Here is a 72089-nt window from a genome sequence, read left to right on the forward strand (position 1 = left end):
GGGGTTTTCTAGGGGGTGGGGGCTATCTGTGAGGGGTGATGGGGAGAGGAGCCCCCAGAGGCGTGCTGAGCTTTCAGACTGCAGTACAGGCTGACCTCTGTGGAAGGAGACAGGGAAGGAAAGGACATTGACTAGAGAGACACCCCCACGCGGTTCTGGGAGAGGCTCCTCGGGACTGTCCGCAGACCCAGAGCAACCTGTCTGCCTGGGGCGAGACGTGTTAACTCTGGCTTCCCCGCTCTGCTCAGTCGCCCTGGGAGCAGTTTGGGGGCAGGTCCCAAAGATGCAGAGGCTGGAGGCTGACCGCCGCAATCCTCCTCGTGGCAGAGTCCCTCTTACAGGGAGGGCTGACCGGCGCACACCAGCGCCGCCCTACAGCGACTGTGCAGAGGTGCTAGGAGACCCAGTGCCCCTCGCTTGCAGATGAGAAAAGTGTGATTTAGAGGATTTAGAGATGAGAGCAACACCCACAGGCCCCAAACTGGTGAGTCTAGCAGATGCAGAATTCCAGCCTCCATGATCCTCTTGGGTCCCGTCTTCGTTTCCTTCCCATCCGCAGGTCTTCCGCGGTGTACTGAATCCTCACGTGCTTCACATCAGGCCCTATATCACTGTGGACATGTACCCATGAGCAAACAGGTCTGCCCCTTAAAACATTCCTCTGGGGATGCCTGGGTGGTTCAGTCGGTTGAGTGTCTGCCTTCGGCTCAGGTCATGATCCCAGGGTCCTGGGATTGAGTCCCACATCGGGCTCCTTGCTGAGCAGGGAGCCTGCTTCGCCCTCTGCCTGCCTCTGTCTCTCTCTCTCTCTGATAAATAAATAAAATCTTTTAAAAAAATCAAAGAAATAAGTAACTTTCATATTTAAAAAAATAAAAATAAAAAAATAAAACATTCCTCTGCGTGCTGGGGAGCTACTGGAAAAAACTTGAAACCATGTGTTAATGAAGGCTAAGTCCTCTTGGGTTGCTTTGCAGACAATCCTCCTCAGAAATTGGTGATAATTCGTATTCTGGCTATTTTTTTCTGAGGCTGAATTCCTCAGAGGTGAAGCAGTGCAACTTTGTAATACCTGAAGCAGAAATAATTTATGTTATAAGCACAGGGATTCATCCAACAGCCACCAAAGGGCACCTACTTAGAAGCCAGAGATCAACCTCATAAGACAACAAAGCAAATCATGCTCATGCCCCCTGCGAAGGGAAGCAAAAGGCCAGAAGACTGGAGAGTGCAGGACAGCCTGTGGGTCAGGCCAACTGCCAGCCAGGTGTGCAGGGGGGAAGGAGGGTCTCTCCTGTTAGAGACACGGGGGAGGGGGGCCCTCACCTCTGATGGAGGGCCCAGGGAGCAGGCCAGGAGACAGCCGGTGCCCTGAGTCTGTGCTCCCACTTCACTTTCCCCTCAGATGGAAAAGACACTCGGAGAGGGTCTTGTTCCTCCTGGATCTGTTTCCTTTTGTTATTGTAACAACTCCAAATTTAGTGCCTTAAAACAAAACAAAATTATTCTCCTGCAGTTCTGGGGGGTCGGAAATCCTATTATGCACCTTGTGGGGGCTGGAATCATGGCGTGGGCAGACCGTCTTCCTTCTGGAGGCTCAAGGGAGAGTCAGCTCCCTTGCCTTCCCCAGTTGTTAAAGGCGCCTGCCTTCTCTGGCTCTTGGCCCTGATACCCTAATCTGCACTTCTGACAGCAAAGCTCCTCCTCTTGGACTCTGATCCACCTGTTCTCCTCCCTCAGGAGGCTTTAGGGTCAAATCCATGTCCTTGTCTCTTTCAGATTTTGGAGGGCATCTGCATTTCTTGGCTTGTGGCTCCTTCCTCGATCTTCAAGCCAACGGCATAGCATCTCCAAATCTCTCCGCCCCCCTCTGTTCCCCTTCCCTTTTCTCCTCTCCCCCGACTTGCAGTCCTGTTATTGCTCCTCCTCTGCCATGGCCACCTGAGGAGGTGCTCTTGGGCATGGCGCAGTCATCAGCATCGAGAGCGAGAGATGTGCGTGAGTGTGTGTGTGAGAGCATGAGTAAGTGGTGGGTAAGAGCATGTGCGCACGAGCGTGGTGTGTAAGTGTGGCACGTGACGGTTGAGTGTGTAAGGGGTGTGTGAGTGTATAGTACGGTATGTGGACGAGCGTGAAAGCATGAGTGTGAGAGCATGAGTGCATAGTCTGGTGAGAGTGTGTGTAAGTGTGGCATGTGAGTAAGTGGTATGTGAGAGTGTGAGTGAGGGTGTGTGAACATGCGTGTGCAAACATGGCAGTGGGCTGAGCATCCCGGTGCCTACAGTGGAGCGAGCAGACTTCAGCAAGTGTGGCCTCCATAGAGAAAGAACCCACCTAATCAGACTCCTCTCTCCATCAGGCAAAGATGTCTTCACCTGCCTTCCAGCACAACAGCACATTTCCCTGACTTTGCTCCGGCCTCCTTCTCAGCAATTCCTCCATCTCCTTTAATCTATTATTACTGTCGTGGTTCTTAATAACAAAGTCCCCAGGGGCAGTCTTTGGACCTCTCTATCCACACTCCCCCCTGGACTCCATGCATGGGTGACCTTGACCAACAACATGGCGTTAATGGCTGCTTGCCCATGAAAGCGCTCAAATTCTCATCTCAACCTAGTGACCGCACCTGACCCCCCAACACACCTGCTCGCATGGGCTAAAGGCATTTGAAACTTACCATGTAAAAAAAAAAAAAAAGAAAAGAAAAGAAAAGAAAACAAAGTCTGGATCCTGCCCCCAGAAATCTTTTCCTGGTCTTACCCACCTTGGGTAAGTGATAAGTGGCAAAACCCCGAGAGCCCCCTTGGCTTCCTTCTCTCGTACTCTCTCCAGCTCACCCGCAGGTCCAGTTGACTGTACCTGCAAACTTACCCAGTACCCGACCCCTCCCCTGACAGCACCCCCTTCAGACCACTGGCTTGTGCAATAAGATGCTAACATTTCACTGCTTCACACTCGTTTCAAGAGGCTATCCTCGAAGTAGCAGCCAGAGTGACCCTTTATCTCAGGCATGGACCCTAGAAGCAGAGCCTGCAAAGGGGATTTGGATGCTCACAACATACTGAAGAAGTTCTCTTGGGGAAAAAAAAAATTCTGTAGGGGACACAGAATATGCAAGGAGAGAGAGCAGAGCAGTGCCAGGATGGGGTCTCAGTAAAGACTGGCCTTAGCTTGATCCACAGTGGGGAGGGCTCTGAAGAATAAGCCCTACAACAGAGCTGTCAGCCCTTGACATAAGAGCATTCTCAGTCACTTGCTCTGGACCAGCGGTGGTTCTGGTCAACTGTGGGGTAATACTCCCCAGAAGGCGGCCCCTGAGAGCCATCAGCCATCAGCACTCACAGGGCAGGGGGCCCTTACCCTATCATCCAGGCCAAGGGCACCTGGGTGGGTCATCAACAGCTTCTAGAACTGTGGTTCTCAGACTTGAGCGTGCATGAGAATCAGCTGAGGGACAGTTGCCAGGTTTAGCAAATAAAAATATAGGCTACGCAGATAAATCTGAATTTCAGATAAATAAGTACTTCTTAGTATAAGTATGCAATATTGCATGGGACATAGTCACATAAACAACTATTCATTGTTTATCAAACATATTCAAATTTACCTGGGAGTGCTGTATTTTATCTCCTCCCTAGAGGCCTTGGTGAAAAAAACAGGCTGCTGTTGTTCCTGACTCAGGAGGGCAGGGGTGGGGTCTGCGAATGTGCCCTTCTAAGAAACTCCCAGGTTCAGCTGAGTCTGCTGATCCAGGAACGACGCACATGTTACAAACGTCTTTTGTGGTATATACTTTTAAGAATGTAAATCAGATTGTGTTGCTCAAACCCTTCCAGGCTTTTCCATTCCCCTAAAGGAAAAGCCAAAGTCCTGACAAAGGCTTTTAAGGACATAGGTACCCTGGCAATAACCCACTCTTGCCACGTTCCCTAGTTCCTTCCCCTCAGCACTGTAGAGAAACTGGTTATACGGCTGTTTCTGGAACAAACCAGAGTCCAAGCTGAGGACCTTTGCACAAATAGTCCCCCCGATTAAATGATTCTCCCCTAAATGGATGCAGGGCCTAGGCCTTTCACCTTCACTTAATTCTACCTCTGACCTGATTTTTAAATTGCACTGTGCACCCCCCACCCCCACTGACCTGCTCCGTACTGTTCATCTCTGCAGCACAGTCTCCATCCCACGAGCGAGAAAGGAAATCATTGCTTATTATCTACCTCCTCCCACTAAACTGGAAGTTCCATGAACACAGAGGTTGGTAGTGATTATCCTCACTTCTATTCACCATGGGGATATCCTTTCCCAGCACTTAGGAAGTGCTGGACACATGGGTGGGATAGGAGTTTCAAGACGGGGAGATGCCCTAGCCAGACACCGCTGGGCTCACTACTTATTCATTCTGTGAACGCGGGAATTAAATCACCCCTAGTCCAAGGCACAAAGAACCATCTGCAGAAAGTAGCTCTTTTGCAAATGAGTAGAGCAAGTCATCCAGGTGTGTGGCAAAGAGGAATACGACTTTAAAAATGCTTTTGCAAAATGCCTTCAAGCAATCTGACCAGTCCACAACTGCCACGATTATTATTTGTTGCTGTTTCTAAAGGAATAATCAGGCCATGGTGGCAGGTGCGAGGTATGTCCCCTCCCCCACAACCCACCACCAGATAGTGTCACAAGGATGAGGCTTAGAGCCCATTCTGACAAAGAGGCAAGCGTGCATTAGCAATCAGTACTAAACAGCTCTATGCTCTACTTTTGTAAGTTTGGAGAGTTCCCTATACTTTGTCCCCGAGAGTTCCAAAGACAGCGTGAAAATTTCACTGTGAGCAAATGCAATATCTTAAGGCAGGATGGGCCAAGCTTTTCATCTCTTCAGGGGATTTGAGACCTCCATGAAAGCAGAGAGGCCGAGGAGGAAGAACTCAGCCCCACAAATTGCTCTCCCCACAGGGTACAGGGAAGATGCTGGGCTGATGGGCTGCTCCGTCCTGAGGTCCCTAGACCCCGTTCATCCAAGGGTGGTGGCATCCACACACTATTTCAAGCCAGCCACATGGCTTGGCCATTGCTCATTGTGCTGAAGAGAAGTTACTTCTAATGTCCCTTAGAAACAGATGAGGTATTTGGAGTGCTTGGTAGTCCTCTCTAGAGATGAGAATCTCGTGAAGTGACTTGAAAGTGAACTAAAGGCCCCTACGGTGGAGACTAAAGGTTTACAAACACCTTATGCTATTTATACGGAAATATTTTTATTTAAACTACACATAGACAATTTAACAAATGTCTATGTATTAACTTTAAAATGTGTTAGCTAAAATCATCAACACGTGTATCAAAGTAAGCACTATTAAATGAAATAGTTTCAAGATGCTTTAACACCAAAGCGGGTCACTGAACCCAAAACTGTAATTCATTGAACTCACTGGATTGACCAGTCCTGAGGACAAATAAAATGAAATAAACCTACAACCACTGTAGAGTGCTTAGATTAGATTCCAGATTCTTAACTCTAACCGTGTACATTCTGTTTGTGCGGTCTTCACCTTTGGAACGACTTACCATCTTTTATGGGTCCTAACAGTTAAAACCTGACATTTAACTCCTCAAATAGGGGATAACCAAACTTGTAAAAAAAAAAAAGTCTCCACACACCTGGTGAGCTTGTTCATAACTAAGACACAGAGGTACACATTTAACAAATCTCGCAAAAGTCTCAGCTTTTCTACCCCCAAATTAAAACAATTTGAATTGAGAGTATAGGAAATGCTTCGGGTCTTTAAATAGGCAGAGTTGGAATATGTTTAGGGTGATTTGTAAATCTAAGTGGCTTAGAAACACTTAAGGGCATTTAAATAAAGCAAAGTGTTCCCTTACAGCTCCCAGCCCCAGCCCCACCAGCTGCGGGAGGCCAGAGACCCGGCAAAGTCACTGTATCTTCCTCTACGAGGGTGGCCAACCTCCAGTTTGCCCCGGACTAGGACCAGGGGGTCTCCTAGCACTCTTTAGCACTCCAGTGCTAAAACTGGGACAGTCAGAGGCAGACAGGGATGTGCTGGTTGCCCCACCTGAACCCTCAGCTCTCCAAGAAAAATGGCCCCCTCTCCCGACGACTGTCCCAAGGCCAGGGAGGACCTCCCATGAGTGGTTTTCTCGCTCACTGTAAGCGGAGACCCAGAGAACGGTTGCAAGCCTCTCCCCTCTGCCCTGCTCAGCAGTGTTCACGGCTCTGACCCTGAAGACCCTGAAGACCCTGAAGACCCTGAAGACCCCGAAGACCCCAGCTGCCCCTTGACAGCTCCCAAAATCCAGCAGGAGGCTGGCGGGGGCAGGGCAGGTGAGCGGCTGCTGACGCAGGTGGCTATCTTCCCGGCTAACGGGGGGGTGGGGAGGAAGCAGGCTTATAAAGAGGCAGGTTGGCTAGTAGGAGCTGTCGGCCCTGCCCTGGGCGGTCAGCCTCCGGTGGTCCCACACACGCTGCCCAAATAAGCCCTCTGACGGGGGGGGGGGGTGGTTTGCTGTGCATTTGCTTTCAAGCTGGCAAGGTTAGCTCTTTCTTCTGGGTTCCTTCCTCCTGAGGAAGCTGCTGTCTTCTCTTTTTCTCAGCCTGCTAAAACCTAAGGAGGCTCCAGCCCACAAAAGCCTGTTTTAGCGCACCTCCACATCTGAGGTCTTTCCTTCCCTCCCTCCGGAGAGGGCCCCAGGAGCATGTCCCTGGCTGAGAATGCTAGAGTAAAGCTTGGGTTCTTTCATCTACCAGAGCAGGGCAAGGACCCTGTTTTTGGGCCACCCCTTGTGGGCCCAACCTCGGGGGGAATCCTAGAGCAGGCTTTCAAAGGCCACCCCCGTTTTATGGAAATCAGTCTTGGTGGGAGAACCCTAGGCAGGGCCCCGCAAAGCCTCTGAATCAGACGTTGGGAAGCCTGGGGTCTGTGGCCCAGCAGTCTCTGGCCCTTCGTGCCGGTGTTTCATGAGCTGGGTTATTAACGGGCTCCGAGAGGAGAGCTAGCCGTGGTGCGGCACCACGTAGATGAACTTGAGCCGATGCGCTGTCAGCTGCCGAATTCTTACATTCTAGCTGCTTCCTTTGAGCAACAGGACTGGCCGCTCACTTAAGGCACCAGACAGTTCTCTTAGGCGTCCCCCTCCCCGGGGTCCTGGAGGTCTACGTGGCTTCTGGGATCTGAGTTCATGAGGGTCAAGACTCCTGGTCCCTGCTTGTGCTGGATCCACCCAGCACCCGAGTAAGGTGCTCAGCAGCAAGGAGATGTGCAAGGATTTTGCCACAGTTTTGCCTGAGATTCAGGAAGCTGGTTCCTTTTCTGGGCGGTGACTAAAATAGGCTCTTTTCCTCAGACCTCTCTAATACTTCGTCAGACAGCCTAGTCCTGGAATGAGCAGTAGTGGGGGGTAATTCTTGGCTGTAACTGTCCCCCCAGAAAACCTTAAGACCATCTCTCCCTAACTTATGAAGTGTGGGGACCTCTACTTCTGTCCCTAAAGTGCTCTCCAGGCACCAGTTCACTAGCAAAGAGCTACAGAATGTAACCTTCCTTGTAAAGCTTAAAAGTCATTCCTGCGTTAAGACTGGGTGTGGCATGACCTAAAATGCACCAAACCTCCCCCCACCCCCACCAAACTGGCAGGGGCTCAACATTCTTTGCCAGTTCTTCTCTAGTCAGCATTCATGCCCCCAAGGGGAGGTGACCCTGATGCTAGTTCCCACCTTTCCTGATGACCTGGTTGCACACTTTACCCAGCAGAACCTCTAATCCCCTACCTTGGAGAGGAGGGGAAAAATCTTGTCAGCTGGGGCTTTCTCAAAGCACCGCCAAGTCCCTGTTGGAAAAGGAATTTGGACCCAGTTCCATTCAATTCATTGGCGCTTATTTCATAAGCAGCCACGTGAGTCTAGTTGTAGCCTGACTCCTTCCTACCACCATGAACCTAGGCTTTCTTAATTGCTTTGGAGCCTTCACTTGCAAAACCGGGAGTAGGGAATAGCTCCTGAGGCTTTCGCGGACCCCACTTCAACGTGGAGTAGACCCGAAGTCGGGGGACGCCAGCTGCACCACTTCTGTGGGCGGTGGAGTAGGCCTCCAGCTGGAAGTGGGATGCTAGCTGGATTGCGCGAGGCAGCCCCCAGCACTGCCACGAGCGGCCAGCAGATGCAGCTTGTTCTAAATGCAGGTGATGTTGGCGTTCCTTGTGGGAAATGGGGAAACGCAGAGGATTCGGAAGCGTCTGTAAGCCTACAGCTCTGAGCGAAATGACATGGAGCGTTGCCTAGCTTTATGCTGTCCTGCTATAAATATTGCTACGTCTTTAAGTCCCCCTTATGGTGCAGAAAACACTGCGGTCCCTCCCCTATGAGCTTAGGGGAAGCCACTACAGATCCTCCTGCCTCGCTCTCAGCCTGGCTTTCTGCTCTAGTGTGTCCAAGCTGTCGTTCCCTCGATCCATCACTGCTGAGAAAAATTGTCCTTAGCATCTTGCCCGTCAAAAGTCCTCCCTTCCACATAGGAGGTGGGTGGGTGGGTGGGGGACCACGTGGGAGTCTACTTAAAGGAACAATGAAGACAGCAAAGCTGAGCCCCTAAGAGCCTTTGTTGTTGGTATGGCATTAACATTGCCTTAGGAAACGAGGAGTAGAAGTTAGCTGGTCTAGTCTCTGTATCAGTCTGTAACTTTTATATTCTCGCCATGCCACACCCTCCACTCCTGCTACAATCAAATGTACGTACAGTGCACGTGTTGAGGCTGTTCACTGAAACAGGTCCTGTGCACCTAGCAACTTACATTGTCCTATGAGGTGTGAGCTGAGGCCATTTAGATTTCATCCTACGAAGGGCGGGTGAGCCCAGGTGGTCCCTGTGATGGACCTTGGGAGGCTCCAGGTGCTTGGTGTACAGACTCCTTAGCCTCCAGGGGAGGTAAAGCTTGTTTTCCTAGATGAGAGGTCTGTTCGTACAGGCATGCTTCAGATACTGCGGGTTCTTCCAGACCACCACAATAAAGTGGTCAGATGAACTTCTTGGTTTCTCAATGCACATAAGTTGTGTTTATGCTATACTGTAGTCTATTAAGTGCAACAGCATGGCCTTAAGATACATACCTGAACTGAATAATCCCTAAAGATGCTAAACTTCATCTGAGCTTTCAGTGAGTCCATACCTCACTGCTGGTGGACGGTCCGCCCCAGTGCTGACAGCTGCTGACTGATCCGGGTGGTGGCAAGTTAAGACAACAATTGAAGTTTTCCCCCTTGACTCTTCCCCCAACGACTTCTCTATAGCTATGTAATGCTGTTCGATAGCATTTTATCCACAGAACTTTCAAAACTGGGGTCCTCTCAAACCCTGTTGCTGCCTTATCAACTTAGGCTTACAGAATATTCTAAACTGGTCTCCCGGCAGTCTTCACGGCATCCTCTCCAGGCGCAGCTTCCATCTCAGGAAAGCACATTCTTTGTTCCGCCCCGAGCGGCACCTCCGCATCTGTTAGTTCTAGCCCGAGATCGCGGCAGTGCGGTCCCGGTTTCGGCTCCCCTTCAGATTCTGGTTCTCCTGCTCTCTGCACCACATCTGCGGGGATGTCCTCCACTGACGTCCTGAGCCCCTCCATCCACTGCATCCCCTTCTTCCGAACCGTTAATGTTGACATTTCAACCTCTTCCCATGAATCATGAATGCTCTTAATGGCCTCTAGAGCAGTGAATCCTTTCCCAGAAGGCTTTCAACTTGCTCTGCCCAGATACATCCAAGGACTCCCTGTCTATGGAAGCTATATCCTTACAAAATGTATTTCCTAAATAAGACTTGAAAGCCCAAATTACTCCCTGATCTGTAGGCTGCAGAAAAGCTGTTAGAAGGCAGGAACACCTTAATCTCGCTGTAGGTCTTCATCAGTTCTTGGGTGATCCTGTGCATTCAGTGAGTTAATTAGATCTTTGAGCAGCAGCTCTCAACAGTAACCTTGAACTACTCCGTAAACCATGTTAAGTTATCCAGGCTTTGTTGCTCCACTGATGGAGCACAGGCAGAGTAGATCTAGCCTAATTCCTAAGGGCCCTAGGATTTTTGGAATGGTCAATGAGCATTGGCTTCAACTTGGTCACCCGCTGCATTTGCCCCTAACGAGAGGCAGCTCTCCTCAAAATTCCTGGCTTCAAACTTCAATCTAATAGAAGTCCTAGATGGCATCATCTTGCAATACAAGGCTGTTCTTGTTATAAAGTCTTCACTATCTTATCTAGATCTTAGTAATTTGCTGTATCAACTTATACTTCCGTTATGGAGGCAGTTTTTGAACCTCAGGAACTGACTTCTGCCAGCTTCAAACTTCAGCTTCCCCATGTCCCTCTGCCCTCACAGAATTAGTTAGGGCCTTGCTCTAGATTAAGCTTTGGCTTGATGGAATGTTGTGCCTGGCTTGACCCTCCAAATGGACCGCTCACTTTCTCCATATCCATAAGGCTGCTTGGCTGTGTTCACCAGAGCAGCACTTCTAATTTCCTTTAAGAACTTTCCCTTTGCATTCACAACTTGGTTAACTGTCACGAGGCCTAGCTTTTGGCCTATCGGCTTTCAATATCCCTCCTTCACTAAGCTTAGTTGTGTTCAAGTGGAAGGAAGGGGCCCATCTCACTTCGAGACCATTGTAGATTAACTGGTTTAATTTCAATAGTGTGTCAGACCTGAAGAGCAGGCCAGATGGGAGTAGTCCAAACCCACCTATCCGTTAAATCTGTGGTCTTATGGTTGTGGTTCGTGGTGCCCTGAAACCATTGCAGTTATAACCTCAAAGATCCCTGATCACAGATCACCATAACAAATAGAATAATGAAGTCTGAGATGTTGTGAACTACCGAAGTGTAATAGAGACAGTAAACGGGGAGGGAGGAATGTACAGATGGACTTGCTCCGTGCAAGGTTGCCACAAACCTTCAGTTTGTGTTTTTAAAAGTGCAATAGCACAAAGGATGCCTGTACAGGCTCAGATGTAGAGTTTTCTGTGGCTGTCTTCCCCAGCAAGAGAAAACCTTTTACAAGGTATTTGGGCATTAGGTCTTCTGTCCGGTCCATAAGAATACTCGGAGCATTCCAACTGAGGGCTTTCCAGAGCTCATAGGTACACGGGTTTTGCTGAGGACCTCTAAGGCACTGGGAGCTGCCCTGAACTATGCCAAGTTCTGGGGATGGTGGCTGCTTTCAAGAGGAATCCATCCTATCCAGCTCCAGGGGAACGAACCCTAGCTAGACTATGCTCCTGGTAAGGTTCTGAAGGCCCCAAATTGGAATCCAAACAGGAGCCGAGTAGCCTGGACTGAGCAAGTTTGCACTCGGGGCAGCCCCCTTAGACGTGGCTCAGACCCCCCTGCACTCAGGGCAGCCCCCTTAGACGTGGGTTTGCCTGAAGTTTCAGGCTCCATTGTTTCAGGTTTCTTTCCCTTACCTATGGTTTATGTCTGGTCGTGTGTGTGTGGTGGCGGGGGGAGGGGGGTTCAGACTGCTATTCTAAGAGCTCAAGGACTCCTAGGAGTTATGTTCCTCTGGCTCAACAGTTCTGAACTTGAGTATAGCCCTAGTAGCTGATAATTCCTTTTGGAGAGGGAAAGTCTCTACTGAAATCAAGCGGTAAAAATTAGCAAAAGTTAATACCAAGTGTTGGACCCTGGGCTGGGATTATGGTGCAGCAAGAAATACAAAGCGAATAGTTGCAGAAAAGTTAGCAACTGCTGGTCTGGTCTAGTTCTGCAAGAAAGCTCCATCAGAGGGCTAGGGCCTATGGAATAAGCCTCCAGATAAGAGCATCCTTGTTCTGTGTGACAGGTGTGGTTAGAGGTTGGCAACGGAGTTTGAAGCCAAGTGGAGAACCCTGAACTTGGAGCTCTACAGGGTTTGTCCTTGCCACTCCTAAGCTATTGGTGAGCTGTGAGTACGATGCCTGTCAGTTACATGCTACCAGATCCTGCTGTCGGTATTGGTCCTTGTCTAATGAGGTTGGCCATAGTTAGGGACACAGGCTGCTAATGAGCCGGGCTCTGTCTTGGCATTAACCCCTTGGGAGAAGGAGGGAGGTGGGGAGCTCTCCTAGATTCCTGATTTGAGAATTAGTATTCCCATAATGTGCACAACAAATACAACAGTGGTATGAAGCTACAGGTGTTGACTAAACTGAACTTGGAGTAACTTGCACCTTGGTGACCAACATGTATGATGGGTAGGTAACTGCCTGCTTGAAGTACACAAAAATAACAAGAGCTCTGAATCCTGGGTGCTCTCCATTTGAGAGCAACCACATCCACATCCTTCTCTCCAAAACCAGGATCCCGAGATCAGGCTTAGAGCCCGTCTTCCTGCCATGGCATGAAGGCTTGATGTGTGATAGTCTGACAAATCTGGCCACATACAATATTAGTACCAACCATGCTTCAGAAGATAGTGAATCAAGATCTACTTAAATGAGTAGAATGTCCCTATGGGCCTTCAGTTTGGGTCCCAGATGATGTGGCCTCCTTTGAAGTGTATCCCTGTGGCTGGATTTTTGGAGGATGTGACTATACCTTCCCTTGAGTCTCACTTTCAAGTCAGCAAAAATGAACGTGAGCCCAGTAGACCTCCAGTGCCATCCCAGGACAGCTCTGAAAACGACTCTCTTCGTGAGCGTAGGGCCCTCCTGTGTAGAACTGGAGCACACCTTTTGCAATGGGTGTTGGATCAGGGCAATGCTTCAAAAGGAATGAAAGGATCTTTGTTGAACCTTCTAACAGCTGACTTCTGGAGCTGGCTCTTTCTAAATGAGCTGTTAGTTGAGAGTAAAGTACCCCAGTTTGTCTTTGTCTCTTGATCTAATTGGCTTTAAGTCATTCATGAATCAGCAGCAATCCATACAAGTAGAACAATACTGAGTTGTACAGAATGGGACCTTCTTGCAGGCAGGTGGGGCAAGGAAACCAGAAGAAAGGATTGTTCCAGGTCAGGCCATATTTCAGGGGGATGTGAACTGCAAGGTTTGGTTTGGTTTGTTTTTCCAGACTACTTCACAAGTGCCGATCAGGAACTTTCAGATGGACTGCTATCCCAATCTTGGGAGGGGGTTAAAGTACCCCGTTCTTAAGACTGTATGGAAACCAAACTCCCTATAGCCAAGTGGTCAGGGGGAATAAACCATTTCCCAGGATATGCATGCTTTTACTGAGAATTGAGTCCAAGGAGAGTAGACCCCAACATAAGAGTCCTCCGAGGGAGGTGGTCACACTAATGGGGCCAAAAGTACTGCCAAAATCGTGCAGCATTGACCGTGATGAAAAGTTCTAAAAATGGGGGAAAATAAGATCAGGAAAGCACTTAGCAGACCCACCAGTTCTGAGGGATTCCTCCATCCCCAGCATGGCTGGCAAGGTATCACTCTTGACTTCTATTAAGAATCACGGGTGGCCTTAACTTTTTAAGAGCAAGGGGACTAACAATATTGCTATGAAGTGAGATTGCTCAACCTGAATGAGCCAAAAGCAGAATCTATACATCAGTCACTCAAGAGCTCTGAAAATTCTATGGTGGGGAGTGGTGGGGGGGAGAGCAAGAAGGTTTAAACTTTCTGATATAACCTTGTAGTTGTCAAAGTTCGAGCCCATGCCCCCCCTAATACAAATGGAATGTATATTTCTCTTTCAGAATCGAGAACCAGGTCCTCATCTGAAATCACCAGAAAGATTAGAAGCATGGAATGATTATCTTCACCATAGGCAACCTGCCTAAAGTAAGAGCGTGGGGTAGAACTGGCAGAACGGGGCTGGTTCCTCCTACCCTAAACTTTGTGTCATTGCCTGTGAATGGAGGGCTGGACACTTCTATATACCTGGGCTTCACTGTCCTCCAGAGGTAAAATCTGGATAAGTCTATGTACTTATGGTCCTCAAGGCTCTGAGGTCTCAGGGCTCCTGGGGGAGCCAGGGCTTCTACCCCAGGCACCCAGACAAATCTTGGCTCTTCTTTCCTTATTAGTATCTTCCTGAATTCTCTTAGCCGCCAGAGATTCATCGGGGCCTTTGTACCAGTGTGCCTAGGGAAAGCTGTCCAATGTTGTTGACAGGACTTCGAGTTACACAGGTCATGGTGAGCTTGGAAACCTTTCCTGTACCTGGCCCTCCAAAGCGTGGCTTTCTGGGTTGGATGAACACTTATCCCTTGGTTGCCTACCTGGGAGTTCCAGGACCCTTGCTAGGACACACCATCTGTTTGCCGACACCTCTGTGGTTCTCCTGGCTCCTCGAGGCTGACTTCTCAGTTGCGGAAGGCATATTGGGGATCTGTCACTCACTGCGGTTCTCTGTCCTGGAGGAATGTATCTTCTATCCATTCTCCAGGATTTTTCTCCACCCCCGCCATCTTCTGGAAGTCTTTCAACTCCTCCTAGACTTGCATCTTCTCACCAAACCAGGATCTCTATCCTGAAAACCACTAATACTAGTGACTTAGCTTGATTTGTAAGATGTTCCCAAATTTCTGGGTTCTGAATGTTCCAATCAGATTCCAATCTCCTCTTCTAGATCTGCCATGAAGACTTGGTCTAAAGGGGCTCTAGCCCAGGTGCAGCCTGGTCCAGAGGTTGACCAGTTTCTAGGTATTCATGTCTCCTTTGCGAGCTGTTCTTTGGTCCCTATTGCTCCTGCTCTGGATTTGGTCTTGAGACTTTGACTTCAACTAACCTCTATGTGCTTATTTCCCCCTCTGCTCTCCTCTAGTGGAGCTCTTCTGAGCTGCCTCCCCACACCTTCAAATACTACCTATCCCTACTAGAGTCTTCTAAGTGCCCCAAATGTGGGTTGTTCTGTGTGGAAGTCGCCATTTCCCCTAAAGCAGGTACATCTCCACAATTCCCCATCCCACTCTGATGTTTGGAAGGAGTGTAAAATGACACTTCCTCGGTTTCCAACGTCCTTGCACTGATGGTTTTGTTGGGATCTCGGATTTATGCAGCTATCCTGAAGTTACAGTGAGAAGGGGCTAAGAGAGCTGTTGTTTCCTTCGGTTGGGTTCTAAATCGGGCGGTGGTGCTGCTACCATGACTACTAAGTGCAATGGCAGCTCCTAATGGGCTCACCATCCCTTTCTGCAAACCCTCTGAAATCCATGTCTGACTGAGGGCCCTGGGAATGAGATCAGGGGGTTGAGGAAAGCTAAGCCCATGTATGAACTTAAGCCTGTGGTGACTTGTACTAGATGAACAAGCTTGGCAAGTGGTACTCTCGCTCATGAATACTGACTTGTAAGGATGGCAGTCTTTGATCTGCTAGCTTCTTGGCTATAACACTTTCTTTTTTTAAAGCTGGGTGTACCCAAACGAAGTACTTAAAACTGAAACCTGAGATTGGAGTAGAAGCCAGGATTTTTGGTGCCAGGAAAGCACTACCTTGGCATCTTGTCTATAGTTGTAAAGCTCCACCTGTCAAGAATGGCGGCTGGCAGTGCCCCTTCAGTGGTACCCGGATGTTCTGCAGTGGATCTTCCTGAATACCACCTTTGCTACTGAAACTTTTCCAACGTCCTTCCTGCAAAAAACTTAACTTTAACAAGGGACTATCTGACCAAGGACCTTAATGCTATTTTGGCCAAACAGGTGGACTCTCTAGAACTACTGCCACATTGTTTTAGAAAAAGCTAACTCTTGTCACCGGAAGAGATCCCATCTTCGATGTCTGGATGCCTTAGTCTGTCAGGCTTTGCTTACGTACCCAGTATATGGGTCAGGCTAGGGGATGGCTTGGTGGCTACCTGTCAAAGGACTGATAACTCATCAAGGAGGAAGTTGGCACAGAGCACATAAGGGCGGGGGCCTTCAGTTCTGGGCCTCACCTGGTTGAATGGCTGGATAGTAGAGCGCGGGTCTGGCACTACCTTTGATCAAAACTGAAGATGGTGGTATCCTGTATGACTTGACATTAAGGCAATTCTGGCTCAGGACACTTGTCTAACATTCTGTCCCAAGAACCGTCTACTGAAGTGACCAATATAGGTTGAATAAGACTAGTCTACAAAATGCTGTGAAGCCTGTCCTGTGAAAGTTTGATAGGTCCTTCCAGATGCCCGGTTCTGGGAGTATAGTTTGGGGCCAGTCTGGGTGTTGCTTTTTATCTTTAACCTTAAGAGCCATTCTAGTTCACAGAAATCTGAAGGGAAACTTGAGAGATTTCTCATATATGCCCTTGCCTCACACACAGCCTCCCTCGTTATGAACCTCTCCCACCAGATGGTACCCTTGTCCAATGAACCTTCATGGACCCATCCTCCTCCAAGGCCCATAGTTAATATTAGGGCTAATCCTTGGTGTATATTATGGGCTTAGACAAACACATGACCTATCTACCATCATAGTATCATACTGAATTGTATACTGCCCTAAGAATATGGAGTCTTTTTTTTTTTTTTTTCCCCAAAGCAAACTTAATATGTTGAGGGGGGCCTTGGTTGAACTTCCTCTGAGCTCATTAGTGTGTGACAAGACTCTGGCCCATACAGACCTGCCATGGGACTCCTTCACTGTTACCATGATCCATGGGATGAGCAGAGACTTAAAGCCTTAGATAAAGTACATGACACAAGGGGCTGAGAAAGGGGGTAAGGAAGTGTGTGCCAGAGATAAAACTGGGATCTTGGAGTCTGCTTTATAGGATGGGTGTAAAGGTAGCAGAGTTGAACAGAATGGTGGACAGGACCTAGGTCTTGCATGGACTGGGAGCAGGGGTGAGAGCAACCTGCTGACTATAACTGGGATGGGGGGCCATGGGTAGAGTTCTCTATCCTCCAAGCTCCAGCAGACCTTAAAGAGGGAACAACTTGAAGTTCCCTCCTGCAGGGCCTTCAGGACCTGAGGAAGTATGCTCACCAGGCCTGATGAGATAAGTAGAGCGTAAGTCGTCATTGTTGCTCCTTGGTTCAGTGTGGGTGTCCAAAGCAGAGTCCAGGAAACAATGTCCCATCACATCAATAGGACTGGCTGGCTATGTGGCCACACAGGATGTCTTTACTGTTTTTATTTCAGCTAGCAACAATTTCTTGAGCTCCCAATATTGCCGAAGACTACTAGATTTCAGCAAATCAGTAGCCAGAGAACAAGACCACTGTTCCCAGACAACTGGTCAAGTCTTCCTTCAAGCTGATAAAAACAAGTGTGTGGTGCTAAGGAATCCACTGCAAAATACAGTTGCTCTGGCAGCCTTAAGATGCTGGATAATTGAACATTAAAACAAAAAAAACCCCAGTGCTAGTAAAAAAAAAAAAAAAAAAAATCCCACACTTGAGGCCAGCCCAGCCGAGGGTGCTTTCCATAGTGAACCTGCTGGTCATAGGGAAGTCTGGGTCTCCAGCCATATTCTCTAGGACCCCATCATAAAGACCCCAATTACAGGGAATTGGGCAAAAACATTGCGAGACAAACTTACAAAATTTGGACTCTCTGAATTCACCAGTCTGAATTTTGTCCTTTTCAATGTTCTCCTAATCTTACTTTACTGCATTAGCAAAATGTTAGTGAACATCTGCGGGGAATCATGACCCAGGAAGATGAAGTACATTACCAAAAAACCAGATGCTTTCCTTGTGCTGCCTCTGATCCTTATCAAAGGCAAAATTAATCAACAGTGATAGAAGTGGAAAAAAAAAAAATGGTTGGTCTTGAACCTTTACATACTATGACTCTATTTCCATATACTCCTGTTTTCCACACTCATCTGAGATTCTTAAGCTATGTCTAACAGTAGTCCCCTTCCACTGCTGTACAGTATTTCATTATAAATATATTCTCACTTATCCACTCTAGTGTTACACACTAAGGTGGTAGCACTAACTGGAAGCATCCCCAAGCTGTCATGATGTTGGATATGGGAACTAGTATACATAAGTGCACCCTCCTATTTATGCACTCTGAAATAAAAATCTCTGCATCCTAGGCTTTATGTGCTTGGTTTTGGGGTGGGGAGGGGAACACACTAGAATAGTCTTCCAAAAGGTACTTCACTCCGCATAGTTGGTATAGGAATGTTTCAGCTGCTTTAGGTACTTGCCAGGGCTTAGTAAGATCTATAATTCTGCCTTGCTGGTGACTCAGTAGTGGTATTTTGTAGTACTTTGAATTACTGAAGTTGTGTCCTAGTTATATCCTGGGTATCTAGAACATGTAAGGTGTTGTCACATGACACAATACTTTGAGGTTGGACAGAACTTCAAGACTTGTGGGTCCTTCACTAGCTTGTCAGTTTCTATTCTCTGAAAGCTCAAGTGTCAAACTTGGGCCCATGGACTCCTGGGGGTAGTTCAGAGTATTGGGGACATTGGTGTTCAACTGAATTAGCTACAGTGAATCAACTAGGGACTGGGGAGGGGTCTTTGGTTCTTAAGATATATACATTATTGGAGGTGGGTGATTCTTACATTTCATGCTTAGAAAAAGGTATGTGTGTGGGGGGTCCTAGGATACTCAAAGGAAAATGAGGCCACCCCTCCTTCCCAGCTCAACATGTCCCCACCTCCTGTGAGGATCAAGGGCATAAGTCTATTCTAACCATTTCACTCTTCATGAATGTCACTGCCTCCTATAGAACAAGACAATGGCAAGTGTTCTCTCTCCTGCAGCCCGATGAGAAAAGGGTGCACAGAGACTGAAAGACAAGGATACACAGATGTCCTAACACAGACCATGGAGAATGAGATTGTTGCATAGCTTCTGTTACTGCCGAAGGAACCTGAGCCTAAGCAATTCTGCTTTCTCCCATCTCCTAAGCAGGACTCCACTCCCCACAATGTGCCACATGGGCAAGGAAAACACATTAGTAGCTCTCTGGATACTTGGAGCTATGCTGTTCAGGTAAAACCCTGGTAGAGCACTCTAAAAGCCCACTTCTTCCACAGTCTCCTATAGAGCTTAAGGCCTGGGATGGCCCTAGGATATGGGCTGAAGCTGTGGTAGGGAAAGCTACAGCCAATACTCTTCACACTCAGCCCGTTTTCCTCTAGACCTCACTCCCCGGGATAAGACTTTGGCTCCTAAGCCTATGGCTGGTTCAGAGAATCCCTTAAGACTGGTACCTACTCAGGAATTGCCCAATAGACCATTCCTAGAAGATCCATTCTTAAGGCTGGAAAACCACCTCCTGTGTTGAGTAGCAAGTCAACACCTATTTGACGGGGTTGGAGCTCTAGGAAGCCTGGCAAGATGGGGCCTCCTACCAACTCAACTAGGAATGGGGCTTCTCCTACCCATACGTGTGGGTTGCTGTGTGTGATTCTTGGGACTCAACCCAGCTCAGTGCCCTAACAACTACAGTTGGGCAGGTAACTTGTTAGACTTTTTTCTATACCAGTAAAACATGTTCACTAAACCAGCAAAGCTAAAGCCACCAGTGTTTCTCATTGGTTTACTTTCTGGTCCACTTGAGCAGTAAGTACATTATCAGTGGAAACATAACCCACTAATATCGTATAGAACATACCATTAAGTGAAAAACAATATGACCTATAGCCTATGGATGCTAGTTTATTTGAATAACGTATAGTGGTTCTAAGGGAACAAATGTCTCTGCCAGCAAAAAGCCCATGCCCTAGTCAGTGGGGTAAACAATGTAGCCAAATGAGTATAGAGTAAGGTTTTAGGGCAGAGATCATGTAAAGACTTTAAGGACTTTGTCTTCTACGTAAAGCTCACCACTACATTCCCATTTCCAAAGTGAGAGCCATTGAGAGCCTTAAAGTTCTCGTTGTGGAGAATAGGTGGTAGGGAAGGGACCAGTTAAGAGCAACACGTAGAAATCAAGATGTGGAGTCATGGCTCGGTCCAGGGTGTGCATGGCAGTGGAGGGGAGAATGGGCTAAAAAAAAAAAAAAAAACCAAACCTCTTGCAGGAAGAATGGACAACTGTTGGATACTCCAGGGAGGCCAGTGTGAGGAATACTTTCGAGGAGAAAGTCCTGAGTTAGGTATAAGTTTTTGAGATCCATAAGCACAAATAGCTGTTGAAAGTGAACTTCTTAAAGCTTGTCTTAAACTTTCCCCATATTCTACTCCACCCAGAGAGTAGCGAAGGATGAGGATTTTTTTCCATGTCAAGTAAACTGAGGGAGAAAGACCACAACAGAGTTGAGGGTTTGCAAGCAAATCATTATGGGGGATGGTCACCCAAACGAAGTTCAGAAAGGTTCATTGGCAAGTAACAACTGGCTATTAAAGGGGTAGGACCTGCGATGATATCAGATTTGTCAAAATTTGAAGGTAATTCCTTTAAAATTCAAGATGGCATCTACAGGCAGCCATGGGTATTGACTGAATTTAGGTGGAGTAGAAAGGTAGATCTTTAGCAGTGAGGTCCAAACAAAGAGGCTAACTACTCTGTATACAGCTCTTCATGTATGTTGAAGTAGCCATGTGTGATCTGCAGTGCTGAAGGGAAGAGGAGAGGAAGGAGCAGACACTGTCAGTGAATGGGGGGATGGTCGCTATAGGGTCAGAAGATAATAGCAACAAGTTGGTAAAGTGGGTAGAAAATGATGCTTGGGCTTTAGATGTGGAGTTTGAGGGAGAAATGAGGAATGTTCTGGAGTTGCTAAGAAAACTTGCACCCATGTCTAAGCCCTGTAACTTTAGAGATGTGAGAAGGCCTCAGAAGCAGATGTGATGCTTTCAGAGGGGCAGCCACATTTGTGTTGCACCAAAACAAAAACCTCCAGAAGAGTTTGAGGATATGGGCAGCTCTGCTAGAGGATTATCAGGAATCCCAAAAGAATCAAATGTCTTGGGGCATTGTATTTGAAATTAAGTCCAGACAATAAATAGTAAAGACTAGACCTATCAACCTCTTCAGACTACCTACTTGACCACCACAACTTTAAATTCCTAATCTTGATTTCTCTTTACCAGCTTTTTGCCTTCTGACTCTCCTGAGGCTTGTCTAGAGCCTGGAGTTCTAGATCCCTTCTCATACAAACGTTCTTATTCATCATAAATAACTTGACTCTAATTACTCCACTTTATCTTAAAATTACCCAGTTGACTTGAAACTTGACTTCCCCAAAGATGTGAATTCCTAGGTTCTCATCCTTGGAACTCATTGCATATCTCCTCTAGAAATAAGAGCTCATTCTTCAGAACCCCTGAACTGGTCCACACCATGCCCCCAGGGTTTCTCCTTTCCTCCCTTCTCATGCTAGATCATCTTGTCCTGGAGCACCAGCACTGACCTCCTTAACTCCAAACAGAGGGCCTCACAATGAACCAAGGAAATGGATGTACGGCCAGGGAGCAAGAACTCTGGCCACAAATGCCCAGTGTTTCTTGTTAGAATCAAATATGACAGCACTCCAAAGATTAAGGAGATTCAGCAGAGAGCCATCTTTCACTTGGCCTGGTTGATCCCCCTCTGAGCCTGTGGTGTGGGCTTCGACCCTAACATACTGTGTTCACTAGGAGAGGACTGTGCTAGAATCCTTTGTAGAGGAAGTGGTAGCATCCTGTCTAGGAAAGTCCTGTGTTCCTGCAAGAACCCTTGGTTTCCTTGACAAGGTCAAGGGGATTGTGCCTTTTAAGCCCTATGCTGTCTTAAGGGTCAGAAATAAGGTCTTCCCTGCCCCCAGCTTTATCTAGGTGTATCTTATATAAAAATTACACATGCTTAAGGTATACATTGAGTTTGGACACATGTATAGACCCATGATACCATTCCCAAGATCAAGGCAAGAGTATTTTTATAAGTGCACATATACCAGAAACCATTGGCAGGATCCTACAGGGAACCAAGGCAAGGTAAAGTTATGTAGAGAACGTGGTCTGTGGTGACAAGTGACATTAGCAATAAGGAGTCAAGGAAGGCTGAGCCAATGAGAAATGGAAAAAGGTGACCTGAAAGGCATCTGTGCAGGGAGGGAGCCTGTGGCTCTGGAATGAGGGAGAGGAAGCTGGCTGCCTGTACTCCTGGAGGGAGAGGAAGCTGGCTCATACCATAAGCCACCCCCCTATCTCTTAGCCAGAGGCCCAGAAAAACTTGGAAGCACTGAGGCTGGGAAGTTCATGTCTGCAAATCAATATGGCGAAGAGGGCATTCTAGTCAGGACAAAGGCCACCTCCTCTAGGGTTACCACCAGACTAGACTCCACTTCTAGGGCACTTGCACCACCACTGGTGTCATGTGAAACTGGATTCTCGGTGGGCCTCTAGATGGGCACCCAACACTGCCAAGATTCCAGGAAAAGGCCAAATTGGTGGTCTAAAGAATGCATCTGGCCTAGGTCAAAAGACAGAATCCCCAAAATGCCCCTCTACTAGCCCCTCAAGTTTGAGGAAGACTGATGGGTCTCTCCAGGTGGTAGACCCCAGCACAATATGCACAGAGGATGGAGTCTAGCATAAGTTTTCAATCTCCTTTCAGTCAGGCTGAGCTGCTCAGTCCTGATGGTCATGCACAAATTAAGAAAAGCCCTCATTAACTTTATGATCAGGGTTCAAATCAGGACCGGAGATTAAATAGTCAGGAATAATCCTCAGACTCAAGACAATAACCTGGTGAAGCTTACTTGAGTCTTCCAGACCTGAGCTAGCTTGGTCTCAAATATTTGTGTTGTACTGACATCTTGCTGTGCAGTATAATCTTGTGACTACTGTGTCAGATGACCTCCAGCTTATGACAGTTTGGTCACTGGAAAGTTCTAGGCATTTAGTGACCCCTCTCTAGGCACATATTTCTCCCAGGACCCAGGTGCAAGCGAGGAATTGACTTTCAAACTAGCAGGAATACGCCTGCTGCTTCTCCAGGAATCTGTTGTGATCCTCCAACTGGGGCTTTTCGGTGGCTCCGTATTGCAATTCTCTCTACCATAGACCTTTCCATGTTATATCTGTTGAGATGAAGACTATGTGGCATGGCAGCTCCTATCCTGGCCTGGGTGAAGCAAAGCCTTCTTGCTTAGCATCCTACTCCAAAATAGTAGCTGTAAGGGTAAACTGTTCCATGGATCTGAGCAGTATCCCCAAATGTGCTGGGTCTTCCAATTCTAAAGGTGCCCACCAGGCAATACTTCTTTCTTCACCTTTGTGCAAAGGCAGCAACTTGCCCTCCCCAGAGGATCTCCTGACAAGTTCCAAATCACCGAACACAGCAGTGACCCTGAGGCACACCTCTCCCTAAAGCATCCTCATTGCATGTGCTCAAAGCACACCCAGGTTCTTAGCACCACCACCCCATCCTGAGAAACAGGGTTCCCCTGGCTTCTCAACATGGACAAAGTAGAGCTCTGACCTGCTCAGCCAGGCTCTGACCTCTCACTAGCCAGAGGTGCCAGCTCCATGAACTAGGTCAGCTTGGGAAAGCCTTTGCCTACAGATGGGCTAGTGCTCAAGGCTGGCTCTTGGGCCTCCCTCCCTGGCTCTTCTGCCTGGCACTGTTCTGTCCTTTCTCTTAGGAGGGTGGACAGTGCTATACTAAGTCCATCTATTTGTCTTTGGGGCTGTAACCAAGACCAGAACACAGAATACCAGAGCTCAGGGCAGATGTTCTTCCCAATGATCCTGCTCTTACTAGAGTGCCCTTGGGACAGTCAGTCTTAACTCTCCTGAAGGAACTTTCCTATCCAGCCTGTTCTACAAATCTTCCTGGGAGGTGAAGTTCTGTGTAGAACTAGAATTAGTAATGCGAAGAGAATCTAGAAGCTCAAGGCTGACCCAATTTCCTGCATGTTGCTGGAGTAGGGGCACCTCAGTGATTTCAAGATGGGCCCTGGTTCCACAGGCCATGCTGTTCTGTTGACCCAATCTGAACCCTGATCTACCTCAAGTTCATGGATTCTTCTGTCCTCTCCATTCTGTTAGAGTCCGTCCAGTGAGTTATAACTTGGTAAAATCAAATAGAAGTTCTCCAACTGAAATGCACGTCTCCTATTTCAAGATTTTCTATTTTTTCCACGTGTTTCAAGTGTTCATAACTGTTTATTGGAGCATCTGACAATCCTTCTTTGATCATTCTAATCTGTTCTCAGTGTTCATCTCTTGTCTCTTTCCCTTCAAGCTGAAATTTTCCTGGCTCTCTGTAGGAGTAATTTTGGCCTATACTCTGAGAAATCAGGCTTATAAAACAAGCCTATGCTCCCATTTGAGCAGGTAGTCGATCTGTCTGTTCAGGATGTACATCACTCTCATGAGCTGTGGATCAAATGTCCATTCAGTCAATGAAGCACCTGCAGAACTGTTCTTGTTGATCCCATGTGTGTTGCCCAAATTACGACTCTTCCCAGGCATCCCCTCCATGTTAGCTGGAGGGGGAGGGGTGCTGCTGCCCACAGGCTCTGGGAGAGGGGCACCTCCTCATCACTGCAGAGAGAAGAGAAGCTTCTTCCTGTGAATTCTGCAGTAGTGCTCAATGTCAGGAAGAGGTTTGTGTTTTTCTGTTTTTTTTCTCACCCCAAGAATGGGCAGGTGCCAGGAAAGCATTCTTGTCCTGTTGGGTGTCCTTTCCTAGGCTTCTGGCTGGAGAGAACTGTTCCTTGGGGCTATTTCTTGTCTGTGCCTCTTAGTATTTCCTGGCTGCAGACCTCCCCAGTGTCCAGGCAAGGGCATCTAGGAGCTTAGATGACAACCCTGGAAACTCTCTGCTGAGGTGTTGCTCATGTCCCAAGGTCCCTAGGCAGTATACCGTCTTCTCTGCTACTTCCAGAATCTTCTGGTGGGTGGCTTATTTAGGGAGCAGGCCACTTCCAGCCACAACCATGAAATTAATCTGACTACAGGGAATAGACTCAAGACCATGAAAGAACACTGGTTTTTGGATTTCCCCCAGCACCTATCCTTACTCCCAACTATTGTACTTTGATAATACCTAGCAGCCAGCTAAACACTTCTGTTTGCTTATCTTCATCCTTCTGATTCCTATGCCCCTCTTCTGACACTTAAGCAAAAACAAAGCAATCTTGGATATGTTTTCTCAGACCATGACCACTGCTGAGAATAGAACTGTTTTAATTACCTCCTATTCACCCATGGATGAGCAAGTGAGTAATTACTACTCTACAGGGATATAACTAGACTAGAGGATATCAGAAGTTTGTCCTATATGCAGCCTAGGTGAGGACACATACCACATGGGGCCAAGTGGGGGAACAGTGAAAAACAACTAGGAGTTGTGAAAGGCAGGCTCTGTAGTGACAAAGGGTGTGAGTGCCCCCTGGTTCCCATGGAGGATGTCATTGGCTTGTCCAAGTTATTCCATGGGCTGGCCAGGACCTGAAAGCTGCCACTCAAGGATAAGCAGAAATTGTGCCTGGTCCCTAAACAAGGAGGGTTGTTTGGCTGGGGTGCCTTCTCCACGGGAACGGAGTCTAGCGGGGAATTTGTGGTAAGGCCATTCAAGGCCCTCCTGACTTCCCCAGAGAACAAGGCGGTACTTGACACTGGGCCTCCTTTTTTTGGCCATAAGCCACTGTGGAGGAACCACTGTCTTTATCCTTAATCTGCAGACCGATGTAATAGCTCCTCCTCTAAACATTTCAGAAGGCAGACTTCCTTCTACAGATTCCTTCTAGCACTTCAATTCCCCTCACATCATTATTACTATTTCCAGTTTTAAACCTCTTACAACAGTTGGGACTGCTGCTGAGTTCATTCCAACCCTATCAGCGAAAGCCAGCTCAACAGGAATATATGCTTGTAGTGGGCTATGTTTGAAGGAATCAGACTATTGCAGAGACGACTTCTTGCCTTATAAGAATTAATATCATCCACTCAATCTGCCTACCTGGAGTGTCCAGATTTAGGCTAAGTCTGATAAATCATACTTGTACTCTCAACACCGTATGTGTCCAATTCGGGTACTACTATGCAGGTACCAGGCTTACATCTGCCCCATACTAACTCCACCCCTGCCCCATACTAACTCTGTATTGGGGTTAAATTGTTAGACTTCCAGATATTTAAAACCACCTCCCCTCCAGTGGACTGTTCTTCCCTAAGGATTTCCAGAAACTTCCAAAATGAGGCAAGAGCAATACTTCCCTCTTGCATGCTATGCAAGCGTGGATTCCCATGGTAGGAATAATGCAAATGGAAAGTGGTCAGTAACTTCTCTCACCCAAGAAAAAGCTACTTGTGACACATGATCCTCTCTAGAGGCCCAAAAATCTAGTTTAAATTCACTAGCCATGGTTGTGATGAACAATTACATCGTACTTGGTTCTTCTTATCTGGGCAAGGAGGAATTGGAGCTAGCACAAACACTTCTTGCTGGAACTTCATAAATATGGTCAAGAACAAATCTATAGGTTAAAAGGAAAAACCACCTGGCTCTCCAGAACAGACCCAGCTGGATTTCTGGACCTGTTTTCAACATGAACAACCCTTCGTAACCTAGGTCCCTAGCTACTAGGTCTGTTTATAAGAACTAACAAGCCTTCTGTTTCCAGTAACTTCCTATTAGAGTTGGATGACGCTTTCAGGACTCTGGTTAGGCTTCAGCTGTACATCTGTTAAGTCAGATGTTTCTACATCTTAGGCAATTAAAGGAGTAGGAGTAACTTTAGTCCAACTACAGACTACATTTCCCAGGAAAACTCTCTAATTGGAATTGCTACAATGGTTAAGATCTGGATGGTCTTATTTCTTCTGCCATTGACCAAAAGAAGCCACCAAGAGGGAGAGGGGTGGTAAGAATCCTGATAGTTGTGGTCCTGCTACTTGTTGGTAGTCTGTAAAACTGCTAGCTTTCGACATTAATTTTGTCACTTTACAACAATGAAAGAATGAAGCATTAACAAGACCCTTCTGTATTTGCCTACACAAAAACAGGTACAAAATGCCAATGACCAACTATCTCTAACAAGCATTGCTTATTCTCTGAATCTTGTATTTCTGGCCTATTTCAGTTTGTTTCTCAACATCTTATGGAAAACACATCTGACAGGATAGATGTTTATTAGGCATAGGACAGGGCAAAAGAAATATTGAACTTGAATCCAAGTCCAACAACCTTAGATCAAAACACCTAGGTCTTCTATGCTCCCACCTGTTGGTCACTGGGCGTTGAACGCTAAGAAGGGGATGATCGTGGGGAAAGTGGCTCAAATGAGGCAAACCCTGAAGGAGCTGGTGGCTGAAATGGCTTGTTACCTCACTTGCCGCAGGTGGGCAGCAAGACCCTTTTAAAGAGACCTCTACAATCCATGATGATGCTTGAGCTCATGGATGGAGCTGATCGGTCTGTGCACTGGCTAGGGAACAGTCTCTTAGGAGTTATTAGTCTGAGAAACTCCAGGATGATTACTGATATCAACTGTCTTAAAGACCATCCACATGTCCAGCTTTATGAAGAGGTTTCCATTTTGTGTTGTCTTAGTTCAGGGTTTCAAGATAATTCCTACAAAAGGACTTAGCTGAACTAGTAAGATACATTAGGGCATGCTGAAGTAGTGTGATGTGCCAGGACCAGGGAAGCTCCAGGGTGCAGGTCTTCTGTTAGACCCAGACTTCCTCAGGAACAACCAAGCCTTGGAGTAATAGCTCCCCTTAGATTTATAAGGTTAAAGGGCTAGAAGTATTGAAGGACTATGAATCCATTGGCAGAAGGGTCTTGACAAAAAGGAAAGTGAAAACAAGAGAAGCTGTGTGAAATGATAAATGATCCAGAAAGAATGTAAATTCTACTGTTGCTCTTCAGTGTCCTGAGCTGTAGGGGGGACAAAGTGGAGGAGAGCAGACTCAAAGGGAGATTTCTGGGGGCAGTGAGGACTTTGTGATCAGGGTTTGGGTTACTGGTACAGGCATTTACCAAAATGGCCTAAATGGCACAATTTAAGATCGGTGCGTCTCATCACAAGTGGTTTTTATGTCAAAGGGAAGAAGCTTGTAAACAAATATTGAACTGGAGCATGCATATTAACTAATATGTATTTAGGGCAAAGGCAGCTGAGGCCTGTAGCGGAAATGCATCAAAAAAAACTTGCTGCATGTAAGATAAGCGTTTTCTTTAATATGTTCAGTTAGGCAACATAGAGTAAAAAAAATTAGATATGCAACAAAACAAATATCAAAATGTTAGAGTAAGTGGTGGAGCACTAGAAAACTTCAACTTTTCCATATGTTTAAATTTTTTCACAATAGTAATGGGGTATAAACAAACCTGGAAGTCAAAATCAAAAGCTGATAGCTTAAGACCTTATGCATCAGTATTCACTTACAGGAAAAACAAGATCTTGCAGGCCATCCCATAGTTCTTTTCCAGCTGACTGTATTAAGCCATACTTCACCATCCTATTGCTGGAAATAGGGAATTAGTTTATGTACAAGAAAACCATAATCCTCAATCACCGTAGGACCTTATAGATAAAAATGAAAATAGAAGCCACTTAATTGGCAAGTACTTTAAGACCTTGTGTCTTAATTCTCATAGACCTATAGGCAGTTACTCCCAAACAGCACCTTATTCCTGTGGACATTTAAGTTAAGCCTTAAGTTTAAATGAAGACACTTAATCAGTCCAACTAAAAAATCACTCTGTAGGATTTACTTGGTAAATCTGGAATTAGGTACAACTTTGTCTTGGTAACAGACTTTTTTCCCCCTAATTTATAGTGTTTGCTCAGAGCCTCTCAATCACAATACTTTGTAAATTCAAATAAAATTTCAAGTTAGTATAACCTCATGAAATAGAGAAATATTATAGGTTCATTATGGCCAGGGTGTAGAAAGTTCCTGTGATTCTATGCTGTTCTTTAACTATTAAATTCAATTAGCTGAGGTATAGTACATCATGGTTTTTGATATAATGTTCAATGATTCATCAGCTCAGTATAACTCCCAGTGCTCCTCACATCATGTGCCCTCCTTAATGCCCATCACCAAGTTACCCCAACCCCCCACCCCCCACCCACCTCCTTCTCTGCAATCCTGTTTGTTTCCCAGGGTCAAGGGCCTCTTATGGTTTGTCTCCCTCTGATTTCTTCCCATTCAGGTTTCCCTCCCTTCCTCTATTGTCCTCTGCCCTGTTTCTTATATTCCACATATGAGTGAAAACATAATTGCCTTCTCTGATTGACTTATTTCACTCAGCTTAATACCCTCCAGTTCCATCCACGTCGGTGTAAACGGTAGGTATTCTTTCTGATGGCTGAGTAATATTCCATTGTATATATGGACCACATCTTTATCCCTTCATCTGTTGAAGAACATCTTGGTTCCTTCCACAGTTTGGCTATTGCGGACATTGCTGCTGTGAACACTGAGGTGCAGGTTCCCCTTCTTTTCACTATGTCTGTATCTTTGGGGTAAATACCCAGTAGTGCAATTGCTGGGTCGTAGGGTAGCTCTATTTTTAACTTCTTGAGAAACCCCCACACTGTTATCCAGAGTGGCTGTACCAGCTTGCATTCCCACCAACAGTGTAAGAGTTTACTATTTTTCTGTAACCATCTCAGATGTGATTATGTAATAATTTGTAGCAAAAAGGAAAACTTAGTGCTTAACAAAATAACTGACTTGTATACGTTCCAGTAGAAATTGGTATTGTACAACGGTGAACTGAAACTCTAAATTGCCAAAAGAGAAAAGCTGGGGGACATGAAGGACAGACTGGAAGCGAAAGCCAGGGGTGAATGGTTGGGGGCGGTGCAGCGCTGTGTGGCTAGGCAGGGCCTTGGGCACAAGGACCCAAGGTAAAGGCTCTACCAGCCTGGCTGAGGTGTTCTTTCTGCTACCACGATGCTCCTACTTAACTTTCTAAACTTAAATGGGGCTCCTGTGTCTGTGTACTTTTCTTCAGTGTTCTGATTAGTGTTGAAAGAAGTCAGTTCACATAAAAGTAGAGCCTTTGTGTACAGTTTTTGGCTGAACCTCTAGGGACTAGTTTCTTCATAGCTGGGAGAAACTTCCAAGAGGTCTCAAGTATCTGAGAAAACTAGAGCTGGTGGAGGAGACCTATCCAAGTGTTCATCTCCATAATTCATGTTCATTCCTGATTAAATGATCCTAGGGCTTCTGAAATGCCTGCACATTCTGAATGCTACATGTTTTCCATATTCCTGCTAAGGTTTGAGTTTGAGAAAACCAGGATACAGGCATTCTCTGGTTCTGTGAAATATGCAGGGGCTAAATACTCAACCCCGCCCAAAAGCCTGGTTCTTGCTCTCAGGCTAGGGTCTAAGGCCCCTGACACAGCCAGGATTAGACTGAGGCTGAATCTTACTTGCACAGATGAGATGAGGCAGAGTCAGCCCCTGGGCCAGGGAGGAAGAGAGAGAGCATGTGAATGGCTACTCTGGCTGCAGGAACTCCACTCCTGAGGCTCCTCTATGCCCACGTGACACTAGCTGGGCACCTCTGTCTATGGTTACCAAAGGCCAAGATCCTCATCCCGGTAAGAAAGTCAGCCATGTGGTCACAGCACCAAGCTTTGAAAACTGGACTCTTCCCAAAAGTTTGCATCCTCCTTGGTGGAGCAGGCCACAGGATCCTTAATTCCTGCTCTTGGGAATTCTCCAGGCTTGACGCGCTGCTGAGCTCAGAAGCCAGCATCTCCTGGAGAAGTTGCTGCAGGTTTTCCTGGAACACAGTGCTGAATCTCCCCTGCCTCGGCTCCTCAGGTGGGACTATCTTGGTTTCCTTGGTAGCGCCTTCACAGCCAAGAAACTAAGCATACCACTCGCCTGATGGGAATGATTGGGTTTCTATGGTGTGGTACGGGAGAAAATGAGCCAGGGGAACCAGAGCTGGTCTCTGCAAAAATTAGCTAACATGTGCCTGTAGGAGCCAGAGCAGTACATGTAGGACCGGATGGTGAAGATGCTTGATCAAAGGGGCTTGAATTAACATGGAATGAGGGAGTTTGTCAACTTGGAGTCACTTTCTTGGAATATACTCCAAGATCCCATGGGACAGTGGAAACTCACTGGGTGGAACCTTGTTCAGCATGGACTTCCTTGAGCTTCTAAGTGAAATGCTGGAGTTAGCAGCAGAGAAAGGAAGAAGGGCCCAGTGGAGTGGGCATGATGGGGAGCATGTATTACAGGAGTCCAGAAGTTGAATGGAAGATCATGCCCATGTGAATGTTATCAGGAACCCCCTGATGAGAGGGATACAGCAACCCTAAGTACAATGATGGCTTCCTGCGGGATTGGGCTGAAGGCAGGAGAGGTGTTCGTGGAACCTGGCTCACTGATTAGCAAAGGGATTATTCCACATCCCTATATGGCTCAAGAACAGTGGTCAGAGAACAACACTGGACTGTTGTACCCAAGGAACCATGACTTTCAAAGAATAGTGGAAATGATTAAGAACATGTCAGCCAAGTGTTATGCTTAGTATCTGAATATTTTGCCCTGTGTGTAGGATCAAAAAGCAAGAATGAAGAGCAAAGGACACAATAGTCAGAGTCAAGATCTCTTGCCTAACTCCTGGACCTGACCACCATATGCGTTCAATTTTCTTCCAGGACTGTGTAAACTTCTTGTTCTGTCTATCCTATAGTTTAAAATGACTGTCAATATAATGAATTTCCCCCCCTGCAGGATGCTTAGGCAGTTCAGTGTCATGATGACCACGCATGATTAAGAGGAGACTAATATGCAAGAGGCCTTGGTAAAACACATGTACCTCAGACGGTAGGAGATGAACTCAAATTCTCCTGGAAATAAGTTCCCCAAATCCTTGTAGAATTCAAGAGCTCAAGGCACACTGGGACACCCCTTTATAGGAAAAGACCAATTGGGGCATCTCACACCTACAACGCCAAAGAATCACAATGTTCACCAGTCACCATAAGGTTCTAGAGACTGCTCCAGATCTAGGCGTATGTACTGTTCTAACCCATATACTGCATGACCTGAAAGAGGCTGCCAGCTTTGTATGTGGTTGAGAACGGGAAAGGGCTCTACAACAGGTCCAGGTTGTGGACCAAATGGCCTTGACATGACACTTGGGCTATGTAATCAGGCAAACCCCAGGGTGATGGAGATATCCGTGGTGGGGAAAGGGCACATGGAGTACACAGCAAACTAAAGAGAAAGTCACATTGCATGTCCCCAAGGTTCTAAAGGTATACATCTGCATATAGCCCCACAGGGAATGGTCCTAATGAAACAAAGTATTGGCTTACTGTTTGTGCATTTGAAGCACCAGCTTAGCAATGATCTGTGAGGATGGGTGCCATCCTTCAGGATTTGGAACACACACTAAACAGAATTCTTCTATGGTGTTCTACCCCAACAGAAAGAACATGGGTCTAGAAACCAAGAGGTGAAAGTAGGTGTGACCCTGTTACCATCATTCCCAATGACCCATGGGGCACTTTGTGTTTACTGTCTCAAACTCAGCTCTGCAGCATTGGAAGCCTAGTCCCAAGAGAAGGCCTTGGGGGGAAAGGGTGGGAGGGAGTGTTCACCCTTGCCAGAGGACACAGCAAGGGTCCCACTGAACCATAGGATGTGACTGCAGTCCAGACAACTTGGATTCCTTGTGTCCAGGACCCACTGGCGAGAAAAGTCATAATTGCAGCTGGAGTGGCTGACCCTGGCTGGTCAGATAAAGGTGTGGAGCTGCCAGTATACAAGGAGGGCAGTGGGCAAAGTATGTGGTACTCAAGTGATCCATTTGGACACTTGTATTCCCTTTCCCAGTTGTGACTATGAATGGCTAAGTGCAGCACCCTGACCTGAGAAGAGTGTCTACTGGAGGCTCAGATCCTCAGGAATGAGGTTCAGTTTTCCCTTCCTAAGCCAGTGAGGGCAGCAAAGGTGGTAGCTGAGGGTCAGGGAATTCTTTGATTGGAGACAGGAGGAGACAAAGTCCTGGGACCAAATGCAGTGACACTGGCTGTGTGTCATCCTGCTAGCCCTTTCCTGAGCTCAGGAAGGAGAAGGGGTCTACCAGGGCCCAGGAAGAGCTGCTTCCCAAAACTCAGACCAAAGAGGTGCCACTCTGCCCTCTGATCTGTTTCAGACAGGTAAATGGCCAACATGACTCAGGTTTCTAGAACTTCCGCCTGACAGTCCACAAGTTCTCTAGAAATGATGCTCATTTCTTCCTTGGAAGGGTATTGATCCACTCTAAGAAATCTGGAGGATCCTGGCTCCCCCTCAGCAAAATGTCTATCCCTCAACTTATCCACAGAAAGGCTGCCAATCCAGAGTTTTAATACAGCATTTAGTACAATGTATGCTGGTATTTCTTGGAGAGGATCAGAAGAGGTGCTTCCATTGAAAGATGATTCAGTGGCCCTGCAAATGAAGTGGACTGATAGAATTCTGAAGGGTGGGGTACTGGAGGAAAAGCCAAATAGGTCAACTTCCCAGACTTAGAGTCGCTTTTCTCAGACATCCCAGAATTTAAAGAGCTGCTTTCCTGTGGCATCTGTGCATCTGATCGGAGACAGAGCTATAATAGGAATCAAATATGGAACCTACGAATGAGTAGATTTGAATTGTTCATTCTCATGAGGACAATAATCCAAGGAAACAAGTCTCCTAAACTACATTTTCTCCCCTGAATTTTACCAGTACTAAATGTAAAGAGCCCATAGAGAACAACACATACTTCAGAATGTGGGTAGTCCTTACAATGGGAGGGGAAGGTCCCCTGTGATTGTTAGAACGGAAGACCCTTTTTGGGAGCAGGTATTTAATGTCTCCCCTGCCACCAGTGAAGGGTGGGGTTTCCTGACCCTTGCATCGCCAGATCTCCTTGTCCTGGAACAATCCATAGGCCTGGCTCCCCAGGCACAGAAAAAAGAGCCCCAAGGGCGGTACAAACAAAGGATTCTCGGGGTCCAAGCCCTCCAGACAGAAAAGGACCAGTGGAAGTTGGTACTATGATATTGACAGGATACTGCTCAGAGGAAGTTTAAAATGGAGACTTGACATTGTATATCCTATGTATGACAGATGTACAATGACATGTACTTGTTATAGCATCATAGGGTGTTTTCACTACCCTAAAAATCTTCTGTGTTCCACCAAGAGTGGACCCCCTGAAGTAAACTACAAACTTTTAATGAACTTAAAACATCACTGGGTATTACAAGTGTACAACCCTATTGGAGAATGTTCATAATGGAGGTGCCTATGCACATGTGGGGCAGGAGGTGTATGGAAAATCTGTGTACCTTCCTTTGTTGTGTACTACATCTTGAAAGCCCATGTCCACCTTTCGATCAGGGCCCTGTCCCCCTTCCACTACCCACTATCTCTGACTGGGGCATCTCTCTCGGAGTGAAGTCTCTACATGGCACGTTTTATGACCACCCCATAAGCTCTCCAGAATCCCATGCCAGGGGGTGTCAGCCCTTCCAGAGCTAGGCCCATGGCTGCAGATACACTGCAAGCACATCAGTTAACACTGTGGGAAGCAGGGTTAACTCTCTTCTGAAGAGAAAGCTGCTTCATGGGCAATTATTCACGAAGTGAACACATTCTACTTGACTCTAAAAGAATGGCTTATTCTAAGGCTGCAGAGTGTGTTGGTGATAATCTTGCACCTACTCCAGGATTTTTACCTTCTCCGTATTACTTGGAGTGACAAGCTGGGTTGTTGAAGGTTGACTTATTTTCACAGCTAGTTGAAACCCCATGACATGGGGTTTCAACTCTTTGGGTTCCTAAGAAGATAGTGAAGGTGTCTTGAAGTATGGGATCCAGCTCCACAGGGGATAAAGCCTGACCTACAAGAAAGATGAGGGACAACAGGCCGCCAAACTCCCCTTTGTCTCTGTTCCATGGACTATTCAAAGTGCAATCTCTCTGACCTTTCTGGGCCCAGTGGACAAACCTGCTAAGTAACACCTATGTCAGCTTGTAGCTCTTCGTGATAAGGTAGCCGGCGGGGGGTGGGGGGCGGGTAGTGCATGGTCTCCCATCACTTCACATCATTTCCTCCTCCTCCTCTTTCCGCAGCAGGGCCCAGCCACAGTACAGATCTGGCCACTCCAACCAAATAGGGGAACTCCAGGGCACTGCCCCTAGAGGTCCAGTGTGGGGTAGAGCTACAGAGTCACTGGCAGGGGATGCCTAGGAAGAATACATGGTCCGATCAAATGCTGGGATGACTTCTGAAATCACTGACCACTGGAGCCTGTCAAACAAGGATTCTCCTTGGAGGTGAATATCTTCCTTCTTAAAGACCCAAGGCATATACTTCATGGCTGCCCTGGCCCTCACCTGTGCCACATAAGTCTACCTGACATGGGTAGGGGAGAAACTTTTCAGCCCCTAATAGGCAAGCTTAGAAGGGAGAGGTTGGAAGAGTGAGCTAGTGCCTGTCCCTGCAGGCAGTCTCAGGGCATAACTGGCGCTCATGCTTTTACTCCACTATCCATCCTAAATTCTCTTCTCTGCCCACACCTTGCCTGGTTTCAGTGACTGACTTGATGGTGTGACTCAAACTCTCATTCCTGAGGGGTCTGAGCCACTGATACTCCTCCCTTCTCAGGCTGGTGTTGCTGTACTAGTCACACTTGATTGAGTGAATGGACGAGAACGTGTCCAAGAGGACTACTCAATGACCTAGATCCTCTACTCTGCTTCCTGGTGTCACAGAAACCCCATTGCATTTTGATGATCAGGGCCAATGCCCCTACCAGAATGGTGGCCCTTCTTGCCTGCTGGTTCTGGACACAAGGAACCCAAAATACCCAGTAGCAGTTATGACTGAAAGGTCCTTTTGGCAGGAGTGTGCTGTCCTTGAGGAACAGAACCTGGTCTAACTCTGCAGAGGCAAGAGTTGCAGGGACAGGAAGCACAAAGTTCCCCAGTGAGTCACTGCGAGTTATGGCAAGGGGTGGAGGGCTCTGCTGTTTCAACTTCTTGGTTCCCATACCCATATGTCCCTTCCCCTTGGGACATAGCACTCTAGAGACCTTTTTCCATGCATCCAGGAGTATGGTGCCTGTCCTTGCAGAGGATTGCCTCTGAGTTGGTGCTTTAGCTGTGTCTGCAGGAGGTTGTTCCATGCTCTATCAGGCCAGCACCTTCTGAAAGGCACAGTAATAAGATACAGCCACTGGATCCCAGGATTGTCTCCCCAGCATTGTCCACCACAGAAGAAGCCTTAGAGCCAAGCCCCCAAGGTAGCTCACGATATTTCAATATTGTCCACAAGATAGCAAATCTTCATCTGGAGAAGGGACCATGGCCTTGCAGAGAATGGTTCTGTCTCCTTCATGTAACTGTGTGTCTAGTGCCTGAGGCCTGAGTTGTAAATGGATCCCAGAAAGGCCACGGTAGAGCTGCTGAACTAGAAAATCTGAAAGTGGCTAGAAAGCGGTAGAGCTCTCTTCTCCATTGCTGGCAGTCTTGCCTCCCACAGTCTCTCCTGGTCTTATCGGGGGCTCCTTGACCTATATCACCATGTTGCCACCAGAACTCCTTGTTCAGCTTCTGATAGCATGAAACCGAGGTTTTGCTGCATACACCCCTCCTCCGCTCCACCTAAATCTCCACTTCTGTGGAGTCACACCCAGTGTGACTCACTGGGTAGCTTTAAGCAAGAAGTGCTTTTTTTTTTTTCCCCCATGTCCCGTAACAAAAGCACAAAAGGGTCACAGAGCTAGCTCCTTTCTCAGCTGTGAACCGTTTCCCCAAATATATCTGAGTCTGTGACCTTGGCCAACTTTGGTTATCCTTCAAGGATAAAATGTCACCATGACAGAAACTTGACTTGTTACTCAAAACACTGACCCATCTTCCCATTGCCAATTGATGTCCAGGGATGGAAAGCACAAGTTTTTGGAGCCTTTCTTCTACCACAGGCCAAAGGAACCTGTCTTAGATCACAAAAAGCACTAAGTGTTCCCAGGAAGATTCTGTATTTTTACATGGCATCCCCAGTGGATTCTGACTCAGAGGGTTCTGATTATTAACGGGCATCTGATTTGGGAACAGAAGGAAAGAGGCCTGATGGTATCATGAGCTCTGAAATCCTTTGTCTTGCAGTTAACCACAAGATGGTTCTGGGAGGCTAGGAGCAGCTCCTCTAGTTCCAATTAAGCCTGATCCAGAGGTTCCTTCTTAGGATACAGCAATATTGACCCAGTTGATGGTGAGGAGACCACGACAAAAAGGCTACCAGGCCACAATGGGTGACTAAGGCTGCCATGGATGGGGCAAGTTCATGTGCACTAAGAATAAAAGCCCAGGAGTACTGGTTCCAGGAGGAGGACTCTATCCCTGGGAATGGTTCTACTGGCTTCTCAAACTGATGATTTCTCTACCAGTGCACCTTGGCCACAGCCTTTAACTGCTTCTTGAACTTCTAGACAATATCCTCATCCAAATCAAATGGTGCAAGGGGCCCTGTCTCCAAATGCATTAAACCATCTGATGCAGCAGAGGCTCTAAGGAGTCAGGTCTTGAAGTAATGGGAAAACACTGCCATGGATAAAACTCATGGGGCTCATTTGAGAGCTGTCCCCTGCACAGGGGCAGTGTCCTTAACTGATGCTCCTCTACAGTCCTCCCCAGCACTAGAGCTCTGAGACTGCTTGCTTGAAATACCTTTTATCTGACCACTGGTGTGAGGGTGAAGTAGAGGGGCAGCCCCTCTGGAGGGAAGGGTCTCCCTTGGAATTCGATACCTGGGAGATTCTGGGCTCCTGGGGTGCAGGCTGACCCAGCTGTGCTGTGAGGCCCCCCTCTTTTCTCTGCCTCACACGACCAGTAGGGAGGGACGCCAGGATGCTTCTGACCCTTTGTGAGACTGGTCATCTCTTCCTAGATGGCCCTGAATTTGGTGACACTAACCATATTCTTTGACAGAAGTTGAAGAAAATGATTGTCAGTCTCTTTGTGACTAACTCATGGTCTTTCTTCAATCCATCCCACCTGCTTTCAGTTTCCGATGTGTTCCTTTGTGCTGATGTAGGTGTAGGAGAGGAATGTATCCTTTGTAACACAAAAGATTAAGTGATATCTCATTTATTCAAAATTAATGTTTTCTTGAAATGTGTTTGAAGTTATAATTCCCAATGCAACTGTGTTATAGGCTATAATAACTCCCATTTCAAACATACAATAATGCTATTAATAAAAACAGGACCTAAATCTATTAAAATGTTCCTAGTATTCACTGTTCCATGAGCTACCAATAGAACATGGGCCAATCTAGAAGCATGGAGTCCCCAGCCACAGAGGATAGATCCTGCTTCCTACTACATCGTTGACAATTCACTACCTGTCATCACATTCCCAGTCCCCAACAAAGCTTAAGGGGCAGGGATGCAATCTCCTACTTCAAACCCCTCTCAGTTCAAGTTACCCCTTTCTGAGAGGAAGAAAGCAGGTCCTGGGAGGGGAATGACGCTTCCCAGGGAACATGGGGAAAGTGTTTTTCAGACTTCACTGGCCCCTAGTGAGGCAGAACTGTATGTTTGAGGTACTCTGTAGGAAGTTAAGCTGGGGCATCTTTATATCTGGAATGCCACGGATTCCTTCCCAATCATGAAGGGGGAAAAAAAGACACCGGACTCTAGGGTTGGGCTGTGGAGAGTGAGGTGATCCAGCTTCCAATATAATTCACGGGAGCCACAGTGATAGCTCAGTTGGCCACTGGGTCCAGCTATGGTTTTTATCTAGTTGGGGCCCAGTCTAGTGGTGATTCAGAAAGCTGGAAGGCCTAAAAGAGCTCCATACAAGTTCTCAGGGCTCTGCTGGGAGTGTTACAGGAAACAATTGGTTTCTTGATTGCTTGCTGAGGAACCTAGTTCAAAACCAGTTACCAGGAGAGGGCCCCTTGGGTTGTGACTATGACAAAGGTGTAATCCTGTGTCTTGGCTCCTGACTGGCACTGCAGATCAAGCCCACGTTGAGTTCTTCGGCTGATGCTGGTCAGGTGCATGGCTGAATTCTCATGCAGCCCTAGCCAGGTCTCTTGAGAGCTGTCACCTACAGGAGGACAGAGCCCAGGCTGGCTTGCTTGTTAATAACCAGAAGGCATGTTGAATTCTGTGTAGAGTGCACGATTCCAGAAAAGTCTTCCTGGAGGCTATCTTGCCAATATCGCTGAATATTTTTAGAATAGACTATCTCTTGGTCTTTCACTTTCTTTTTGATGCTTTTCCTTGTCTGTTTTCTTGACAAACCCTAGGTTGGAGCTCCTCCATCCTTAACTCTGAGTCTTTTGACTTTTCTCAAATCAGGAGGCTAGAGCACCACAGGATTTCAAGGAGAAACTTCTGAGGGTTGTGGAGTGTCCAAGTTCCTATTATGTCATCATGGGCTTCTCTACCAAGGGCTGAGATGCCACTTCTGCCCATTGTTTTCCTGTGCTTCAAGTCTGATGCTAGTGCTTCTTCCACGCCCCAGGCTCTGCTCACTCTTAGATGTTTTCCCTCTGATTATTCCCCACCCCCATGCTGTTGTTTCATCTCCTTTGCTAGCTCCTTTTTTCTACCATGTTCTCTTTAATGGTTCTGTTCCATTGAATTTTAGGCTGTGCCTCCTGAGAATTTTCTCCCTGGATGACAGAAATGGAAGCCCCAGTGTGTGATAATACCTATAGATCTCTTCACCTTCCGGACTTCCAGCCTGAATGTGAACAGAGCTTCAGACCCATGTATTCATCTACATGTCTGACGGTCTCTCCTGACTCCATTCACAAGAATGGATCTTGTGTTCATTCTTGCCTGCCTAATTTCCTCCCTTTCTGATCGCACTCTGCACCCAGATGGCCATGTCAGAACCACTCTGATTCCTCTATCCACCTTGCCATGCACACAAATCTAATCCAAGTCTAGATTCTAATCCTCTCAAGTTTGGATTTAAGCAACAGGTTAAAGGTTAGTTTGAATTGGTCTCCACTATTTTTTTTTCTCTTCCCCCATTCACTATAGCCTCATCCTAACTTAATCCTCCCTTCTAGGCTTACTTCCTTCCTTGTCATGTTTCTAACATTGAGCGGAAACAGAGGACAGGGCACAAAAGCAAGGGCTCTGTTTTTCCTCAGGAAACCTGTCATCCAAGCTCTCTGGCTGCCTTCCTACCTCCTTAACCAGCTCTTCCGCCCTTCAAGGGGATGACAGGGCTACAGGAATGCAGATACCTAAGGGGATCCAGAGGAGACCGGAAGAGGGTCCTGCCAGAACCACACCCTTTCTAGGAGACTTTCCTTTTGAAAGCTTCCTGTGTCCTTCAGAAAGGGATCCTGAACTCATCTTCAGTTCAGGAAGCCAAGGGGAGGGTTGGGTTATGAATTCAAAAGGATAGGGCAAGGAAGAGCAGCAGCAGAGGGATGGAGGAATTTGACATCATCACCATGGAAACTAATACCTGGTGGAGAGCTTGGAGGGAAGCAGTGGAGGGCTACTAAATACTGGGGGGTGGAGGCTTGTGCACACGTAGGGGAGTCAGGCAGTGAAGCTCTTCATGCTCTTTGTTGAACTCCTCATTAATTTCCACTTTAACCTGGCAATTGTTAGACAGCCAAGCCTTGTGTAGTTCTCTATTGATTATAAGCAGTCATGCCGATCCCTAAATGGGAAGATGCATAACAGTCTTTAATTAGTGATTCTATTAATTAGTGATTCAAACTGAGGGACAATATCTGCCCTTGCAATGCCCATGGAGAGCCAGCCTTGGTCCTAGGATATTAATTCAATAGTTCTTGTGGTCTCTGAGGATTAAGTGGTGAATGGGTATACACCCTCCCTTATTAACTAGTAGAGCTCTATGTAAAGCTTCAGTGTATCTATCACTTGCTTGATTCAAATAAACCTATATTGTGATAGTTGCTCCCTGGGATTGAGAAAGTTAGGATGCTTCCAGTAAAACAAGGTCTGAAATTCTTGATGTTGGTTCTTAGCAGTAACTGAATAAACATGAAGCCTTTGTCTATAGATCCCTCTAGAGTAACACAACTGCATTAACTATGCCGGGGATATAAGAGGTGGATGGAGCCTCGGCAAAACCTAGGAGGCCATTAGGACTCTCTGCTGATCCCAGGAAACCCACAACTAACCTTAATAAATATGTTCTTAATAAATATGTTCATAAAGTACTAACTGGGTTTCAGACTTCAGTGCTGTTATAAGACAAAATCTTAACTATAGACTTTGAGTATTTGCTCATGTAACCTAAGTAAATGTTGGCCAATTAAGATTCAGTTTGATAAACTGAATTCTGGTTAGTCCATCTCTTTTTCTTTAGGCAGAATGTTTCAGTGTGACTCATGGTGATGTGAGTACTGCGGTTCTAGACAACTTGGGGGTCGGGGAATAATGTAGAATGTGTCTCTCTCTAGTCTGAAGTATACAGAGGCCATCCTCCCACTTTAGGAGGGGGAAGTGGGCTTGGTGCTGGACTTGATCAAAGCAACACAACTAGTTCCTGGTGAAGGAATGGAGTCTGGCCTTCCAATTAGGCTGAAGGCCTTTATAACCTGATGCTGGGGATAAGGGGAATTGAACTATAGCCCTAGACTTACCACAGACCTGGTACCCTTGTGCTGATCTCCCAAATGATGTGATACTAGGTTTCCTGCACTTGTACACAAGGATAATCTCCTGGGGTTTTATCAGGTCTCATCCATGGATGATAGAGTAGATGTTGAGGACACTAAGTAACTGAGAGCTGATGATGTGATGGGCATCCTGCTGGAATGCTGACTGGACTGATGGGAAATGCCACTAACCAGACATGCTAGGTTAGTCCAGGTTCTCTGGAGAAACAGGATAGATCAGATAAGTTGGGTTGTTGTGGAGGTGGGCAAGTCCTAAGATCTACAGGGTGACTCAGCAAGCTGTAAACCCAGGAGCGCCAACTATATGGTTCCCATTCAAGGACCATCAGGCTCGAGATCCAAGCAGAGAGCCAACATTCCAGTTTGAGTCCAAAAGCAGGAAAACTGACGTCCCTGTGTGAAGGCAGTCAGGCAGGAAGAATTCTGTCCTGGGAGAGGGTCAGTCTTTTCTACTCAGGTATTCAACTGCCCTCTGTTTTGTGGTGGCCCTCATCCACTCTGTTTTACTCAGTCTACCAATTTGTGTTAATCTCATCCAAAAACATTCTCACAAGCACACCCAGAATAATGCTTTACCAAATATCTAGGCACCCAGTGACCCAATTAAGGGGACACATAAAATTAACTACCACACATGCCAGCTGTCTTTAAATATTCTAGATGAAGTTCTGTGTTCTTAGTTGAAAACTTGAACTAAAAGGCAGTAGAAAATGGCCCATAAGTAAAAATCTTACGAGTTAATGTAGTGTTCCTCTTACATAACAGATGATATGGTTATATACTATACACTAAAGCTCTCTCATGGAGTAGAAAACACTATGGTCTAACACCTTGTCTATAGCTTTGGAGGACATTTCTAAAACTCCTTTTATGATGGTCACAGCCTGGCTCCTATTCTGGTTTTATTGTCTTTGCCACTAGTACTTTAGAATTGTCAGTGTCCACAAGGGTGACATCAGAAGATGTTTGCCAAAATGGTGGTTCTCAAACAACAGTATACAACCTTCTGCCAGCATGCTACAATCTCCCTGCTACTCTGAAAAATGAAAAATAGGGCTAATGTGACCCTTGAATAGGACAAAACCATATTTAATGGTTTTGGCATTCTTCTGAAATGTTGAATAGGTGATATTTTTAGTCTTATCAAAAAGTCTATAACCCGGTGTCTTCTCAAATTAAAAACATTTTTGGCTTTAAAAATCTAAGTTTCAGGCCCCTTAAGAGTATGTACATCTCTGGGAATTTTTCTAGTAAACTCTAATCTTTATGAGGTCTGAGTCCAGTATAATGGTTGATGGTGCTAATGGACTCCTAAGATTGTTTCCATGGCAATGAGTGAGTATAGACCAATACCATTTTGGGGAGAGACCAAGCTTGGCCCTAAGGGTGGGTTCTGCCACTATGGTAGGTAACACTGCATATGTTCACTTAAAGTACAGCATTGGGAAGAACAAATAAAAATGGAATAGTAGTGTCCGTGCCAGGAACATTCCTAGGACTGTTTTGTATAGGATCCTTGATCTGATTGCCACATGAGCTTTAAGAATGAGCACATGAAAAAAAAAAAAAAATGAGCACATGACTATAAGACCATGACAACTGGCTTCCTGGTCACTTAAGCATCTAATCCAAGAATGCGCCATTTGTCTTCAAACGGGAATATGATGCAGTGTTCTAGAGTTTATTCCTGTGTGGAAGAGCTTATACTAGGATCTCAAGTAGGCAAGTGAGACCGGGCATGTATGCGATAAAACAAAGGCAAGTGTGATGTTGAAGGCTTTAGCTGAGGTCAACCAGCATCACATTCCCTAGCCATCAGCTAAGCCCTGTGGCTGTTACCAAAAGCAATACTGTTGATGACCTGTTTTACATCTGTGCTCATTTCCTTCAGGAAATTCGGTGAGCCTCTGAAGGCAGTGTGTTTGCATGGGCTTGTGAAAAGATACCATATCCTCCTTTACCTTCATGCTGATTCTAGCATTCCTTTCCACCTGGAAAGTTCTAAGATCTTCTGATTATCCGCACAAATGACTTCTAGATTCATTAACCCTTTAGTCACTTGACCTGATCTACCAGGCACTAGGTATAAGGGATGCATCAGTGAACAAGATGGACAAGGCTTCTACTCTTACGAGGCTTCTAATGTGAAGGGACTTGAGAGGTGTAGGGGAGGAAAAAAAGCCCATGAGGGCAACATGACTTAACGGGGTTGGGAGGGGTGGGCTTTGGTTAGCTGTAACACCTTTCCCCTCAAAAACTTCCTGTTCCTTTTGCCTCTGTACAAGTTGGATAAAGTCAGTAAATGTTGGAGTGAGGGAGAGGCCTGCCTCAGCTTTCAACTTTGCTTCTTCCACAGCTAGTGACCAATATCATTCTAATTCACTTACAATCAAACCTGAGCTTTGACAATGCTCTTTAGCAGAAGCAGTTTTCCTTTGGCTTTTCCTACCTAGTTCTCACTCCACATGTGACATTTGCAGAAAGAACTAACATCTGATCTTAAGGCAAAACACATCAATAGCCAGGATCAAATCTTTTGCCATGTTTCAGCAGAATTGGGCTTATACCATTGTCTTTGCTGGATTCCCCCAAAATCAGGCCCTACGATTTATATAAGACCCTGAGACAAGGGTTTACTTTGAGTGTGAAGAAGTGCTGGCAAAGGAGTTGGGGAGGTGATACAGGGAAAGGAAGGCTTGACAATAAGGGCGGTGGGGTCCTAATAAACCAGCTGCTACAGGGATAGACTAGAGATTAACCCTTCAGAAAAGCTCTAGGAATCAGTACAAAACCAAATACTTCAGAATTATCCTGGACTGAGAAATATGGGTTATATGTACTCATGACACTTATTAGTCATTTATTAAACAGTACCTCTGGTGAGATGTTAATTCTAAGCTTACCGTGTTACAAAGTGGGTTCTGTAGCTCATGGGCTGCCTCCAAAGAAGATGCAGATTCCAGGATGTCAACCCAGGGTGCACAGAACTTGTAGCATAGTGATTCAAGGGACATGGTGGAGGACTGACCATGTATTCCACTAAGGGTTGGAGTAGTATGTATTAAGATGAAGGCTTCTTCAAACATTGCCCATAATGCAGAGTGGGAGCTGATAATAGTGGATGGTAGAGCTAGAAGTGGATTTTCCATCTTTCTTTGCATTAAAATGTTATCTTGGAGGAAAAAATGCAGTGTTAACATTTTCCTAAGATGGAGAAGGGGGTGAGTGGTAGAATTGTCCTTGTTCTATCTTGCAACATAGAACAAGGACAATTCTCTATCAAGCAAGTCCTTCATGGAAATCTCCTGAAAGCCTAAATTCAGTCTCAAATATGTAGAAACCACAAGAAACATCTGGTCAATCCGCAGGCCTGCTCATTGTCTTTGCTCAAGCATACCAAGATGCATATAGGAAAGTGAGCAAGGAGCACAAATATTTCAAGAAATAGGGACAAAATATTCCCAAATGTGATAAAAGGACATGAATCTATTCACCCAAAAACTTCAATGAACTCCAAGGAGTTCCATATCAAGATGCATTATCAAATTGTCAAAAGACAAAGGACAAAAATGGAATCAACTCATGTACAAGGGTATCTTCCAGTAAGATTAACAACTGATTTCTCATCAGATCATGGAGGCCAGAAGACTGTGGGATGATAGACTTAAAGTACTGAAAGGGGAAGAAAAAAACTCATCAAAGAATTCTATATCTGGCAAAACTATCCTCCAAATCTAAAGAGAAATTAAGATATTTCCAGATAAACAAAAACTGAGGGAGTCTGTCACTAATGGATCTACCGTATGAGAAAAGCTAAACAAAGTCCTTCAGACTTGACACTAGACAGTAACTCAAATACATGTGAAGAAGTAATTGGTATGTGTTCCTTATTGGGATGATATAAACATTGTGGAACTAGGTAGCAGTGATAGCTGCACAACATTGTGGACATACTACATGCCACGGAATCGTATACTTTAAAAATGGTTAAACTGGTGAATTTTGTTATATAAATGTTATATCCATTTTAAGATGTTTTCTGGGAAACCGTCAACTGGAGAACTATTTAGGGTCCATCTGACCGAGCTATTGTACTCCCAAAGGATCTCATGTCAGTAAAACCAAGATGTTAGAACCACATAATCTTAGTTCTAGAACAGCTGAGAATATTGGAAGAGGTGTTTGGCAAGACCATGCATGCATATTAGGTTACCTTGGTGGAACTGGCTTCAACCCTCAACCTTAATGAGCTGATAGTAAAGTTTTGGCTCAATAACCATATCAGATGCAGTTATGACCCATGCTGAGATTGCCTTTGAAATCCCTGGACGTTGCAAAACCTGTCAAATGCTGTCAATCTTTCCAGATCTGATTAATCTCAGGTTTTAGGAATGAAGGATACACTTTCAGCAAAGCAGTTGTGCTCCCTCTTTGAGTTGTATTGGTCTTAGAAGGGGGCTGGAGTTGCTTTGACAGGAAGAGCCATCTCTTCCTTAGCAGTATTGGTCTCCTGCTCCTCCACACCTGAATCTCTGAAGACAAGGTCCCTTTTCCCTCTTATGTGAGGTCCTCCGGGATGAAGCCTTTTTGGTTCTCACTGTGGCTTCTCTGTCATGGATCATTCCTGAAGAGGAGACACCTGCACTTATGCAATGTTTCTAGGATTGTACAGATTCTCCATCTCGGTGAAAATTATTATAGCCTAAGCTTGGGAGGTTGAATGTGCCTGACCATAGTCTTTAAGGGTGAATACTGTTGTAGACTGGGCTTTTCAGGAAGCAGTTTCTGAGACGGAGATGAATGCACAGGAAGTGTACCATGAAGTGCTATTGGAAGCAACCTCTGTAGAAGGATTGATCCAGCAGTACTGGGCAGAGGAGAAGTTGACTTACCACTTAAGAGCATACAGGCTTGCCCCTCTCCCCCGTCTTAAGAAAACTGAATCATCATCCCAACTTCAGAATTCTCTGTAGGGTCAGTGGTACTCTCCACCAGAATGTGTCCCTGGGAATGGTGCTCGACCCTAGGCAAAGATTTCTTTAGCTGAGGCAATTCCATAGATTGGTAACCCTTTCTTTCTGTAGCACTTCAGGTAGCTGAGGGGGAGAAGCTCTTTGTATCTAGGGAGGAATGTGGACAACATATGACCATGTCTACCATTGCCTTTGCACGACCCAGAGCCACTTCTTGGAATAAGTTCTAGGGGAAGTTCCCCTAGAGTTCCAGTAGGACTTCTCCTGAGGAAACTATAGAAGAAAAAAATAGAAAGTTAGAAACAAATCCTGTGAAGGAGCTACTGTTGGGGCTTCAGCTTATATGTAGTGTCACCCTCCACATTCCAGATTTCTCTCACCCTTCTATAACTCTGCTGGTCTTTGTGGCTTTCTTGGTGGCATGAACAAGGTCCTCATCTCTCATGGACCTGAGCTGAAATCATTTCTCTGGGGCCATGGATGCTGTGCGCTTACCCCCTTTATATTCAAAACAGATGAAGGGATTACCATGAAACATACAAGTAGGTTGCCTAGGCGCCAAACATATTCTTTCCTGTCCCATTGTATAAGAGCAGCCCTGCTCCCTCCTGCAGATTAAAGCCAGTTATCCCTGCCAAGATGGGGTGTCGTCCCTTGATTCAAGGAGGCTTGAGTGCTCAGGCAGCAATCATAGCTCATTTTTAAATAGGTCTTTGCTGTGTCCCTTGACACAAGCATGCCCCTTTTGGGAACCAGTGCCTCTAAATCTAAAAGTCCCAGAGTTGTAGGATCAGGAAGAAAGACAAAGCCACAAGTGCGTCACTGGGAGTGATAGCAAATGGGAGACATGCCTATTTTGAAGCCCTTTGAGTGACCACCTCTTGATGCAGTCTACTTTAAACCTGAGACCTTCCTGTAGTGGTATATCAAATAAGTGGGTTTTAAATGTAAAAAGGATGGATTGTGGCTGATACTGTCATGAACCTAGGAACCAAAGTATTGCCTGCAAACTGGAGGCTTCAGCTTTAAAGGAAGAATTGTACATATGTACTAAAGGATTAACCCAGTACTTCTGAGTTGTCTACACCCTGCTTATTCTAAAGAAGGGTTTGACCCTGGCCTGGCTCCTGAGAGAGAATCTCTAACACCTTGGAATGTCCTGCCTGATGAGTGTGTTTTTGTTTACTTGGGGACCATGAGCCACACCAGACAGTCTATGCTAACCGTGTGCTTTATGGTGGGGGGCTTGGGCCACAAGATACCCGCTTGACCTCTGGAGGGTCTGAATACTAAGGTCCCACACACATATGGCCATCCCATGCCTACCTACAGTAAAAACTCTGGACATGAAGGCTCACATGAGCTTCCCTGGTTCCATGTGAGAGGTCACACATCATTGCTGGGAGAGCTGAGTATCTGACCTCACTGGGAGAGGACAACTGGGAACTTGTGTCTGATCTCTGGACCCTGCCCTTCCTGCATGGTGGGCGGGGGGTGGGGGGCATGAGTAGCAGCTACCACAATGGGGCTTTATGTGAAATCTTCTCCTTGCTTGGCTTCCCCTTCCTTTATGCTGGTCATCCCCACTTCCTTGTTACTTCCTCCTGGAAGCACTTCCCTTCCTAAACCACTTGTATGCATCATCCTCCTATGTTTCTGGGATAATCAGTGCAAGACAGTTGCTACCAGAAGTCCTCCTAGGAAGCAGAATTTCAGAATGGGATCTTGGAAGGTGGATCACTTACCAGCCAAATGACAAGGATTCCATCACTAGAGATAAGTAGATTATTGGTAGTAATGGTGGTAAAGCTAGAGTTGTGGTTGTCCAAGAGTGGTTGCCAGGCCAGCAGCATCAGCATCTTTTGGGAATGTTTTAGAAATGCAGACTCATGGGCCCTATCCCAGACCTACTGAATCAAACTCTGGGGGTGGGGCCTAAGCAGTTGTAATAAGCCCTGTAGATGTTTCAAGTATGTACTAAGAGGCTGACTTCCACCTCTGAACTTGGCTGGTGGAAGGGGATGCATTGTCTTGTGTAACACCTAGCACGTGAGAAAGAATGGGGAAAATGTCCTGAGTGAATAAGGACTGGAACTGGTTGAGTATGGCTGTGCCAGTCATCTATATTTAGGCCCAGTATAAATGTTGAAAGGGCCCCATGGTGATAGTTTTAAAAATTCACATCTCCTACAACCCTGGTTTCATGCAGTGAGCCCAGCTTACAGGATTCTACTGTGGCATTTAAGGGCCATTATCTATAGACTTTGGACTCCTGGCTACCACTTGCTATTTCCAAACTTAACACCCAGCAGGACACATCTTTATCCCCAGCTTTTTGCATGTTGCTATATCACTTCTACAGAATGTACTCACCATACCACGTTGACTGTTTGAAATTTGTTTAAAAAAATAACAGAAAGCTGGATATCTGGCCTGACAATGATTCCAAGCCCAACTCAAAAGCTAGAAAGAGACAAACAGGATGAAAAAGCCCTTTTTAAGCTGAGATTTCTGATTGACTGAATATAATTGGTCACCAATTCATATGCTATACCTCACTGGCTGTATTAAGTTTTCTTTCTATTCATTTCAATTTGCAGTTTGGTCCACATTAATAGAATCTCCAGTATACTTAGCTAGTGCTACATAAAAGTGTCCAATTCAGCATAGCCCTTGGACTCAGAAAGGATAATAGGAGTTTTTGCATGTTTTACTCCAAGCACACTGGTGTTCTGAAATAAAACCTTCCTTGTTTACTTGTTTACCCTTTTACTTGTTTACTTGTTTTATAACCTTCCCCTTTCAAGAGGATTGCCAGATAAAACATAGGGTGCCCAGTTAAATTTGCATTACTGAAAACAAATGTTTTAATAGAAGTATATCCCAAATATTACAAGGAAGATAATTATGGTAATAAGTCACTTCTCTCATTTAAACTTGGCATCCAGTATTTTTATAAGGCTTCACACAGTGCTTTCCTCAAGCCAATATTCTAATATTTTAGTATTTCCTACCAAACACAAAGCCACATAGATTTATGCCTCTAGGTGTGAACAAGATCCTGGGGTTGGAGGCTATGATGACAGATGGTGACTCCATGGCTGGCCTCTATGCTCCAGCATAGGGGGAGGGACTCAGATAAGTCTAACACCCCAGAAACTGTAATTCTCTGCCAAATTGGTACTGGTCATATGGATGGTCAAGACCATCCTGGACTATGAAGTATAGGCTCGTGACTCCAACTTGAAACATTATAGCAATATAGATAGCCAGGCACTGGGATGCATCCTAGGACCAGAGAAATCAACTGGAGGCCTTTAATTTTCAATAACTGGGGCATCTTAAATTTTCCTAAGCCTTCATTCAGCATATACAACATGTTGCCCTTTCCATTTGTCTCCTGGACAACTGAAACTTTGCCCCTACATGGTGGTTCCCACATACTTTGGTAACTTTTTTTTCCAATCTAGGATTTCATCACATTCCAATATGCCAGTCATGACCAAAAATACCGTGAGATGTCGGGTTCATGGCGTTCTTGCCTATCCTTACCACACCTTGGTTTTGTATACCCTGGTGGCCAGGAATCTGGTGAGAAATCTGACTCCCACCCCTCACCACCCATTTACTTACCTGTTCACTCCTAGTACATCTATAGCAGAATTAGGCTGTTACATATACCCCCAGGGTAAACAACTTTCCTGACTAGAGCATATTCCTATGCTGTTCCTTTTACCTTCATCTGTAAAGCCTCCATTCGTGTTATTGGGTCATTACCTTTCCCCCTGTCCTCTCCAGAGAGGGTTTCATACACATACACTATAGTGAGATTCTTGTCAGTCTGCCTTCCTGCCTGGGCTTCCTTAACCTGCTGACTTTCTAGTTTGTGTACATTAAGGTTTAGTTGGTGTGTTTTCAAGTTCTACAGGTCTTGACAAATACATAATAGGCATCCACCAGTATCCCATAAAATAATTTCACTTCCCCCAAAATCCTGTTCCACCTCTTCCTCTCTCCCTCCCTTTCCCCAAACAACTAGAAACCATTGATATTTTTACTGTATCTATAGTATTTTAATATCCTATAATTGGAATTCTACAGTATAGTCCTTAAAGTTTGGCTTCTTTAACTTAGCAATAGGCATTTAAATTTACTCCATGCCTTTTTGTGGCTTGATAGCTCCTTTATTTTTATTTCTGGGTAATATATTGTATGGGTATAACACTGTTCATTTATTGAATTAATACCATGGTTGCTTCCAGTTTTTAGCAGTTGTTAAAAAAATTGCTATAAGCATTTATGTGCAGCACTTTTTTTGAAATACGGTTAACATATATTAGTTTCAAGTGTAAAATATTCCATTCTATAGGTTTCTCAGTGCTCATAATAAGTGTACTGTTAATCCCCTTTATTTCACCTACCTACCCACCTCCCCTCTAGCAACCACCAGTTCTCTGTATTTAAAAATCCTGATTTTATTTTTTTTGGTCTTTTGTTTCTTAAATTCCACATTAATAAAATCCTGTGGTATTTGTCTTTCTCTGACTTATTTCACTTAGCATAATACCCTTTAGTCCCATCCTTGTTGTAAATGGCAAGATTTCATTCTTTTTATGGCTGGTAATATTCCATTGTGTGTATATACACCACATCCTTATCCATTCAACTATCAGTGGACACTTGGACTGCTTCCATATCTTGGCTATTATAAATGCTGCAAAGAACTTAGGGGTGCATATCTTTTTGCACTAATGTTCTCATTTGGGTAGTCAGTAGTGGAATTACTGGATCATATGGTAATTCTATTAATTTGAACCTCCACATGTGCAGGATTTTGTGTGAAGTCAAATCAATGGGGGTAGAAATATCTAGGAGCACAATTGCTGGATTATGTGTTAGGACGTGTTAACCTTTGTAAGAAACTATCAAACTGTCAAAGTGATCACACCATTTTTCAACCCCGGAGCCCCTTGCCCCAGCAATGATGAATTTGAGGTTCTGCTCTGCTTATTTTTCAGTTTTCTTTTTAATCTAATACGTATGTAGTAGCATCTCATTGTTTTAATTTGCAATTTCCCAATGACCCATAATGTTGAACATCTTTTCATATGCTTACTTGTCATTTGTAGCTCTTCCTTGCTGAGATAACTGTTCAGTTCTTTTAACCATTTTTTTGAATTGGGTTGCCTTTTTTTTTATTTGCAAAACATCTGGTAAAGGACTTGTATCCAAAATATAAAAAATCTTAAAACTCAACATCTTCCAAGTCTGTGAAAGCTGTTAAGAGAATGAAAGACAGCCACATAGTTTTCATTTTAACAAAGTCCAATTTACTGAGTTTTTTTTAGATATTACATCTAAAGCACAATCCATGAAAAACTTATCACCAAGCTCCAAATCATCTTGATAGTTCTCCTGTGTTATCCTCTAGAAGTCTTAGTCTTGCATTTTACATTTAAGTCTGTGACCCATTTTGAATTTGTGAAAGGTGTAAGGTCTGTGTCTAGATTCATATATACATATATTTTTTAACATGTGGACATCCAGTTGCTCAGCACCATTTGTTGAAGAGACCTTTCACAACAAAACAGACAAAAGAGAAAGGATAAGCTATATTTGTGTGTATCTTTCTGGGCTTTCTGTTCACTGCCCTTGATCTGTCTACTTTTTCACAAATACCACACAGTCTCGATCACAGTAACTATGTCATCTTGAAGCTGGGTAATGTTAGATCTCCAACGTTTGTTCATTCTTCAGTATTGTGTTGACTATTCTGAACTTTTGTCTTTCTGTGTTTGCCTTTAGAATCAGTTTGTATCCACAAAGGACTCACTGGGATTTGAGCAGCTCACACAGAGCTTATGTGAGCCAGTGGGGGCAAGAAGAATTCTGTCCTCCAAATATCAGGGATCTATGCTTTTGGTATCTGACCAGAAGCAACAGATCCCTGGTATTTGCATAGAGGGGTGGTGGACAGGCAAATAGCCATTGTATCTCCCTCCATTATCTTAAGCTCCTCCCCTTCCTGTTGGGAAAAATATGTGCAAAATGGAAATATCAATAAGGCATAAAACTAAAAAGAAACCAAAATTTTCTAGAGCTGAAAAGTACAGTAACTGAAGCAAACTCACTAGAGAGATTCAAATACATATTTAAGCAGGCAGAAGAATCTGAACTTAGGACTATGAAAATTCACCTTTATTCTTTTTTTTTTTTTTTTTTTTGGTGGACTTGGAGCCCAAGAGAATCTCTGGAACACCACCAAGTGGACCAATACGTGCATTGAGAATCCCAGCAGGACATGAGAAATAAAGGGGCACAGAGAATGTTTGAAAAAATGCCTGAAGACTTCCCAAATTTGATGAAATGCTTAAAGTTTATGATGCTTCTTGGATGTTTATATCATGTGTCTTAGTGTGGGCCTCTTTGAGTTCATCTTACATTATAAATTTTCATAAGAAAGGATCTTGGGGCACCAGGGTGGCTTAGTTGGATAAGCATCCAACTCTTGGTTTCAGCTCAGGTCATGATCTCAGGGTCATGAGATCAAGCCCCACATCAAGTCTCCTTGGGATTCTCTTTCCCTCTGTCCCTTCTTCCACTCTCTAAAATAAAATCTTTCAAAGAAAAAGAATCTTAAATGGCAAGAGAAATGACTCACCACATGCAGGGGGTTCCTTAATAAGATTAACAACAGATTTTTCATTGGAAACTTTGGAAGATAAAAGCGGTGAACTAATAGTTTTTTTGTGGGTTTTCCCCCCCCCCCTTAGTCCTCTGGATATGTCAACCAAGAATTCTATACCTGGCAAAACTATCCTCCAAAAGTAAGGCCTAAAATAAGACCTTCTCAGAAAAACAAAAGCTGGGGAGTTCGTGGCCAAGACATATCCTGCAAAAAATGTTCAAGGTAGTCCTGCAAGATGAAAGGACACTAGACAGTAGCTGGGGGCCATATAAAGAAATAAAGATCTTAACAAAGGTAAATGGGTAATTATGAAAGCTGGTATTATAAATATGGTTTGTAACTCCACTTTTTCTACATAAAGGTATAAATGTATTAATCTTTTAAATTACTAATCTGTTTGGAGGCACACACTGTTGTCACAAAATTACATCTTCAATACAATCAAAGGAGTAGGGAGAGCCCAAAGGGAGCACAGTTTTTATGTGCTATTATTGAAGTTAAACTAGCATAAATTCAAATTAGAATGTCATTGCATTAGCATGCTAAATGCAATCCCTATGGTAATCACAAAGAATATTATTATAGAATATACACAAAAGGAAATGAGAAAAATCCAAATGCTTTACTATAAAATCAACTAAAAAGACATTAATGCAGGAAGTACGTACCACAAAAGCTAAAAGGAAAATGACAGAAATCTCTCCTTATCAGTAATTAAATGTAAATTGGTTAAACTCCGATGAGGGTCACCTGGGTAGCTCAGTTTGTTGAGTCTCCAACTCTTGGTTTTGGTTCAGGTCATGATCTCATGGGTCATGGGATGGAGCCCCACGGCAGTTTCCATGCTCAGCAGGGAGTCTGCTTGAGGATTCTCTCCCTCTGCCCCTCCCCCTGCTTGCACGCTCATGCACACTCTTTCAAATCTTAAACTTCCCAATAAAAATTGGCAGAATGGGTTTTTTTTTAAGTTCAGCTATATGGTGTCTACAAGAGATTCACTTTAAATCCAAAGACCTAAATAGATTGCATGAAATCAGTTTCCATCCTTTCACTTTCAAATAGTAACCAAGATAGAGCAGGGGTGGCTATACTAATATAAGGCAGAATAGCTTTAAATCAAAGGTTATAAGAGACAAGGATGCAACATGTTAATTAAAAGTTCAATGTGAAAATATAAACATTTAGGCATCTAATGACAAAATATATTAAACTGACAGAATTCAGGGGAGAAATAGACATCTTGACAGTAGCAGTTGGAGAACTTAGAGCCCCACTGAGTGAATTAAACTGGGTAATTTCAATTTGCGTTTTCAAGTTTGCTGATGCTTCTGCCACTTTACAAGAGTTCAGCAGGTATTCTTTTTCAGTTATTTTTCAACTCCAAAATTTTGTTCTCCTATAACTTTTATTAACAATATTTGGCAAGACATTGTTCTCATTCTTCTAGTTTTTAGACAGGTCTTTTGTTCGAATATATTTACAACAGCTGGTTTAAAGCCTACATCTAGTATGTCCAACCTCTTTGCTTCCTTTGGGACCATTCATCAGCTGCCTTTTCTTTCTTTATGGTTCATACTACTTTTTTGTGAGTTTTGTAATTTTTTGTTATATCGGACATGTTAACTGGAAGTCAGATCTTCCTCTCCCCCTAGCTTTGTTGTTGCTTTTTGTTCCTGCTGTTTTTGCTTTCTTGGATTAAAATTGTAAAATAAGTGCTATTTGAACAGAGGCTTCACTAAGCTATCATGTGCAGCCAAGAATCAGTTAATAACTGGACATATTTCTTTAAATGCCTGAGCCCGTAGTCTCCCAGCTTTTGCTAAGTGAATCTTTGTGTGGTGGATCAAGCTATCGGTGCCCTGGCAGGCAGTGAATGACTTTTGCTCAGCCTTCACTTCCTGTTAGCACAGGGCCAAGGTCAACTAGAGGTGAGAGATTAGGGCCCTCTCAGGTCTTCCCTGGTATGCCATAGCTCTCACCTGTGTGTGACCATCTGGAGCCTTTTGAATCATGCTAGAGACCTCTCATTCTCGTTTTTCCCTTTAAGTTTGTTTTGCTCAGCCTTTATTATCTCCAACTGATAATGATTCCTCAGACATCACTGATGTTCGCAGTTGCCACTGATTATTTTCAAAAAAATACCCTGGCATCGGACTGGTCACAGTGACTCCTGAGAATGGAGCTTTCCGGTGGTGTTTCAGACCAAATAGTGAAAATTCTTTGTGGACAGGGCTGTGGGGAAGCTCCGAGCTCCAAATTGTTCTATTTCTTCCAGTGGCTTCCGGGCTACTGATTCTCACAGCCACCGTAGTTGCAAAGCTGTTGTAGTGTTTGGGCTACCCTGAGGCTGGGGAGAAGGGGATGGGAAAATGCACTGAAGCTCACTGCTGCAATGGAGATTCAGCCATTTTTCTTGAAGAAATCCTCCTCAGATTGTTGTAAGCTTTTTTTAAAAGATTTTATTTATTTATTTGAGAGAGAGAATGAGAGAGAGCATGAGAAGGGGGAGGGTCAGAGGGAGAAGCAGGCTCCTCGCTGAGCAGGGAGCCCGATGCGGGACTCGATCCCGGGACCCCAGGATCACGACCTGAGCCGAAGGCAGTCGCTTAACCAACTGAGCCACCCAGGCGCCCTGTTGTAAGGTTTTGACTAATCTCAAAGTTCTAAAAAAAAAAATAAAGGGTGGGATTTCTGACACCTTTTGCCAGTGTTCTCCCTGATCTTCTAGCAGAGTAAATTTTCAGAGGTTGTTCCTCAAACTAAAGAGAGGAGCTCCTGCAATGGTTGCTTTTGGTCTCAAAAGTTTCCTTCATTTTTAAAAATGATATTGGTGTTTCTGAAGTGTCTGGACCAGTTATCTACAGATTATCCCATATTGTGGACAAAATCCATCCACTATCTCAAATGTTTTTTCACAGGAAATGCTGGTGTTAAACCACAATTTCTCATTGTCCTCTGGAGGAGGAAATATGCGGCGATGGAGAAATTAAAACTATCAAGAAAATCAGCGAAAGCATTTAAGGGAAAAATGACAAATGTTGCCATTAAAAAAATATACCCAAAGGTCATATGAACTAGGCTTGTTTACTATTTATAATAAAGTCCACAAAAAATACTATAATCCAATAACCTTTTTGGTTTGACCATGTACAAAAGGTGTATTAACATATTCCTAATAACAAACAAAGTAATGATGTATATAAAGGGGTTTCTATAGAAATTCACAAAAATCCTGAAACCTACATAATAGGCAGTTATTTCAATTTTAGTGCAAATATCTAAAGTTGACTTTTAGTGCACATATTTGTTTTCACATGGTGTACAGTAGAATATACCTACAATTCACTTTTGCATTAGTAGCAATTTTGTAGGTATTAGAGGGGAAAACCTGAATCACAATTCAATTATTAAAGCCTGTTAGCACTTTACTACAAAAAAAATATTTTCCCCAATGTACTTAGCAACATCTGTCAAACTTGACAACTGTCAAAGTGAAATTTTAAAATTCCCACTTGTATTATACATGTTTTTACTTTCCAATTATAGAAATACTAAATAGCAAAAGTCTACTTTATTATGGGACTTCTGAAAGGTAAAGAGAACTGAGCTGACCAATCCCCCTCCACATCCTTTCCACTGTGAAACAATAGCCTCAAGTAAGTTTAAGCCTTAGAAACACTTTTACTTGTTTGTTTTTGCTTCTACTGAGCGTGAAAAGCTTTTTTTCTAAGCCAATAGTTTCTAAGCTCAAGTCTGATTGTTCTAGAAAAGAATTCCTTTTCCTAAAAGAGAAATCAAAATTTAAGCTAAAGCCTAAACCTTTATATTTAATATTGGATTATCAGTTTATTCATGCTAGGATACTTGGAAGCCATGAATCACTGATCTAAGTAAATAGCGAAGAAACTCTAAAGTTTCTCCAACATCCAACTTGGCCAAGACGCAAACGTATCAAACGTATCATAAATAAGGGATTCTAAAATAAGTGTCTGACAAATTTAGCAATGGAAATTTCGTGTCTTGAATTAAGTATTGTAATTTATTGTTGAGAAGGCATCTTTCAAAACTTTGCAATTGCTGAGCACTAATTTTAACCCAATTATCTCTACATATATTTTGAACAAATCAAAGTCCAAGATCAAAGTTCTTTAGTAAAAACTGTTCTTTTGCTATCCAATTCCCTTGCTAAAATTGGGACATCTTCCTCCTTCCCCACTCCCACCAATGTAGAACTTCCACATTGTGAAGCCAACAAATGCAGAAACATATTCATTGGTTTGTCTTTCCCAAAACAAGCTTAAACTATTTTTGTGCTGGTGGTTGTTTATTTTGCTCTCCCGGTGTCTTGGGGGCTAGATATCTAATAACAATTTCTTGTTAATAGAATATAAATCTAGAACCCTAGAGGCAGGGGACTCTGGCAAATCTATTCCTGCAAGCCTGGAAAAGTGGAACAGAAACAGAACCCATTTCTTTACCTCTAATGGATGTGCTTGCCAAATGTGAGCTTGAGCAGCATCCTCCCTGATCCCCCATTATCCTATGGAAGAGCTGTGAAGTTTGGAGTGATATTTGTGGGGACTCGAATCCTGGGGAGAAGCACCTATTGGCTCTCTGTAGCAGAGAGCCTGAAAGTTAGATTTGGTCCCTGTAACTCCTGTTCCTTAAAAACATCACTGTAGGCATTTCAAGCAATACATATCGAATTCAGACTCACATACTTAGAAAATCACCAGAATGATGTTTTCCTGTACCTTCAATTATGTGGTATTTAATGCCAAGAAATGAGGTGGCTACTTCCATTTGTACTGATAGAGCTTACAGAACAAGAATGACATGTTCAAACTTTTTCGGTGGAAGGCATTGTCAGAGAATCAGAGCTTTTAAGGCTTCCCTAAAAGAATGTATCCTCTTATAGCTATAGGGTCAGTATATAAGAAAAACCCAAATTTTAGTCCTTCAAGTGGCAAAATAACTACAAAACTTCATATGCACATCAGGGCTCTTATGGTGAAAGTCCAATGCATTCAAATAATCCCCTTTCTGATTTCCAGGATCCTATTCTCAATCACAAACCTCCAAATCCCACGGAGTCCCGCTTCTGCCAAAGTAGCCCCTCCTCTCCTGGCTGAGGACCCAGACCTCCCCTTGCCTAGCGCTGCTGTACTGACTTGACCTGGGGAAGTTACCTTATGGGGACTCTGCATCTCCATCAATCCTCACTTCCTGCAGACCAGACCATTACATCCAAACATACCCAGTGGACAGAAGTTGAACATAAGCAATAGCTTACACACAGTCAGCATTGCAACTTTGGGTTTTTAGATCAGCCAAAACCTAAGTATGTGTGTGGGAATAGATTATAAGGGTGCTAGATTAGGGAAGAAGAAATGGAATTGCATTGGTCCAAAATTATCAGTAATAGAGCCCTTACTACAATGGTTCAGGTGGAATGTGTGGTCTCAAGTAGAAGTAAATCAGTTGTTGGTCTAAAGAGGAGTTCAATGTTGGCCTATATTTAGTGAAGTCAAGATGCCAGAATCTCTCTAACGAAGAAGAAAGAACCCAAAGACTTTGAAAGGTGTACATGTCGGCATGTGGATTTTGTAGTCTCTGTCCCACCTCACATGCTCCTGGCCGCCTTGCTCCAGGGTTGCCCTGGTTACCCAAAGGGTTAATGTGCTTGATAAGTTGTACCATTTATTTGGAAGATGATCCCGGGAAATGCTGGCAAAGGAATGGGGAAGTGAGGGAGGAAAAGGCAGCAGGAACTCCAGGTTTGCTTCTCAGGGGACTTTAGGATGCTTGTTACTGCAAACGGCCTCAGGAAGCAGATGTTCAGAATGGAAATCCATTGTCAAAAGATAAACTGAGGCACACTAAAATGAACACTTTGTATAAACAAAAATCTTCTCAAATGTGGCAACACTAACCCAGAAGTAGTTAGGAGTGCTCCAAACAGGAGCCAGGGGAAAGACTTCTAGGGGGAAGGCATGGAAGCAAAGAAAGGGAGCTATTTGATTGGCTATAGCTTAAAATCTAGTCAGTGGTTTGTGATTGGTTCTACATAGATCGTTACAATGCCTGGCATGCTGGAGATCACATTACTAGGACTCTTCCCTGTGGTTAATTGGGATGGGAAATAAGTGGAAGAGGTTATCTCTTAACACAGGACATTTGGCTCTATCTGGAGACAGTCTTGTTTGTCACGTACAGGGTTGGGGGAGGAGATTGCTACTGGCCTCTAGCGGGCGGAGGCTAGGGATGCTGCTGAGCAACCTGTACTGCATAGAACAGCTCCATTACAAAGACTTCTCTGGCCCAATGCCACCCTGGGGGGATTAGAACCCTGGGTACCTAGGGACTCTTCAGTTATGCTGACACCTGTGGTTTACAATCACGACACAGAGCAGCAACTCCCAAGCACCCCAAGCAAGGGCACCTAGCTGAGCCCAGTCAAGCCACAGGACCATGAGAGAGAATGCCTTCTTGTTTTAAGCTACTGAGCATTGGGATTGTTGGTTACACAGCAATAGACAAGCAGTAAGCTAATGTGGGTCTTTTGGCTCCCAACCAAAAGGAACTTCACAAATGTCTTAAGCTTTCCCTATGAGGTCTTAGAATATTTGCTTTGTCTATTCAGGCTAATTCTCTGTTGATTTCCTAAGTCCTTCATGTGTCTGTGGAGGATCTCCATCCATAAGGGTGAGAAGGGGAAGTCCCTTTCAACACATTCTGTAGTGGTTCCAGCTGCAACCATTGGACTCTTCCCAAGAGGACACTAGCACTAGAGAATTTTCACTACGTTATCAGACTGTTATTTCAGTAGAATTTGGGAAAGGCAGACACAAATTCAGAGCTCGAAGAATGCCTAACTATGCTCCTATATACTGAACATGTTAATTAGCACGAGCTATTTTCTCTCCATTGCGATTTGGATTGTTTATCGATATAAAATAGCCCTTCATTTCATTTTGTTCCATGCCTGGAATCAATCTCTCCATGCCACCTTTCTGTTAGTTTGTTTTGTATTGCCCTGAAATAAAAACAGAAGGTTAAAGACAGAAGGATATAAACCACTTCAAGTGAGTTCCTTATAAAAGAACATGTAGCTGAAGTGGTTTTCTAGCCCAATCTGAGAGTCAGGCATTTGTTTTGTTTTTAGTGGGTTTAAGTCCTTTATCCTTCGTTTTTGCTAATACTGTCTTTCACAATATTGTGTGGTGCTCTCAATTCTGGCTGTTCATAGATGGGGGCAAGACCATTGCAGTCACGTATGGCTTAGAAGTGGTCTCTTGGAAAACTTTCTCCCAAACATGGAACTAGTGTTAATTTAAAAATGACCATATTTAAGCCAACTATGTTACTATTGGGTCAATTATAGCATGTAAATCATAGTATTGTTGCAAGTAGTAAATCTGATCATGCATGTAATCCTTAATTCCATATGTATATACAAACTAAACGTAGATAGTTTTAATACTTGGATATTGTTTAAAAACTTAATTCATTGTTCAGAGAATATAACATCAGATATACTAGATCCCAGATTACCAGTACTAAACTAAGAAGTCTGGAGTCTACTACCACAAAAGCTTGAAGTGTGAATTTCACTGTAAGAGTAGAAAAGCAAACTGGATCTGTAGAGGGCTTTCCTGCCCTGGTTGCCCACCCATTTCAGATGGTTCCAGCATGCCAATGAAGGAGACAGAAGATGGCTCGTTCAGCAAACCCTTCTGGCTCTCACAAGAACTTACAACCTCTGGGTTTGTCTTTGTCAGTGACAAAGCTACTACTACACAGCTCCAAGTTAAGTAAACACACCCACGCCATCCTGAAAGTGTGGAGGAGACTGGTATTCTCCCTGGCAGGGTGGCGCCCAGAGGAGCAAAGGGAGGGACCAACTGAGCATGCCTGACTTATTCTTCCCAAATTTAGCATTTAGTCAAGTTACTCTCACTGAGGCAAATTGCATTGAAGACCTGAGACAAAATCCAGAGTTAACATTCACTGAACTCTCTACCTAGAAGGAAACATTTGGAGTGGGGACAAAAATTACCCCATAATGCTCCTCTCACATGGGGAAAATCAAATGACTGCCATGGTGACACATCTGGAACTCCACACCCCTCTCCTGGCTTCCTCCTCTCTTCCCTGCCTCTTCACTGTGTCCTCTCCCTTTGCCCAGCCTTCACGTGTTAGTCCCAAGCTCTGGTCCTTGGTCTTCTCTATTTACATGCAGCCTCCTAGGTGAGCTCTCTTAGGGACCTCAAATACCGGAAACAGACTTTGATAGTAAGGTTCCACGAGATATAAAAAATTAAATGAGGAACTTTCTAAAATAGAACCAAAAATATAGATTGCATTATGACTATAAATTTAAATGATGGAACCTGGTAGCATATCAAAATGCCATTCATAATAGTGACATAATGCCCCATGCAGACCTTGCCCCCCCCTTTCTTTGATGGATTGGTCCAGCTGATAGGAGGGTTGGTGGTGGATAAATCTCATGTATGTTCTTCTCTGCATCGACCTTCGTTGAAGAGTGCCACCTCACCAGGATCCAAGGTTACACCCGTTCCCTGGGGATGTAGGGGGTGCAAGCCAGCCTCCTTGCCTCAAACCAAGACAATTCTGATGGAGAAAAGACCAAGGATTGGACAGAAGGAGAGGTTGGACTGCTGGCCCCATGGGGAGCTCTGGACCTAGATGGGTCAGAGTTCTTGCTACATGTAAATCTCCATCTTGGAGTCCATTTCCATGGAAGCCAGCCTGCAACATCCTAGGCAATGACCAAGTCTGTTTTAGACCAAGAATGCAAAAATTCAACATCAGGAATTCTAACCTGTTAATGTAATGAATTACATGACAAAGGAGGTAAAAAATTATGTTAACGGCTATCAAATCAGCATTTCATACAAACCAGCACTAATTCCTAATAAAAATTGTGTGTAAACCAGGATTAAAACTACTTCTGGTCCTGGGTTTTAATGAAACTACCCTTAATATCTGAAAATACGAGAAGTTCTGGTAAATAGTGCTTGCCTTATACATTATAAGGACTATGGGAAATATTAACCATAAGATACAAAAAACAAATACTTAGAACAAATATTTGAAAAAGAGACAATCTTTATAGCTGCTGTAACTGCATAACTGTAAACCCAGAAAACCCTGGAGACTTCACTGAAAATTGTTTTTTTTGTTGTTGCTTTTGTTTTGTTTTGTTTTTAACCTAACTTAATGTCTTGTGAGGAACATCCATCACATTTGCATCCAAAAATAGCCTTTCTCTATATTAACAAAAAAACTAGAAATGAAAATGAAATGAAATCCCATTCACAGTTGCAATAAGTCTGTAAGATATCTAGAAATTTGTCTGAAATGGTCCAGGGTTAGTATGGAAAATGTTACTAAATCTTATTGTAGGATATAAAACTAGACCTGAACAAATGACAAGACCTATTATGTCCCTAGATGGGAATGTGCAGAATTATATAACTTACATATAACAATTATGAATTATAATTTTTAAAAATTATCAAACTCTTATTGATGTAAACCTATAAATGCAACATAATGTAAACATAGGAACATAATGTGTTTTCAACCAGAACTCCAAGGATAATTATTTTATTTACATTCAATTAGCCAACATATAGTACATTAGTTTTGATGTAGTGTTCAACGATTCATTAGTTGTGTATAACACCCAGCGCTCATCCCATCACATGCCCTCCTTAATGCCCATCACCCAGTTGCCCCATCCCCCCACCCACCTCCCTTTCCATAACCCTCAATTTGTTTCCCAGAGTCTAGTCTCTCATGGTTTATCTCCCTCTGATTTCTTCCCAGTTTTCCCTCCCTTCCCATATGATCCTCTTTGCTGTTTATGTTCCCCATATAAGTGAAACCATATGATAATTGTCTTTCTCTGACTGACTTATTTCACTTAGCATAATACTCTCCAGTTCCATCCACACTGATATAAATGGTAGGTATTCATCCTTTTTGATGGCTGAGTAATATTCCATTGTAAAAAGTATTCAACAAAGTACAGCATTCTTTCTGGATTAAAACTCCTCAAAGTGTAGGTATAGAGAGAACATATCTCAATATCATAAAAGCCATCTTTGAAAATCCCACAATGAATATCATTCTCAATGGGGAAACCTGAGAGCTTTTCCCTTAAGGTCAGTAACATGACAGGGATGCCCACTCTCAATCCTATTGTTCAACATAGTACTAGAAGTCCTAGACTCAGCAATCAGAAAACAAAAAAGACATTCAGACTGGCAAAGAAGTCAAACTCTCACTCTTCACAGATGACCTGATACTTTATGTGGAAAACCCAAAGGACTCCACCCCAAAATTGCTAGACCTCACATAGGAATTCAGCAACATGATGGGATACAAAATCAATGCACAGAAATCTGTTGCATTTCTATACACTAACAATGTGCCTGAAGAAAGAAAAATTAAGAAATCAATCCCATTTACAATTACACCAAAACCCATGAGATACCTAGGAATAAACCTAACCAAAGAGGTAGAGGATCTATACTCTAGAAATTACAGAACACTCATGAAAGAAATTGAGGAGGACACAAAGAGATGGAAAAACATTCCATGCTCGTGGATTGGAAGAATGAACATTGTGAAAATGTCTATGCTGCCCAGAGCAATCCATACCTTCAAAGCAATCCCTATCAAAATACCATCAACATTTTTCACAGAGCTGGAACAAACAATCCTAAAATTTGTATGGAACCAGAAAAGACCCCAAATCACCAGGGGAATGTTGAAAAAGAAAACCAAAGCTGGGGGCATCACAATGCCAGACTTCAAGCTCTATGACAAAGCTATGATCATCAAGGTGGCACGGTACTGGCACAAAAAGACCCATAGATCAATAGAACAAAACAGAGCCTAAGGATAATTCTTAAATTTAATCAAAACACTGAATTTTTTATGAGGAAATGTTCAAATGAATGTTCAAATTCAAAGTGAGTGTTCAGAAACAGACTCAGAGAATTTGCCCTACCAGATACTAAGACTTATCACAAAGCTACTCTAAGAAAACAGCACGGTGTTGCCAAAATAACACACATAAGCATTGTCCAGCACACACTTCACCTGCTGCTGATTCTAGGGAAGATACTTTACTACGCCGTGAGTTATAAGTAACTAATGACTCTGCGAAAGGATTCAACTCTCCTCTGTCATCAGCCCCCAGGCTTGGGAAAGATTCTTGTCTCCATTTACACATTCATTTCAACATCCTGATCTGCAAATAGGTCTGGGGTTCTTTTTTGCTTCTGATTCTCTTTTGAACAGGTTGTACCACCTCACCAGTTTCCCCATCAATTAGATGAAAATTTTAATGTGTGTTCATCTTTATGAGAATCATGATTCAGATTAAAAACTTAAATAATTTTGGAGGTCTTCCCCTGGGATGCCCAATGGATGCACCTCACAGAGTCAGCTAAACTTCTTCACCAGAGAAGTGCCCCTCATAGGCTGTTCTAGCCCATCTCTGTCTTTCTTGGGTCACATGGATAAATCCAAAGCAGCAATAAAACATTGCTGACTCTGTTTTTCTATTTCTAATTTTCCTCTCTACTAATTTTGTGTTTTTCCTTTTTGGTTTACTGGTGGCCTTTTAAGTAACTTCTTACTAGTGGCAGAAATGATTAGAGATTTTGGTTTTACGATCTCACCATTGAGTGATCTCTGTAAATTGACAAATGCTTTATTAGAGATTCTTCTCTTGAGAAAAGAGAATCTGATGTTAGTCTTTGTCTGTTTTGACCTCAATTAGTAACTGCATGCCCACCAGGAAGGAGAACATCTCTTTAATATCTGGACTAGTGAGTCTTGTGGGTCTGTGTTTACCCTTGACCAATGACTAAGATTCCAGCATTGAAGATATAAGCTCTCTGTAGGTCTGTGTGTCTGAAATTCAGAAATCCTTTTACCTCTAAATAGTAAGGTTTTTCCTATGTCCAAATGATTCCAATAAATTAGATTATAACATCTGTTAAAGTAAATGAGCTCTTTTCTGATTATTTCCTAGAGCTAAATAAGCACTCATGAATAGAATATTCCTAGTTCTGAGAAAAGGAGGAAATTACAATTTAATACTTCAAATATACTAAACGGAAAAAATATTTCTTAAAAAAAAAAAAACATTCCTTTCAAAACCAACTCAGACAGTGAAAAGATAATCCGTAGATCAGGAAAAAATATTTGCAAACCATCTATCTGAGAAGGGACTTGTATCCAGAAATATATAAAGAACTTACAATTCAACAAAAAGACAACCCAGTTAAAAATGGACAATGGACTTAGACATTTCTCCAAAGCATATGTTCACGTGGCCAACAAGCACATGAAAATATGTTCATTGGTCATTAGAGAAGTGCAAAACAAAGCCACAGAGATGCCACTTCACTCACCAGAATAGCTGCAATTCAAGAAGTCAGATGATAATATGGAGACACTGGAACTCTCCTATGTTGCTGGTGGGAAAGTAAAATGGGGGCCACTTTAGCAGTTTTCTCAATCTTTAACACAAACTCTTTTCAGGAGTTACCTGTGACTCAGCAATTCTACTCCTAGGGGTCTACTTCAAAGACAGGAAAACCTCTATCCACACAAGAACTTTTACATGAATGTTCATAGTATATTCAGAATAGCCCCAAAGCTGAAACAACCCAGGTGTCCATCACCCGATGAATTCATAATACACTCTGTGGTTATCCATACAACGGAATGCCATGAGCAATAAAGAGGAATGATCTACTGATCCATGCCATGACTTGGTGAACCTGAGAAAACATTGTGCTCAATGAAGGAAGCCAAACACAAAGATAGCATATTTATATGCTTCTATTAATATGAACTGTCCATTACGGGCAAAGCAATGGAGACCAAGTAAATTCTAGGGCTGATGGAAGTGATTGCTTTTAGGGGTGATGGAAATTTTCCAAAATTTGTGGCAATTTTTGCATAACTATAAATATACCAAAAACATGGCATTATACATGTAACACTGAATCTTATATGCATATCTCAAAGCTACTTGTAAAAAGCCAACTCAAACACTTTAAGAGTTCAAGTTCACATAATTTAAGTAAATCTTTAGCAAATAAGACTAATATTTTTAGTTCAACAAAAAGCTAGATCTTTGATTTATTAGTGTTAAGTGTAATACATGTTTACATTTTTCATAGTCTTAATCATGTAGGAATAATGTTGGCTCTTTTGAGCAGTAAATCTGCATCAGTTTAAGAACATATCCAAGTAGAATAAAAATGTATACTTTTAGCTAACCTGAATCATGATGATGAACTTGTATTTATCTCAACATTGTATTTTGTAGTTTGTCAACTTGAAGATAATTTCAAGATCTTTAGATAATGTAAAACTTTGGACTGCCATTGAGTTAATGAACTCCCTGGGTGCTTAGATGCTTTCTAAGTAAAATAGAATCCTGACAGAAATTACTAAGCTTATTTTTATATGCTACAGAGAGGCTATATCTTTGGGTCTATTAAAAATACTTCCATTTTTGACACTGAGAAGTTGTATAAAGAATATGGCAAAAGCTGTGTTATGTGTATTCATGAGTTTTGATAGATAAAATGCTGGCATATGCCCGACAGTTCTCAGTTACTCTCTCTAGTTGTCTCTGAATGCGCTAACTAGTTTGTTCTGAAGTTGTTAGTCTGGGGGCGCCTGGGTGGCTCAGATGGTTAAGCGTCTGCCTTTGGCTCAGGTCATGATCCCAGGGTCCTGGGATCGAGCCCCACATCAGGCTCCTGGCTCAGTGGGGAGCCTGCTTCTCCCTCTCCCCCTGTTCATGCTCTCTCTTTCTCTCTCTCTTTCTCTCTCTCTCTCTCTGTTTCTCTGTGTCTCAAATGAATAAATAAAATCTTAAATAAATAAAGTTATTAGTCTGTTGAGACTGCACTTAGGAGCAATGGTCTCAGAGAAATACAACTATGCGTGTACCTCTGTTTTGCAAATAAGAGTAGTTTTGTCCCAGAGCACAACTTCCAGGGTATTTCCTTTGTCCTCCAAACCCCTGTATGATCTTCAAAGTTCTTGAGGACTCATTTGTTAAATGTCCAGTCTGAGACTTTTCATGTGAACTTGGTAGGAAAGCAAACTTCAGGCCTCTAAGGTAGATGACCACCCTCGGTGCACCTATGTGCATCATCAGGCCAGAACTGAGACCAGCCTTACTATGTAGTCAAGAATCCTTTTTTAAGATTCATCTTGAGTAAAAGTGGAAAGACACTAGGGAAAAATGTATGCCTCGGTGGAAAATGGAAGGCTGTATCTGCAGCACTCTGAGTTGGATTCTGACTTCATGGGAGCTATGTGACAACTCTAAGTTGTCAACTGATAAAAACACAATTCCTGCTGTGAAATGCAAATGAACCCCCACCCTCCCCTAAAAATGCCATTTCAGCTCCATGTGCTTGTTCACTGTAATATTTCTGATCTATAAATGTGTGTATTCTTTGAATTCTTCTCAAAATGGTCACAGCCCCCCCCCCACTTTTCCTCATTATTAAAACAGTTAATCGTTCATCTTTACATCTGTATGAGCATCAGGACTTACTTTTCCTGAAATTCTACTGATACTGTTTTGTTGTCCTGACTTGTGAACCTTGGGAAGCTCACCCTAGGATGAAGGCTGCATTTCAGTTCAGTGGGGAAAGGTCTGCCTTGTCTGTGACAGTTGCTGGTGTAACAGTCTCCCATCTGGAAGAGCACATTGAGGCCTCTCCTAGAGCACACTGTGTACGAAAATGAGCTCCACGTGGGTTAAAGGTTTACATGCATAAATGTGAAAATGTAAAGATTTAAGTATAAAAAATATGAATAATGAACCTGCTAGGAGAACATTTAGGAAAAGTTCTAAGAAGCCTGGTGTGCTGGAGATCTTCCTAAGCAGGACAGGAAAGTGAGCCATCTGCATATTAAAGATGTGAACTTTCATCTTTCCTATGGGTTTCACTTCGACTCTGGTTCCTTGGTATTAAAAGGATGAACATACCCCCAGGCTGCTATTTGTGTTTTAACTTTATAATGCTTATTGTTACTCAAAATTTTAAATTCTTGAGTCAAATCCTTCTTACTCTACAGCTTCTGGGGTTTCCTGTCTTGCTAAGGAAGGTCTCTACCATACCAAATCGTTATTTTCCTATCTGTAAATAGAGCTCTCTATATATCTAATGAATAGAAAACCAGAGCATTCATGGAGACTTTTTCTGGGGATAGGCTTATGGGCAACTTTATTCTCTCTTGGGTTCTGTTTGTCTTCATTAAACAAGCAATATGTGTTCATTGTAGAAAAATTACAAAAGAAATCTAAGCATTTTAAATATCTTATTTCTAGAAGGATATATAAGAAGCTGGCTGAATTGACTGCCTGTGTGGCTGGGGACTGGGTCAGTGGGGGACAGGAATGGAAGGCAAACTTTTCACTGAATTCTCTCTTGTACCTTTTGAATTTGGGGTCATGTGAATGGATTGTTCAAAGAATTAAATGTGATTCCTTCTGTCCCAAGAGCAGTCCCCTCCCCCCATTCAGTGTGTTAGGCACCGTGTTGCCTGCTCTTCTCTCCCCCAGCAACAGCTCCATACTACCAGGTCCCTAACACAGCCCACCCCACGGCTTTGCAAGCAGGTCTGTGTGGCTTGTGTGCCCAGGATTGTGGGCATCAAAGGTGTGGGCATTGGTGTCAGCCTGACCTTACTCTGAATCTGTGCCCTAGGTCCTCAGGAGAGGGCACCATGAGGAACTTGCTTACCCTCTTTGCTTGGTTTTCTCCTCTCCAGAGGGCAGGCAGTCAATTCCAGACTCCGAAGTTTGTCGAAGTTGAGATGTTGTATGTAAAGTACCTCCTACATAGTAGATGCTCAATAAATAGTAGCTGTAATTAGACCTGTTGATGAGGTATCTTCCAGAGCATGGTGTCACAATTTAGTATTAACATTTTAGAACATTATAGGAGGGTGGTAGAGGAGGCTGTCCTGTGCATTGTAGGGTGCTTAGCAGCATCCCTGATCTCTCCCCACTAGATGCCAGTTAGCAACCCCCTGTCCCCCGCATCTCATATCCTGGGAGCTGTGCCAGCCAAAAATGGTCAAATATCTCAACTGGAGCTTCTCCCTCTCCTTCTACCCCTCTCCTCTGCTCATTCTCTCTCTCTCTCTCTCTCTCAATAAAATCTTTTTAAGAAAATCCCCCAAGGGATGGCTGGGGCCACTCATGGAAAATCCCTCCCAGAAAGGGCCAGAATAGACACTGCCCCAGGAAGACTGCACTCCCTGGGGATAGAGAGCACTGGGCATCCAAGTACCTCTTAAGGCTGCCTACAGTGAGTGGAAGAGACCACTGGAGTCAGTGACTGGCCGAGCATGGTCTGCGCTCAGTGGGAATAGGACCTGCTACAGTGTCTGAACTCAAGAGAAGATGTGGGTGATACCAGGCAGACTGCATTGGAGTACAAACTGTCAGAGCAGAAGAAAGTTCCACGTCTCTCCAGGGGCTGCCTTCTGATTTTGGAATCCTACAGGAGCACGGAGGTATGGGGAGGCTTACTCAGGCAAAGGGCCTAGAAGAAAGGGAAATGGAGGATGTGCTCAGTCCACATGTGGGCCTTCATAGTTCCTGCCTCAGCACCTCACTGAAAATCCTTCTCAGCTCTGCCTTTCTGATGCCCTGGTTGGTCTGGGTTTCTCCCAAGCCATGTGGAAGTGAGGGTGATATTTGTTGTGGAGACCGTGTGTGTAAGACACAGATAAAGTGCCTGGCACACAGTACATTTGCCATTGGAGATGACACAGTGACCATGGATCCCTTGAGGCCTTCATCCCAGGCCCTGCTTCATTTCCCTGGCAAGCCTGTAAAAATATCTTTTCTAGGCTATTATTTCCAGGACCTCCGTGAATGCTCTCTTGAACGTGGGCATTGGTCTGCTTGAGGGGAAAGACCACTAAAACTGCAGAAAAGGGATTTTTTTTTTTAAGCTCTAAATTCAGACAAACAGGAGGAGTAGACAGCCACAAATCTCCATCACCAGGAAGCAGCCAGAATGGTAGTACTTCCTTCTGTAGGGAAGCTGGGTACTAACTGGGCCGTGGGCAAAGCCAGAAGCCAACCAGACATACACCACAGAACCCACAGAAGACTCCAGGATCAGTAGCACCAGGTACATCTAGAGGTGGAGGTGGAAACAGAGGCTCAAATATGGAGGATTCAGTGATTGCTGTTTAGAAGCAGCTCTGGAAACCTTCTCTGGCCCCTCATGGCCTCCCTCCCCCGTCCCTAGCAGAAGACTGAAGGTTTATTTGCTGGAGTGAGTGAGTCAAACAGAATCTCTAGCCTAGAGCACACCTGAATACATAGGTTCAGAAGTACTTTTAGAAAACCAGGGCACTAAGTGGTCATGCATACGTGGAATGTGAGCTGTTTCTGCTCGTTTTCCTTTCTCTGCTCCCAAGCACTGGAAGCCTCACCTTCATCCTCAGACAGGAGGTGGGAAGACTATACTCCAAGAGCTCTGACCAGCCTCAGGATCCTTCAATAAAGGGGCCCTGCTAGATCTGCCCATACTGAAGGTCACCCTCAACATCCCACCCTAGGCTCAGAGACCCCATCAGCTCATTCTCCACTCTAAAACATTAGCAGACAACCAGAGGTTACCAGAAATCTGAAGGAAACATCTAACAAAAAGCAGAGGCCAAAACAAGCTAGAAAAAGACAATACTAAAAATCACTGAGACAAAGTAGGAAGAAATTTGGGAAAAATTAATATCCTCAAAGATACTGCATTCATGACATGAAACAGGATGCTATTTTTTAGGGGAAAGTGTTAGAGAACAAAAATGAAGTTTTAGAACTTGAAAAAATTCAGACAAGAAAAACTCAATAGGACTCTAAGATGGTTTTTGAGGAAATCTCCAGGAAGTAAGCAAAGAGCAAAAAGACGCATACTAGAAGATGAGCTATGCCAATAGTAAAAGACCATCCCAGAAAATAGAAAACGTGAACAATGAGAGACCCAGAAAGTTAAGCCAGAAAAGGAAAAAATGTTTATCCAGAAATGAAGGGTATGCTTTCTAGACTTTAAGGGTTTGCCAAGTCCTCTGCACACACCCACCCCTACACGTCATCATGAGAATGTAGAAAAACAGACAAAACAAAAATTGTACATTTCCAGAGGAAAACAAACTCACATACACTGGATTGGATGCTAGAATTTCTTTAGATTTCCTAACAGCAACATTAGAAGAGAGCAACACCTTTAAGAACTTGAGAAAAATAATTTCCAAATCAAAATTCTATTTCTATTCAAAATATGAATCAAAATATGGTAAAGTCAAGACTGTTTAATACAGAAAAAGAGGTCTCCTAAAACTTCCCATGGAATAATTTTGCGGAAAGCTCACACAGGATCTGCTCCAACAAAGCAATGGAGCACATAGTGAAAGTGGGATCAAGGACACCAGACATGACACATGTTAAACAAAGTTGAAGATCCAGAATGACTACTGGGTACCAAGCAGTCTGGATTGAATAAGGATGAATCAGAAAACTCTGGAGAGAAGGAAGGAGAAAACTCTTTCCATTGTAAGAAAGATCCTGGGCTCGTTTTGTCTGAAATTTTTTATTCTGTATTGGCCCATAAGATTGTTAGTCTTGCTGGGTATAGCATTCTAAGTTGTAAATAATTTTCCTTCAAAATCTTATGATAAAATACAGAGCAAGTATAGTTTAAATGTTACGGACACTATTATGCAAATATTTCCTGACTCCTTCTTTCCAAACTAAAGCTATTGCCGGGCTAACCCAGTGCTTTGTATTCTCAAAGCACTTGAATGTCAACAGCTTTATTATAAAAGTTTTATTTAAGGTACTCTCATTAACTGAGGTGAATATTGTGGTC

General features: G+C 44.1%; 1 long non-coding RNA gene across 2 annotated transcripts; it reads left to right on the top strand.

Annotated features, from left to right (window-relative positions):
* Positions 1 to 4299: 4299 nt before the first annotated feature.
* On the top strand, positions 4300 to 52771 carry LOC141372776 (uncharacterized). 2 transcript variants are annotated; one of them, XR_012378182.1, is made up of 3 exons: positions 4300 to 4633; positions 13674 to 13766; positions 52668 to 52771. It is a non-coding gene; the product is annotated as an uncharacterized lncRNA (long non-coding RNA). The 2 variants fall into 2 exon arrangements; XR_012378181.1 differs by having other exon boundaries at positions 4300 to 4495.
* The last annotated feature ends 19318 nt before the right edge of the window (positions 52772 to 72089 follow it).

Source organism: Callorhinus ursinus, unplaced genomic scaffold (genome assembly GCF_003265705.2).
Source record: "Callorhinus ursinus isolate GAN/ISIS: 27379988/994484 unplaced genomic scaffold, GSC_fseal_2.0 scaffold5, whole genome shotgun sequence".
Lineage (NCBI taxonomy): Eukaryota > Metazoa > Chordata > Mammalia > Carnivora > Otariidae > Callorhinus > Callorhinus ursinus.